The 69018-nt window shown below is 33.7% G+C and overlaps 3 protein-coding genes and 1 long non-coding RNA gene across 6 annotated transcripts; 2 read left to right on the top strand and 2 right to left on the bottom strand.

Annotated features, from left to right (window-relative positions):
* The first annotated feature begins 14514 nt into the window (after nt 1–14514).
* Nucleotides 14515–15307, top strand: LOC117922842. Its single transcript, XR_004652562.1, has 2 exons — nt 14515–14616; nt 15104–15307. It is a non-coding gene; the product is annotated as an uncharacterized LOC117922842 (long non-coding RNA).
* Nucleotides 15308–19896: 4589 nt separating this feature from the next.
* LOC117923066 (SKP1-like protein 11) lies at nt 19897–20385 on the bottom strand. Its single transcript, XM_034841316.1, has one exon. It carries the CDS (start codon nt 20383–20385, stop codon nt 19897–19899), a length of 489 nt encoding a protein of 162 aa, XP_034697207.1.
* A 3403-nt stretch (nt 20386–23788) lies between these two features.
* Nucleotides 23789–25600, top strand: LOC117923065 (brassinosteroid LRR receptor kinase; the record flags this gene model as incomplete). The annotated part of the gene is made up of 2 exons (XM_034841315.1): nt 23789–24971; nt 25063–25600. Coding segments are annotated over 2 exons (1542 nt in total), but the record flags the coding sequence as incomplete, so codon positions are not given.
* Nucleotides 25601–25874: 274 nt separating this feature from the next.
* LOC117923962 (alpha N-terminal protein methyltransferase 1) lies at nt 25875–61120 on the bottom strand. 3 transcript variants are annotated; one of them, XM_034842481.1, is made up of 8 exons: nt 60929–61120; nt 60673–60817; nt 50813–50871; nt 41565–41684; nt 33714–33815; nt 30988–31042; nt 28557–28675; nt 25875–26284 (listed from the first exon to the last, which is right to left on the bottom strand). In XM_034842481.1, exons 1-8 carry the CDS (start codon nt 61061–61063, stop codon nt 26159–26161), a joined length of 861 nt encoding a protein of 286 aa, XP_034698372.1. In that variant the 5' UTR covers nt 61064–61120; the 3' UTR covers nt 25875–26158. The 3 variants fall into 3 exon arrangements, with proteins under 3 accessions (XP_034698372.1, XP_034698373.1, XP_034698374.1); XM_034842482.1 differs by having other exon boundaries at nt 28557–28654; nt 60929–61119; XM_034842483.1 differs by lacking the exon at nt 28557–28675 and having other exon boundaries at nt 60929–61119.
* Between the last annotated feature and the right edge of the window lie 7898 nt (nt 61121–69018).

The following is a 69018-nucleotide window of genomic DNA, read 5'->3' as shown; positions in this document are numbered from 1 at the left end:
AAAGTAGTTGGAATATTTTCTTAACAAATAATTTTGTTCTTTGTTTAAGGTCACTTCCCTGTGTTGGATGTACTCTAGTTTTGTCAACTTTAACTTATTTGATTCCTAATTTTCAAAATCCAAAAAACATTGCTAATAAGAAACAACAATGTCTATTCTCCAAAATTGAATTGCATTTTGTCAAAAGTACTAAAATCATATTCTCCTAATTTCCTACTTTTAGCCATATAGAAATGCTTTAATACAAAAACCTAAAATTTAGACTCAATTTAGGTGTCGCCTCAACCTCAACCTCAACCTGCTCTTTGGCCTTTTATCCAGCCTACAAGGTAAAAACCTCTGCAGCACTGGATGTAACAGTCTCTAGTTGCCTCTACCTCTGCCTCTTCGTTAGCTCATCTTCTTTCCCAGCCTGCAACGATGGTATCCTTTGCAGTATCAATAACACCCTTTATAGTAGCGATAGTAGCCTTTGTAGCGGCAGCAGCCTCTGTTTGCATGTGCCTCCTCATCATCTCTTTCATTAAATGTTTAAGGAACACCCTCCTTTAGGCTATTGCTTCTTCAGCAACAGCCTATAACTCCTCGACCATAGTCCTCTCAACCTAGCGTGCTTCTCCTTGGGCATTCCATTTTTGGGTTGGGTTTTTTTTTTAATTTTTTTTTTCTCTTTAATGAAGAATCTCATAAAATAACAATGTTAACTAAAAACCCATAGTTTTAAATATAGGATATTTTTTTTTTTTTTTAGAACTAGATCAAAGTCAAAAGTCTTCTTACATGATTTCTTGATCACTAAGACCAAGTTAACAAAGGTTTTTACATCTCTATAATTCTCTAAAAATCCCTACATAAATGCTATATACATGCTATGTACAAGAGTTCTCATGAACTTTATAGAACATTCCACAACACTCCACTTTCTCCCATCCATGTATGAAGATGGTGCGAATGTCTCCAAGCTTCTCTAGAATTCTCCACACTTTTCCACTAGTAGAGAAGTATGGGTGACTCCAAGTGGTTTTAAAAGCTTCTTGTTTCTTATAAAACCTTTAAGTGAGAGATCATTTGAGTAGGTTGTAACACTCTCCCCCACCAATTTAATAGACATCTTCATCTCTCCTTTTGCACAAAAATCTAAACGTTCCTAAACCACTCAATCAAAATTGTGTAAATGCATACCCTTTTCGACTCTACTCATTCCATTGCACGTCTTAACCATGAGAAGGAAACCTAAATTAAAAGATTATTCAAAATGGTAAATACTTATTATTTAAAATAATAGGAAATTTAGGCTCACAAAAAATAGGTTGAAAATGCTCCACAATGATGCTACACCTATCTTAGGAAAAAAAAAGTTCAATAGACATCAAAATACATATTGGGACAACTACATAAAACAAATTTGAATTTTGATTATCAATTAAGTCTAAGTAAATCAATAAAATAGAGAACTACTAACCCATATTTAAAAAATTCCATGGTCAATCAGTTGCTAAGTAAAGGTCCAAAGTGAAATTGAGATAAACATTAAATACAAGAATATTCCAATACTAAAAAAAAAAAAAAAAAAATCATATCAGAATAATGTAGTTCATATGTATTTGTAAAAAAAATAATAATCTACAAAATTTGTTAAACCTAAAATCGTAATGAAAATGGGAAGGATAATGCAATTCAAATGGGCTTCTATGAAAATTAATCAAACTTGAATAGTAATAACTAATGAAAATGAGAAGGATAATGAAGTGTCACAAACTTAGTGATTTTCCTAAGCTTACATGCAACACTTAAACAACCCATGTCTTTTGAAGTTGCTAAGTCAGGCTTACCCCAATCTTAACTCACAATGCTAAGCAAAACTACTTGACTCAAAATACAAGATGCACAAATGAAGAAACAGTTGAAGAATGAAAGCTTGTATTGTATTAATACACTTGAAAGCTCTCAAGTGCTTAGTGCCTTGGTCAAATGAGGCCACCACCTATTTATAAGCACCAAGAAAACTCTCTAAAACCTTCAAAGGTTTTTACATCTCTAGAATTCTCTAAAAATCCCTACACAAATGCTATATACATGCTATGTACAAGAGTTCTCATGAACTCTATAGAACATTCCACAACACTCCACTTTCTCCCATCTGTGTATGGAGATGGTGTGAATGTCTCCAAGCTTCTCTAGAATTCTCCACACTTTTCCACTAGTAAAGAAGTATGAGTGACTCCAAGTGGTTTTAAAAGCTTCTTGTTTCTTATAAAACCTTAAATGAGGATCATTTGAGTAGGTTGTAAAACCCTCCCCCACCAATGTTATAGACATCCTCATCTCTCCTTTTGCACAAAAATCGAAATGTTCCTAAATTAATTCCTATCAATGAAGAGTTGTTATAATGCTTGTCGATGAAAAGTTGCTAAAAGTGCAATAAATATCTCACAAACCCAACAATCTTCCACCTAAAAACATTTTTGGATCCTAACACAGAGGGGTGGGAGCCTCTAAAAGGGTTGGTGACTAGGGACCCCTAAGGCGTATTTATGGGCTTTTTGTGGGCTTAAGCGACTTGAACTCATCTTGGGCTTAGGTTAATTGAACTAGCCAACTTGGGTCTTAATTAATTAATTAATTAATTAACTCAATTGGGCTCCAATTAATCAATTAGTTTGGTTTAAAGAGACCATTCACAAGCTTCTACGCAACCTTGCATATTTAGCAAAACACCTTTATGCACTCATGTGAATAAAAACTCAACTAATCATCATAAACTGGGTTACCATGGAAACTAGGCTCGAGTGGAGACCACTAAGACCCATAGAGAACTCAAGTAACCCTCATAAACTTTTAATTCTATCATGCCACCATGCATTGTATGTACGTTATTCATCTTTTGATCTATCATTTCTTATTTTTCTTTTAACCAAAGAAGGTCTTCTTATAGTCAAAACTAGGTCTTTGATTATAAACCTTCGCTACAAGTCTAGCCTTATAAGTTTCAACCTTTCTGTCTATCCATTTTTTCCTCTTGTAGACTCATATGTCCCCTATAGGTTTTATCCCTTCAAGTGGTTCTTCAAGATCCCAGATTCTAACTCTACCTCCATAGTTCTTTGTCATAGAAAAATATCATTATTGCTCAATAATTCTTGGGATTAGTCTCATGTCCCTCTAGAATAGCCTTAAAAGACTCTTTCAAATACATGAACCTATCCAGTTGTATAACAACCCTCCCACTACAATAAGACTCTCATATACTAGAATTACTAAGAATCGTGGGTGTAGAAACCTTTAGATTCATAGTCATTTCTGCTAACGCGGAAGTGTCTTCAAGTGCTCTCCAATCTATATTATGTTTTTCTTATTACTTATCATATGGTATTCTTCCGGAAATCTGACATTTGTATTAACAAATATCTTTTGAGCGACTTGACTATAAAAGTAACCCCCTATTATTCTTTTTAGATAGTTTACAAAATCACACACCTCAGACCTTGCTTTCAACTTGTTTATCATTGACTATAAAAGTAGCACCCTATTATTCTTTTTAGATAGTCTACAAAATCACACACCTCAGACCTTGCTTCCAACTTGTTTATCTTTGGCTTCAACACATGCGATAGACACGAGAATTTTTAAAACCCAATACACCCCCCCCCCCTCCCCCTCCTTCCCTCTTAGATGTTTTCCTTATTAAGATTAGTCTTTATTTTCTCACTCCTAAATGTGAATGTGTCACAAACTAGGTTAACGACCTATCCTCATCTTTGTGAGAGTAAAAAATACTAACTTGGAAGGCATTAGATTAAGTAGGTAAGTTGTAGTCTCCAAGGCATATCCATAAAAGGATATAGGAAGTGATGAAAACTCATCATAGATCTTACTATGTTTATTATTATTTGATTTCTTTTTTCTGCTACTCCATTTTATTATAGAGTTACTCAACTAGGATATAATCTCATGCTTCTTAAGGAGAAAATCAAATTGGGTGGATATATACTTACCACCTCGATCATACTAAAGTACCTTGATATGTTTACCTAATTGGTTTTCTAATTTTACCTTAAATTCAATGAATTTATCCAAGGCATCGGATTTCCTATGCATCAAGTAAATATATCTAAACCTATCAAGTTATCATCTATAAAGGTGATGAAGTACTCATACCCTTCTCATGGGCTTTAAAAGGACTATACACATTAGTATCAACTAACTCCAAACACTCGTCGACTCTATATTCTTTAGCAATAAAAGGCTTCTTGGTCATTTTACCTTCTATGCAGGATTTGTAGAATGGATGATCCTTTAAAATCATAGACTACAATATTCTACACTTACAAAGTCTTTGGATCCTATTTAGATTAATACGACTTAGACACACACTACAAAAAAATAGGTTTTTAATGACGAACTTTTAGTCACGGCCACAAATATCGTGACCAAAGGTATTATTTTGTCACAGCCGCGGTAAAATTGTGACTATATGTGTTAATAAATCTAAGGTGGGAAAAAAACATATTTAGTCACGGTGATTTTACCAACCATCACCAAAAGCATTGATGAAAGGGTATTTTAGTGACGGATTTATTTGAAACCGTGACTATTTGTAAATTTAGGGAGGGAAATTTTGGCGCCAATAATTTTAGTCACGGTAATTTTATAATTCGTGACAAAAAGTGTAACAAATGATGTTTTAGTCACGGTTTTTTGTGAAACCGTCACTATATATATATATATATATATATATATATTGTGACTTTTAGTCACGCCATTGATTAACTGTGACCAAATGCATAAAGGTTTATTTTAAATATTTTGAACCTATGGTCACGGGATTGACACAATCGTGACCAAAGTCTATTATTTATTTTAAACCTTTTTGGGTTACTGTGGACCCCGCATTTCGGCTCATGCGTTTCCCACTCGATGACGAGCTCGACTTTAATTTGAAAAATGATTTTTATTGATTAAGAAAATGACTTGGAGTCGCCACTTATTTTTGTTTTATTTTTAAAAGGGTAAACAAAATAAAAAAGAAAACCCTAAGTGCGACTCCTTATTTTGGAAAAGGTGATATACGAAAAACTGGATCGGACTCGGGGGTCAGGTTATTTATCGGGAAAGTACGGTAAAAGACCATAGCACCCCCTCTAAGTCCTTAAAGTCGGGTCTCTACTAATAAAATGAAGTTGACGTGGCAATTGACGAGTAAATCAATGAATATCCGGAATGGTCATGCACACATAAGAGTCGAGACATGCATAGACAACGATTAGAGGAAAAATGGATACATACCTAGGCAACGAGCCGCCATGTGCTATCAATAGAGGGGGTTAATTCACAATTTAGGAATAATCGCATGTATGTCAAAGAGTATGGTAAATCAATCATGTATGATAATCAAAGCAAGCGATCAATCAATCAATCATAAAGTCACCCATGTTGGGCCCCCGCCAAAGCCCGTTTATTTAGCATGACTTAATGTCACAAATTCCATTATTTTGGAATTATGAAAAATTCGTACATGCTTACTAAAACCAAGAGGAACAGAAGATCGTTTGAAAGCCAGAGCGGAATTAAAACTATTTGGGAGAAAATTAGATTTTTGAATTTTAATTGAAAAATTGGAATCTCGAGGATCACTGGAAAATTGGAGTTTTAGAGTTTATTTAGAGATCAGACTTTTAGAGATTGAATGTGAGAATGAGAATTTTTAGAAATTGAATTTGAAAGAGGTTGGAATTTTGAAAATGATTTGAGGGTTCGGGATCTTAAAGAAGGATTAAGTTGCGAAAATTGAAACTTTGGGAGTTAAATTTTGAAAGAAATCAGAATCGTAAGTTGTTTGAGAAGTAGAAATTATGAAAGTTGATTTATGAAAATTGGAAATCTCGAAAATCATTTGAAGGCGGACCTTTTAGAAATAAACAGATAAAATGGTAATAAAAATAATTATGATAACAAATGAGTAACTGGGTAAATACAATAATCGGAATATTAGGAACTGAAAATTAAGTACGGAGATAGGACACTTGGAATTTTAGATAGCTAAATTTAGAAATCGGAAATTTGAAAAATTAGACTTTAATGATTGAGATTTTTAAGAGAAATAAATAGGTAAATATGGAATAATGTTATTAATTAATCAAAACGATATTTGGACGGATGAAAAGTGAATAGTGAGATTTGTGGGATTGAAAATTAAATTGGAAAATCGGATTTTGACAAAAGTGATATTTGAACGGATGAAAGTGAACGGTGGGATTTTGAAAATTAAGTTTAAAAGTCGGATATTTGAATAATTGAACTCTAATTATTGGAATTTTTAGAATGAAGAAATAAGTAAACGTGGAATTTATAATAATGATAACAAATGTGATATTTAAATGAATAAAAGTGAATGGTGGAATTTCTGAGTCTAAAGGTTAAATTTGGAAATCCGGTTTAGAAGAGTTGAATTCTAATGATTAAAATAAATAAATAAATAAATATGGAATGACGATACTAATTAACAAAAATGATGTTTAAACGAATAAATAAATAAAAAAATAGTGGAATTTTTCTAATTGAAAATTTGAATTAGGGCGTTGGATTTTTGAAGGATTAGACTTTGAATAAATAGGTAGATATGGGATTATAATACTAATTAACGAGAATAATATTTAGGCTAATAAAGATGAATAGTAGAATTTTTGGGATTGAAATTTTAATTAAGACATGGGGTTTTTGAAAGATTGGACTTTGAATAGATATGGAATAATGATTCTAATTGATGAAAATAAGATTTAAACGAATATTTGAATAATTAAATTAAGACAGGGGATTATTTGAAGGATTAGACTTTAAATAACTAGATAACTATGGGATAATAATTCTAATCAATGAAAATAAGATTTAGTGGAATTGTAGAGTTTTTAGGATTTGAAATATTAAATTAAAACATGGAATTTTTGAAGGATTAAACTTTAAATAACTAGATAAATACGGGATCATAATTCTAATTGACGAAAATAAGATTTAAACAAATTAGTGAGAGATTAAATGAAGATAGGGGATTTTTGAAGGATTAGACTAGATAAATATATGATGATAACTCTATTTGATGAAAATAAGATTTAAACGAATATTTGAATGATTAAATTAAGACAGGGGATTTTTGAAGGATTAGACTAGATAAATATGGAATATTGATTTTATTTGACGGAAATGAGATTTAGACGAATATTCGAAGAATTAAATTAAAGCATGGGATTTTTGAAAGGTTAGACCTTAAATAACTAGGCAAGTATGGGATTATAATTCTATTTTGATGAAAATAAGATTTAAACGAATTATTGAAAAATTATATTAGGATATGGGATTTTCGAAGGATTAGAATTTTAACTTTAATAAATGAGATTTTTAAAAGATGATGAATAGATACATGCGAAATAATGATAATACTCATCGACAAACACGGTATTTAAATGAACGAAATTGAATAGTGTAAATTCCGAGATTGAAAATTAAATTTGGGATGTTGAATTTTTGAAGAATTAGAATTAGGTTTTAACGAATGAGATTTTGAAAAGGTGATAAATAGATTCATACGAAATAATAATAATAATTAATAATCATAATGTTTAAGCTAGTGAAATTGAATAGTATAAATTTCGAAGTAAAAACATAATTAATATTTTGTCTTTAAGTTTGAGCTAACTAAATTGGTGAAGATAAAATAAATAAATAAATAAAAAAGAAAAAAAAGAAATGAAAATGCATGGATAAGTTAATATCTTACTAAAATTAAAGATTTAAAACTTGTTAGGACATGAGGTAGCTACATGGGCTCACTTATCATGGACTTGGGTTGGGCTCTAAAACAAGCCCATATCTGATACTATGGGCAAGCCCAATAGGCTAATTGGATCCCAAACTTGGGCTTGGTGCTCCAACCCAAGCCCAAGGCACCCACCTTTTCAACACAGCCCATTCATTTAAGAGAATATTGTCTTCCATCAACAATGCTAGGGTTGGGCTTCTTCTCAAGCCCAAGGTCCATCATGGGCAAGCCCAAGCCCGTCACCAACACAAACTCCATCACAGCCCAAGGCATCCTTCTCCATCTGGGCAGCTCCTTCAGGCGAGGCCTCCACCAGCAGTGACATAGAGGAGACGAGAAGGGATGGCGGCTTCAAGGGCGGCGCCGAGACGGTGGAGGTATATGGCTCTCGAAGCCACGACACCAGCAGGTGGATGACGGGTTTGATGGATTCTCGGGAAGGATACGGGATGTCGTTGATGAATCAAACGATGAGAGGTGATGGAAGAAATGGCATGTGGAGGGGCGTGATGGCAGCCAGGGGTGCATGATCCTCGCATGCATGGAGAGTGATGATGAAAGGTGCATAGCGTTGAGCATGTTGGGATGGTAACTGTGGGTATTATTGATAGAAGATAGGTCTGATATTAGCATGAAGATGATGGTCAGTGGGTATGAAAAACGAGGAAGAGAGGGGATCAGTTTGAGCAAGATAAGGGGTTAATGAGCATAGAAAGATAGCCACGGGTATGGGTTTGGTGTGCATGATGATTGATGGATGGGTATGGAGGTTGGAATGGATGTGGCTAACAGATTCGGTTGGGTATGAGGCATGAGAAAATGGACGTGATGATAGAAATGAGGAGACTTGCAACATGGAGAAATGAGAAAGGTAGGTTATGGAAATGGAGATTCAAAGGTATCACTCAAACACACAAAGGAGAGCAAAAGAAGAATTAGTTCATTCTATATCCAATTTCATATGAAGAACAAGCAGCGGATATATTATAGCATAATAACCTCAACCCAAAAGATTTCAATGGCAATAAAAAAAAAAACAAGCAGCGGATATATTATAGCATAATAACCTCAACCCAAAATATTTCAATGGCAATAAAAAAAATGTGGCTTAGCAGACGTACCTTAGAACGCTCCCCTTCCTTTTCTGTTTTTCCTTTTTGCTTTCACCTGGCCTTTCCTCTCAAACCAACTTCCATCCCCCCCCCCCTCGTCTGTTCATGCATTAGCAAGTATGGTGCCTTCAACCACCAGCATGGTTGGCCATCTCCCTGCCATGTCCATCAGCTGGTCCCATGTGTAGGGAAAAGGGGGGCCCCACTTATCTCAGGTGCTGCCCAGCTCCTCCAAAAAAAATGCAATGAAAAAAATGAAGAGAAAACCCCCCCTCAATTCTCCCCCCAAGCCCTCATCTTAACAGGGGTCTACAGTTACCTATTATAATTTTTTAGAAAATATTATATATCATAGAAATTATCATTAATAGTAATATTAATAGTTCTTATTAATTATAATAAGTTTAAAGTTATATTATTATTATTATTATTATTATTATTATTATTTTAAGTTAAGAAAGAAATTAGTGTGTTACCATAAAATGTATTTTTAAAATTTATAATATAAATTTATAAATACATTTAATATAACAAATTATTTTATATATTTTAAAACTTATTTTATTTATTTTTCTTTGAATAAATAATAAATTTTGTGGTTATATATCATGGAAAACTTGAAAAGGGGAAAGGAAAAATATAATAAAGCAATAAAAAAAAATTAAAGTAATAAACTTTTACCATAAAATTTATTTTTAAAAATTTTAAAGATATAAAGATTTTTTTTATATATGAATTTATAAATTTGATTTATAATAGATATATATATATATATTTTACCTATGCAAGTTAAATTCTTACATTTTTTTTATTTTTTGAATTTTTCATGTAATATATGTATACTTTGTATGCTATTACTATTACACAAATTTTATAATAATTAATTAATTAAATTCAACTTGAATTGAACTTAACAATCAAGATAAGTAAAGAGAAAGAATTTTTATTTTTTTATAAAATATTTTTTAGATATTCAAAAATACTTTTAAACTTCCTATAATTACTCCTAAAGATGACTCTTTATGGTAATGTTTTAATTTTAAAATAAATATTGTAAAAAACAATCTTGTTCTATTAATAATAATAATAATAATAATAATAATAATAATAATATTGATTTTATAGAATAAGATTAATGAGATAAATTATGATACATTTAATATTAAAACTATAATTTATTTAATTCAAATACATTTAATAGTGTGAAATAAATGATGATATATATATATATATATATGATTGTTTTAATATTTACATTTTTTATATTTAATTATCATATAACTAATATAAAAAAATACTTATTAAAAAAATTATAATATTAATTTTTATATTTTTATTAATCAATTAAATATAATTTAAAATAAAATAATTAGAATTATTCTTTTTTTAATGATGAACCTTAACAAATTTAAATTAAACATACATTATCAAAGAAATTTATTGAAGTTTATTAGAATTCTACTTTGGTATCTATATGAGGTGTCTTATAGAAGGAAAATAAGAAAGGAATAAGAAGAAAAATAAGGAAGGAATAAGAAAAAGTTGATATACAAGTGACAAAACAGGAAGGAAATGCAAAGGAAATATAAAAAGATAAAAAGATTGAAAAAAATATGGTAGGTAATTAAAATAGCATATTCATGGAAAATAAAATCAAGTTGAACAATTTTTATTTTTATTTTTATTTTAATTCTTTAATGGTTTGTTTGAAAACCATTTTTATTTATTTTATCTCAATTAAATAACACTAATAAACGTATTTTTTTATAGTAATTTTAAGAAATGTTTTATAATTTTTATAATATTTTAATTATAAAAATTTATAAGTATTATAAAAATTTAAAATATTTTCTAAAATAATTGTCAAACAAACTTTTAGTATTTGATAAAATTTTAAAAATATTTTTTAAAGTTTAAAAAATCACTTTGTAATATTTAAAAAATCACCTACAACTACTTCTCTAAAAAACACTTCAATTATTTTTTAAAATTTTCTAAATTATTTTTTAAAATATTATCAAACACATATTTTTAGAGTTATAAACACTTTTTAAAAACACCGGAAAATGAATCTCCTTAAACAATTTCAAGGAAAACCACTTAAAACACTTGGAATATAAATATTTTTTTAATGGGTATAGACTATAGTTTATTGATCAAATCTTATAATTTAGCAATTTAATGAAATTAGATTATAATAATGATGATAGCATATTATATAATTGACAAACATAAGCGTATTTTAAAAAATTATAAAATATTTTGATCTTATTTTCCAATTTTTGTTAAATTATTTTTATTTATTACTTAAAATTATTTTTTATTTTAAATTATACTATTAAATCATTTTACCAAACATATTTAATTTACTTGATAATTTAAATTAAATTATTAAATTATTAAATTACTTTAAATTATTAAATACTACTTTACCAGTGAAATTGTACCATAAGCGTCGTTTTGATAGTGAAGAGAAAGAGCAACAAACCGACGTCGTTTAAATGCACACACAGTCTCTTTCTCCATCTCTCTCTATGGTTTCGTAGATGTAGAGCTACGTTCTCTCATGGTGGTGTTGATCGGAGGAGCCTAATTGAAAACCCAGATTCGTCTGAAAAACCAGAGAAAAAGAGGCCTCATTTGAACATTGTGTCATCCCCCATGGCCCGAAACCCCAGTGTTTCTCCCCATAATCGAAGCGTAAGCCTCCTCTTCCTCCTCCTCCTCTCTCTCTCTCTATCTTTTTCTTTTCCCGCTCTTTGCTTTCTTAGGAAACTATGGACAAGAGAATAGTGGAAAATTCTTATTCTCATATTAATTAAAAAAAAAATCGGAGAGCTTGTGGATGAAACCAAATGGTTTTATTAGGTTTCTATTTGGTTGGCAACGAAGATGAGACTTAAATGGAAGTTCAATTTCAATATCTCAAAACCCCCCGACTATAAAAATTACCGAAATTTCTGTCGACCGATAAATATCGCCGAAATTTTTCGACATTTCAATCCTTGCATAAGACTACCCAACCAGGTCTGGAATGATGATAATGGTATATAATTTTTGAAGGATCCAAAACTGGAGTGAAGCGTAGAGAAACGGAACCCTCGATTAAGATCTATCTTCGCCCTCTAAAATTTCTACTCGATCTTCTCAAAGTCGGATCTCCACAATTCTCTCTAGCGAGGTAGGGTTCGATTCTCATCTCAATCTCCGTTCACCGTCTTGTTTTCATTCCATTTGTCTGGTTTTGTGTGAATTGTTTCTAAATCTATGACTTTTTTCTGTAAGGTTTGAATATTTTCCTCGATTGTTATGAGCTGCAATTGTGATGAAAATGGTTTTAAATGCTTAAGCACTAATGAATTTGGGAATTTCCTTCATAATTGCCATATTGGAAAACCCTCATTTTGCATCACAATTTAGATGTAATGCATGTTGAAAAGAATATATGTGATAGTATAGTTGGCACCTTGTTGAGTATCGATGATAAATCGAAGGATAACTTCAATAGTCGTCTTGACTTGCAAGCTATGGGTATCAAAGATCAACTTCACCCCATACAAAGAGGGAATAGGGTTATATTGCCTGCTGCATGCTATTCACTAACTTCAAATGAAAAAAAGGAATTCTGTAAATTTTTGAAAGAAGTAAAGGTTCCAGATGGTTATGCTTCTAACATCTCTCGCTGTGTACAAGTGAATGAAAGAAAGATATTTGGGTTGAAGTCTCATGATTGTCATGTTCTCATGTAACAACTCCTTCCACTTGCAATTCGAGGAGTTCTACATAAAAATGTTTGTGTTGTTATAGTTAAACTATGTAGTTTCTTCAAATAGTTGTGTTCTAAAGTGTTAAAGACTTATCAATTAGAACACCTTGAGAATGACATAATAGTCACACTTTGCAAATTAGAATGAATATTCCTTCCATTATTCTTTGATGTTATGGTGCATTTACCTATTCATCTTGTAAGTGAGGCAAAGGTTGCTGGACCAGTGCAATATCGATGGATGTATCCTATCGAGCAATATGTTCTCATTCAATTAATCTTATGGATATTAGGTTTCGTATAGTTCATGAAACAAATCTATCATGTTGTGGAATGACAGGTATTTACGTACATTAAAGTCTTATGTCCGTAATAAGAGTCGTCCAGAAGGTTCTATTGCAGAGGGGTACATAGCAGAAGAATGTGCAACCTTTTGTTCAAGATATTTTCATGATGTTGAAACGAAGCATGACCGTGAAGAAAGAAATTATGTCATTGAAAATAACATAACAAATGGTGGAGGGTTAACCATTTTCAAATGCATGGGACGTACAATAGGAAAGTCAACATCTCGTGTTCTTAGCACAGAAGAATGGTCCCAAGCACATTTATATGTGTTGACTAATTGTGAGGAAGTGACATCATTTATTGAATAAGACACTTATTTGAATAAAACTTTACATTAATTCTCATACAAAAATTTAATTTTGGTCTTTGTGAGCATTATAATTAATTTTTTTTCTTTTTTATCAGAGAGCATAAGCAATCTATAAGGATTAAGCCTCGTATTCATGCACGAGATGTAGATTTGATTCACACAAGAGAATTCATTATTTGGTTTGAAGAATGTGTAAGTTCATTCACTACATAAATTGTCTATTAGCTAATACACATGTATGTATTAACATCTTATATTTGAATCTATAGATTATACAAATGCGACATGAAGGTCCAATTTCTGAACACATACTATCATTGTCTCGTGGACCAAGTACATCAATTACATGTTATAGAGGATACATCATTAATGGGTTCAGATTTCACACAAGAGAACAAGAAAAGGGAAAAAAAAAAACTCAAAATAGTGGAGTTGTTGTGACTGCAGAGGTATCAAGCTTTACAAGTGCAAGAGATAAGAACCCAATTCTTGGTCATGTTTCTTACTATGGTGTGCTAACTGATGTAATTAAGTTACATTACCTTGGTGGAAATAGAGTTATTTTATTCAAGTGTGACTGGTGGGATGTAATCAATAGTGGAAGGGGAATAAAGAATGATGAATATGGGTTCACGTGTTTGAATTTTGAACGTACCATATGCACAGATGAACCATTTGTGCTTGCATCTCAAGCAAAACAAGTCTTCTATGTTCAAAATTCAAATGAGGAAAATTGGCACACCGTTGTAGAGATACAAACTCGAGGGGTTTATGATATGAATAAAAAAGTATATACTAATGATCCAGAGCCATATCAACAGCTTATAACACTTCATAGTCAACGTGATGTGCATGAGTTGGTCGAGAATGATTTAATCAATTGGGATAGAAATGATATTGCAGGAGAAACTATCCAAACGGATGTTCTACTATCACGACAAGAAAACATTGTTGAAAGAGATAATGAATTCATTCATGATGATGATATAGATGATGTGTAGCTAATAATATTGGTAAGTACATACATATATACTTACCAGATATACAAATTGTAATTTATTTCATATTATTTATGTAACTTATTTTGTATTACTTTTTCTAATTTACTTTATTATGTAGAAAATGTCACATCGAAGAGGAAGAGTACAAATAGTGTCTCCAGAAGATGAGTTGGACAATCTACAACAACTCTTAGACATAGAACCTGCTGCAACTACTACTCCTAGTAGTTCTGATCCTTCTGATTCTTCAGATCCTTCTGTTGTTGGTATGATTAAGAAGATTATGTTTAAATTTGCATATGATAAATGTGTTTACATATGTTTAATTTCTTGAATAATAGGTTTTTAATGTTTAAATTTATGTAAGATAAGTAAATTATGTTTCTTTTAATTTCATTATTACTCTTAATAGGTTCATCTTCTAGCAAAAAGAGGACACGTGGCCAAACACCTAACTTAGATTTACTTAGTATGGAACCCGGGGAAAAAAAAAAACTACACGATTCAATACCAGAGGGCAAGTTGTTTATGATGGAAAAGAGGAAAGATTATCAAGCTATATGGGAACATTGGTGCGATCTCAACACAATGTACCCATCCAAGTTCAAGATTGGAATCATGTTAGTGAAAATGTGAAAGAAAAGATTTGGGCCTTAGTATTGGTATATGCTAGTTACTATTCAATCTAAATTGTAATGTTATTGTTTAAAAATGATACCTCTTATTTATACATGACATTTTAATGCAATACAGGAAAAATATGAACTAGAAGAAACATGTAAGAGCTACATTCTTCAATGTTGTGGAAATTTGTTTAGAAGCTATAGAAATAAAATGAAGGCCAAGTATTATAACCCTTATAATACAGATGAGGAGAGATTGTGCCATCGACCTCCACACTTATCGGATGATGATTGGAGGTGGCTCATCCACTTTTGGGGTACACCTGAGGCCAAGGTAAAGATAATTATCTTTTCTTGATAATGTATCTTATGATACTCATATTCACATAAAATGATATTTATTAGTTATATCTAACCTAATACTTCATGTATATAACTTTTATTATGTTTCTATTACCTATATAGGTGACTTGCTATTTTTTTAATTGATGTAGGATATCTCAAAAAAAAAAAAAAAAAAAAAAAACAAGGCAAATAAGGCAAAGCAAGTAATAAAGCATACATTGAGATCAAAAAGTTATGCTCAAATTCGATATGAATAAGTTGGAAATTTATTATTAATATGATTTTTTTGTACATAAATAACTCAATTGTTTTACTTGTAAGAATAGGCACAAAAGAATGCGGATCGAAGTGAGCCCAATAGAATTGAGATGTTTGCCCTGACACACACAAGAAAAGATGGGACGCCTGTTGATGATCATTCTAAGGAGATTATGGTAATGAAGTAAATAAATTTTATATACTTGTATTTCAATCATAGCCTCATACTAAATTATTTTAAAAGTCTAACAATTTTTTTTTTTTTTTTTATAATTCCAGGATCAATTTCAGCAATTACTATCCCAACCTAAGAGGACATCTTCTTCTACTTCTGCATCATCTGGAGCATCTACATTTGTATCATCTACATCTGTAGCATCTACATATGTAGATGAGATATATACTTAAGTCATGGGTCTAGAGAAGCATGGTCGTGTTCAAGGGTATGGATTTGGTCCTATTCCTACCTTAGTCTTTGGTTCTATTAGTAGAAGGCGATCAGGAGCTATTCTTTCAACACAACTTGAAAACGCCCAAGAGATGCTAATAGCTGTAGAACAAAAGTTTACAACTGCAACTGAAGAACTCTCAAATGTGAAAGATGAACTCTCACATGTGAAAGAAACATTTGAAGAGAGGTTGATAGAAGTTCAAAGGAAGACACGAGAAGAAGTGAAATAAGAGTTTGAAGAAAAAATGATGGAAATGCAAAGAAAAATGCAAGCACAAATTCAAGAACAAGTGATGCAAATGATGCAACAATTTCAGCAAAAGCAATAGAAATTTGAAGACTTTGCTACATCTTTATAAGATAGAGTCTCTTAACTTTTTTGAAGATTATGCTACTTATTTATATGATAGATTCTCCTAACTTTTTTTTTGCTTTCTATGACTATTATGTGATGTTTGGTTGGTTGATTTGTTATATTATGTTAGAATGTGAAAATAAATTTGAATCTCTTTGTTTTTTGTTTGTTTGGTTTTTTTATTTAATGACTTATATTGATATATAAGTTTTTAACTAGTTTGGAATAATTGATTGTAATATATTAAAAAAAATTAATTGCTTAATTGCATATATAGGTCTAAAATGGATTTGTTTGGGTTTATAACAGGTTTGGGAAATTTGAATTTATAAAAAACTAATGTCCAAAATATAACAACTTTTAGTCACGACCACTAAAAAATTGTGACCATAAGTGTACTTTTAGTCACGATCAATAATGAACCGTCACCAAAATTTGGGGATAGGGCGGCCATCACATGATTAATTTCAGTAGTCGTAACCATAAGTGGGCATTTTGTCATAATAGACCTAATTATTAGTCACGGTCACTTAATTACCATGACCATATACCTATATTTAGTCACAATTAATGAATTGACCGGGACCATAAGATTACATTTAGTCACAGTCATTTTATTAACCGTGACTATAGATATACATTTAGTCACGGTTAGGGCATTGACCGTGACCATAAGGTTACATTTAGTCACAGTCATTTTATTAACCGTGACTATAGACACACATTTAGTCATGGTTAGGGCATTGACCATGACCATAAGATTACATTAATCCATTAAGTTTACATTTAGTCACGGTAACTTACTTGACCATGATCATAAGCTTACATATAGTCATGGTTGATAACTTTACACGTGACTATAAGTGTACATTTAATCACGTTCATTATTTGACCATGACTATAGGTTAAACATATAGTCACGATTTATTACCTGACCGTGACTAAATCAACTTAATAAATAGCAAAGTATTCTTAACTTTTTTGTCACAGCTTTTGTATGGCCGTCACAAAAAAGGATTCATATGGTCACGATCACTTAGGAAACCGTGACCAATACCTTTAGCTACGCCTCATACTATGACGCTCAGTCACGGTTTCATAAAACCGCAACAATAGGTTTTGGTCACAGATATATAAGATTTGGTGACAGTCCCCGACCATCACCAAAAATCCTATTTCTTGTAGTGATAAGTGTCAAAGTTATATTTGATTGGTTCTAGGCTCCTTTCTTTTAAGTAAGATATGATAATTCTCATTATTTGGCAAAACAGATAATGGAGATTCACGATAAAGATTATCAACCAGTGATCTTGAGGATATAAATGAGTTATTCATTTTAATAAAAACTTCTTTATTGTTAAAAAAAAACAATTGAATAATTCAATTTACATAAATTATAAGACAATTCTTTCTAAACTCAAGAAAATAAAGACAATCTTTAAGTCCTAGAAGACAATTATCATCTAAGGGTAACATCTCTCACTACTACATAACAATTCTTACTTCAAAAGCTAGAGCCAAGTACATCTCCCCATCATTCAAACTTCTCCTTAGTCGAAACCAATGTAAATAATTACAAATATGGTTAAGTGGCTTTATAATATATCAATCAAGAGTTGGTAGAATTTGCTACTAAACGTGATTAAACTAAAAGTGAATGTTGCATACCTTGTTTTTTCTTTAGGAATTTTGGCACTCCTTTTTCTAATGGCATTTTTTTTCACAAAGGAAACACTTGCCCTTCCCTTTACTCTTCTTATCTCTAGCCTTGAACTTTTCCTTCTATTTGGTGGTCTCAGTAACATTCTTCTTACTATATATAATTTTAAAGGATAAATATGTCAATTTCATGATTTAAAATAAATTATAAGTTAGTTTTATCAAATAACCTTAATACTTAAAGTAAGAATTAAATAATAAGTTTTAAATTAACAATTTAAGTATAATTTAACTTAAAGTTAACTTAAGTCATTAAATAATAAATATTAAGTTTTACCAAACACCTCTTAAAAGTCATTCTACTTCTTTTTGGTAATTTATAGTTAATATATATATACTTATATGGTGTTAAAGTTTCCTTGTTGAAGTAGTTTGAATTAGAAAGTTAGAAATTTAATTTTAGTTATAATCGGTCTTATACTTCATTTCTATTTCTTTTAAAACTTCTAGTTTCCTTTTTTAGCTTTAATTATTTTCAAATGTTTAAAAAACAATTATGATTATAATTTCAATTCTAGTTTCTAATAAGACATTGATTTATACATTTAAAAAGAAAATATGCTTTTTTTAAATAATATATCTATTTTAAATTTTAAAATAAAATTATAAAACTAAGATTTAAAGAGGTTAGAATTTTTTTTTAACCATTTTAAATTATTTAAAAACAATTTTAAAACCATTTCAAATTTCCTTTACTTCCAATTTGAATTCTTTCTATTCTTGTTAAATTAAAATATTGTTTTCAATCACATTTTTTTCTTTATTCAATTTGATTGTGAAGAAAACCATGGTTTCAACAAAGATGTTTGGCGTCAAACACCAGTAACAGACTCCAGGCCAAACAACCAACGTGGGTTGTTAAGTTTCCTTCTTGGAGAAGGAATTGATTTAAGAAATCTAGAAATATAACTTTAGTTAGAATTTGTATTAGATTTCTTTTCAAAATTTTAAATTTCATTCCTAGTCGTAATTATTTTTTAATATTTTAATAATTACTAGGATGATAAACGTATACCAATTTTTTGTAATAATATAACTATTTTATATTTAAAATAAATTTATAAAACTAAAAAATTTAGTAATGTTAGAAAAAAAAATATATAGAGGGGATAAAATTATAATCAATTTTAAAACTAAATTATATAAAAAAAATTGAGTGATAAAAGAAAAATAGAAAATTTAATAGTAATGTGTATCATATAGGAATGATAATGGGACAGATTTGGGATGAGGGCAAGATTTGGCACGGGTTGCCCTCATCCTAATCCTGTTCCATTTATTCAAAATAATTATCATATTCATCCTACAGAGTGGGTGATTCTCATACTCACACCCATTTGATTAACTTTATTATGAAAAACTTTAAATTTTATTTTATTTTAAATAATTACATTAAAATAAATATATTTTATAAAAATAATATTATTTTTATAGCTTATTTTATTGAAAATATTTATTATTATTATTATTATATATTAAAAATAGGAAAATAAAAATTAAATTAAATTAATTTAAATCAATTTTATATATGATTGGGCACGACGGGATAACTTAAATTTCAAATTTGTCTCATTATTACCTCAAAAAACTCAATCTATTGTCATCCCAATACTTTACTTCATTTTAGTAATTTATAAAAGAAAACAAGTTAAATCTAACAAGATTATAAAGATGTCATGGTCTTAAAAAGAAACAATAACATTAACAGAAAGATATTTATTCAAATTTTATAAACTCATCATCTACAAAAGTTAACATCACTACTAAAAACCATAAATAATTCTAAAGAATAAAATTACTCAAATGCCCATGCATATTGCTTATAGATTTTCGCCTCCTCCTCAGGGCTAAGATCATTCTTGATGTTAAAAGTTTGACGAATCTCCTCTGGTTTCCTTCCTTTTATCATTTCTGCAACTCTCCAACACAGAAGCTCTATCAAACCTGGTGTGTCAAGATAGTTTGCTGCCATGATGAGATGGTAGAGAAGTGATTGGTCTTTATTCACAAACTCAACATCCCATCTCTTAATTTCATCCTCGCTAGCTTTTCCAGATAAATGCTTGTTCCAGTACTCTATCACCATCGCCAAGAATCGGCCATCCACTTCTAGTATCGGAATCACATCACGCTTCTCCACTTCTACTATATGAATCGCATCATCTGCACAATCGTCTTTCAACATATTCTTTATCATCCCAGACTGAAACGCGGCTGCCTCACTAACTTCGAATATCACATCATCTCTACTCTTCAACTTCAAAATCTTTTGTGAAGTAGACATGATAGTTGATCTGAAAAAACACCAAAACACCAACCTTAATGTTTGCTACAATACTTTGATGTGTTGAAAGGGTTAATACTATGTATACTTATATGGTATTAAGTTTCCTTGTTGGAGAAGGAGTTGAATAAGAAATTTAGAAACTTAAATTGAATTAGAATTGTTCTTTTACTTGATTTCTATTTCTTTTAAAACTCTTAGTTTCCCTTTTTAGTTTTAATTATTTTTAAATATTTAAAAAATAATTATGACCGTCGTATTTTAAAATTTGAGATAGTAAAAATAGTTTAATACATCAATTTTTATAGTTTTTTAAAATCATTAAATATTTTTAATGTTTTATAAAGAAGGTATTATTATTTTATTTTTTTCAAAAAAAGTATATGAAAAAAATTTATGTGTATAGTTGGAAGTATGTAAAAGGTGGCTGAATAGGTTGTCTTCAAATTAAAGACTAAATTAATATTTTATTACCTATTTTAGACTTTTCCCTTTATATTAATTTTTTAAAGACAACAAAAATCTTATGCAAATATAAATATAATAAATCACACAAATAAAAACAAGATATAACATGGAAAGACCATATAAAAACCTATTACGTATAAGAAAATATGAGAAAATGGTACACAATTTTACCTGATGGGATATACTACTCTGCCTAAGATCTTATACCATGAATATCAAATCCTTCGAAGTCCTTATAAAAGTAATCCACCTTTATTGTATCTAAAAGTTACTCTCAAAAAAAAAATTTGAAAATTTGAAAGTTGGAAGATCAAAAGCTTTTAAATAAAATATTTGTATTTATATTTACAAAACTGTTTTTAGAATTATGGAGAGTTTCGTAATTCTAAAATATTCCAAAAAAATATTTTTAAAATCATATTCCAATTAAGTGATGATCACAATTTTTAAAACTTGCTAAAAAAATTACAAAAATCCTTTTCAAAATCAAACATAATTTTAAAACTTATCAGAAATTATTTTTGGAATTAAAAATGCAGTAGAAACTAAATTAGAAAATAGAAAGTATTTTATTCCTAATTTTTTGTGTAGTCATTCCAAATGCTTTACCAACTATAAATACATACTTATCTTAAATTTTACAACTCCACCAAAGTAAATTATCTAATTGGTAAGAAAGGAACAAAATTGTTAGTTAAATAAAATTATAAGTATATTCAAACCAACACATAATTAGTAATATTTGTTGAAATAGCTTTTAAAAATTTGAGTGTTCAATTTCTGTGTGCTCGATTTTTGTAATAATATAACTATTTTATATTTAAAATAAAATTGTAAAACTAAAAAAATTTAGTAATGTTAGAAAAAAAATTGGGTATTCACTTAATCTGGTTAGGTAGAGGTGTTTTTCTTTTAATATTCAAGGTTTTGTATTTTGGTGGCTATGTGATACCCGGGGGTCTCCTATGGGGCGAGCATGGAAGAAGAAAATATCGCGATATGAGCGATATTTCGGAATAAATCGTGAAAAATCTCCGATTTCTCGCGATATATCGGCGATTTTGGCGATAAATCGGAGATTTTCCTCGATATATCGCCTAGTCAACGCGGGTCAAACGAAGTCAAACCCGTGCAGTCAACGCGCTACAGTGGCTTCCCATTTGCTGCCAAGGGGATTTGAACCCCAAACCAAAAGGTTAGAGGTTCAACCACTTACCATTTGGGCTACCTGACCCTTTGATATATAATGTGCAAAACATATATATATACTTAAACTCAGTATGAAAATATTAAAAGAATATTTTAAAATGCAAATTAATTATAATTAAATGCAAGATCTTTTAATTAATTACCAAAAATATAAAAATTATATAATTTTCTTCATAATATTTTTAATATCATTAATAATTAATTAAATATTAAAAAAATTATATATATATCATAATTTATTTTATATTGTTTAATACAATTGAATTAAATGGATCATATTTTAATATTAATATATATTTTAAAATTAGACATATTATAATCAAATATTATAATATTAGGTGTAATTTAATAATAAATATACACTTATAAAATTCATATTTTTATCGATACATACGATATTATTATCAAATATAATAAATCATGATATACATATATCAAAATTTTCAATAAAATAACTTTAGAATGTCTATTATACTTCTAATTATATTATTATGAGGTTTTCCTTACATTTTTATGAGTTTTTAACAATTTTAAGCTTATCAATATTTTTTTCCAAAATATCCGCCGATATATCTCCGATATATCCGTAAAATCGAAGTACCGATATATCCGTAATTACCGATATTTTTATCCTTGGGGGCAAGATGTAAGAAAAATTACCAACTTGACCCTTAACCCAACTGTTGTATTTGATTATTTACTAAAATTGCCCTTTGGAGGAGAAGGATGGATTGTTATTATGGGCGATTTTTTGGAAAATAGAATTGGAGGACATGCATGGTTAGGTCCATAGCTCTAAGACCGTTTGCTGTTTGGGAAAAAGAAGACGACATGCCTCAAGCAATAACCTATTCTCTAGATCTCATGACCAAAATTGCTATTTTTTTTTTTTTATATCATTGGATTAATCATAGAAACAAAATATGAACATATATTTTTTAATAATAAAAAATATAATTTTTTTCATGTTAGAATGCTATAATAAAAAGATATTATGTTGAAAAAATATTAAACATCATGGAAAGACTGTCAAGAAAATTATAAAAGAATTTATTTTTAATTCCTTTTATATAATTATTAACTATGTATTTAAAAACAAAAAATAGAATTAAACTATCAAATAGGTTTATTATTCATAAAAATTTTAAAAATAATTTGAAAAAATATTTATATATATGCTCGTATAAAATTTGAGTTTTCAAAGATAAATCCCAAAATGTTTGGGGATATTTTGATAAATGAATCAAAATCAAGCATTAGGTGGCATGTTCTTTTCCATTAACCGCCAATTAAGAGGCCCAAACTCAATTAAAATAGGCTTAAAAAAAATATAAATATCAATTTATTGTCAAATTTCTCTTACTTTCAATTTGAATTCTTTCTATTCTTATTAAAGTTGAAATATTGCTTTCAATCACATTTGTTTTTTCTTTATTTATGATGGAGAAAATCATGGTTTCAAGCCTGAAATAATATTTGTTGGTTGAATTTTGATGTCAGGGCTCAACTACCAGGAACAAACTGGAGGCTTAACCGCCAACTTGGGTTACAACGTGTAAACGTGGGTTATGAGACCACCCACTACCCTACTATCAGCATGCCTTTTCATCAACCTCACTTCCTCCATGCACACGTTTCTCAAATGCCTTCTTCCATTTCCATTTCTTCAACCTTCGTTCTCCTCTTCTTCTCCTTCTTCTCCCTGGTTTCAATCTCACCTCCCCTAATCCTCTCTGCTTCTGTTGTTGAAGATCTCAATAACTTACACCCACCTTCAGACTTCAACTCAACCATTAACAACAACTGTCTCAACAACCCTTCTCTCAGGTACTGCAATTCTTCCTCTCCTTTGGACCTCATTGAGATCTTCAAGTTCACCATTGTTGCCAGCCACCTCTGCAACGAGTCCAGGAATCCCAACTGCGTAGAAACCTTCCCTAAAATAGACCTTCACAGCCGTCCAAAGATCGCTCCGCTTTACTTATCCTTCACCTTCTTCTGGAAGTACTGTCCTTTAACCATTCTGTCCATCAATCTCTCCAACAATTCCATCAAGGGTGGTTTCCCATCTGATGTTCTCCAGTGTTCCCAAATCCAAGCTCTTGATTTGAGCCACAATGCCCTCTCCGGGGATGTCCCCATACAAGGCTTCTCTCCCCTTACCAACCTCACTCTTCTTAATTTATCATACAATCACTTTTCAGAGAGTAGGATCTCTGATTCCCAGTTCTTCAAACGTTTTAATTCTTCGAGTTTTCTTCATTCGGGCCTCGTCCCGGATCACCAGGGATTCACGATCAAGGTGGTGGTGTTCTTGTTTGGTTTTCCTATGTTTGTGATTCTGATGGTGGGCTGCTTGGGGTGGATGTGCATCCGGCGTCCAGATTTTCTACCAGCAGTTCTCCGAGGAGGAAAACACAAGTTCACACCAGCAATGCTGAAGGCAGCAACGAGCGGTTTCTCGAGAAACAATTTGGTGGGGAAGAGCGAGGGGGTTGACATTTATAGAGGAAGTGTGAGAGACAGCAGTCAAGTGAGGATTGAGATATACAGGGACGAGATCTCAGGTGAAGGCCGCAGGAGGTTTGCAGAAGAGTGTAAGGTTCTGGTTCAGTTATGCCACAAGAACATAGTTCAAGTAGTGGGGTGGTGTGACAACAGGAGATTAAGGGCCATTGTCACTGAATGGACCGAGGGAGAGAATGTTGAAATATGGGTAGCAAGGTCAGGCCCACCATGGAAGCAGAGGCTGAAGATTTTGATGGGGGTTTTGGAAGCTATGCGTTATCTGCAGGAACAATGGCCTCAAGTTGGGTATGATCTCAGGACATCTAGCATATTGCTGTCGAAGAATCGACAGCCATTGATTTCAAGGTTTAGGATTGGAGATCAAATCAGCAACACAAGAAGTAATAATTCCTACTCTTTTTCCATCTCTAGTTTTCACTCTAAGCACTGCCGAATCACTAGTGTCTCCTCTCTAATTTTTTGGTATTTCAGAGATTTACAAGTTTGGGACGTTGGTGTTGGAGATGGTAACAAACAAGAGGCCGCGAGAAGAGTTTGAGCGGGGTGAAGCGGAATTTATAGAATGGATTAGAATGCATCATCCTGGAAAGGTGCACAAGGTGATAGATGAAAGAATGAAAAAGATAGGCAATACAGTTGATCAGGCTACTCAGGGAATAGGCATAGGATTAATGTGCGCAGACCTCTCAAGGGGATGGCACCCAAGCTTCGATCTGATCTACAGAATGATGAGTAAACTCTCTGATTCATATCAAGTTCCAGCATCTCCTGACCATAAGAGATCTCATGGAGGCAGAGGTGAAGGACATAGGCGCAATCAATCAAGATGAACCTGCCAAACAAGCGTTACCCGCATGAACTTGAGTACATTTAAAGATGAGAACAATTGAGAAAAGCAGTCATCCTAACGAAGAGAGTGGTATTCTAGTCCCACACGTTTTATCATCCCTGTTTGTGTAGCTGTTTCAGAGCAAACATTAGAATTGCCTTTATCAGACTAATATTGAGTGAAAAATATTGCCTTATCCTATTTGTTTGTTAATTTCCCCTAAAGGGAGAGATGGGAGGAAACCGAGGAAGAGTTGGTTGTTGGCCTCCTAACTAGACAAAAGCTTCAGCAACATCAACTAATAGGTAGTGTTTTTGCGCTGGTGAAAGCTGAAATCTAGCTCACTCAGGATCTACAAAAGCATTCAACTTCTAAATATGCTAAAATTCATCAACATTTTTCTGTTACTTGATGCCATCAACATATCACTGAAACCATTCCCAAGAGCAGAATGTGTAGACATAAAATGCATAGTGGCCATATTTATAAGATGAACAAATTTATGATTCAGAGAACATAAAGAAACAGTCATGGAATGGACAAACTACAAAAAAACTTGCAGCCTTCCAGCTGGTTAATGCACAAAATTGAGTGAAGAAGAAAACGAAAGAGGGGACACTAAGAATACTTTAGCTTATGAGCAACTGACCTTATCTGGTCATAATATTTGTTAAATTACATAAATATCCAGCCTTTTTGTATGGTGCAGTCACAGCGTAAACTCCTTTTATTGATTCTTTATTTGATGACTGCAGGTCTGTTAGCTTGCATTTTTGATCTGGCCCCAAGAATTCTCTTCGGCATATCAGTTGTTAAAGCATACATCTTCACAGGAAATAATTCCCCAGGAAATCCCTTCTGATCCTGATATAAAACAAGGTTACTATTAGAAATATTGAGAATTTATGATAATGTAAAGGCCATGGAACACATTCAAACCCTTGATCAACTGACAAGATTACCATCTTATAGATGAGGACAATTTTAAAAACAACATTGGTAGCATTTAAAAGCAATTTCAAAGATAAGTATGCCCCTAACTGAACTTCTAAAGTTGACTTTCGTATTCATCCTTCTTTAGATCCTATTCTAGTTTGATAACTGATTCAAATTTCACTTCCAAAAGAAAGCCACCACTAGACCAAATATCTCTTCAAGTAATAGGGTCCCCATGATTTCAAAAATGTATTTGCCAAAATATGAATTCTTCCACACTTCTACTTGGAATAGAAAATGATAATAGTTGGACTAAAAAATTAATAATAGTTTGGGGCATAGCTTGTTTAGAAGGGGTAAAGGTATCAATTTGTTGATAGAGTTCAGTAGCCACCTAAAAAAATTTGTCCTTCTGTGGCAATCTCAGAGACTACAAGTAAATACTCTCTACCAGGTAAATATTTGTGGACTTGATGGTCAGTCCAAAGGTTGTAAGGGAAATATTTCCTACAAAGACGTGAAACAAATACAATTCCAACTATAGGATTCTTTACATTCCCATCCCAGACAAGCATGAGGAAATCTAGAGTTACCAGCTGATGGATTTTATTTAATATATCAAGTCTCAACAAAAACTAGTCAATAAGGGAGTCAGACAGCCTGAAATTTTTATGGGGATTTTAGACTCCTTTGACCTAGGGGATTGGTACTTTGTGCTTTCTTTGGTTTAGTTTTTCTTTCCCTTTTGTTCCCTGTCGTTCAGCTGCCAGCACATTTTTTTGATAGGCAAACAAAATATATCAAGATTAAGAAGCAGCTAAAAGAAATGGAATGCTCCAAGTATAGACAATGACAAAAGGCGAAATCCAAGAACAAGATTAATAAAGGAAAGAACAGAGGCCTATATCCTCATAAGCCCTTTCAAGTTCATCAGTACAATCTCATTAATAAAATAAATGAAAAAAAAAAAATTCAATGTCCCTGGAGGAATTCTAGACCAACTGGGAAGAGTGTTTTGAGAAATGCCTCTTTTAACTGATAGTGCACTCTAGAAATGTACCAAAACAAACACGGGCTATTCTATGTGCCTTCCTATGTCACATATCCACACTTCCATCATAAGAACTGCAGGAACGTTCATTGAACACTCATCATTTGCAATCTTAAGAGGAATTCCTCAATTCTTTTGAGCTCCCAATCATGTAACTGTCAAACAAAACAAGGGCTCCAACATCCCCTTTCCCCTAGCTGCTCTCACACAACCACTACATAAGAATCCTTTGCATTGGCAATACCTAAAAGGGATGGAAAGGAATCGCTCAACAATTACTCACCACACCACCTATCCTACCAGAATTTTACCTCCTTCTCTTCCCCACTATGAAACAAGATACGCTTTTAACAACATCCCATCCTTTTATAATTGCCTCCCAGAGGCCTACTCCATGCCTATCCCTTCCCTCACATGAACTCCATCCCCTGCTTCATCCTTCTTCATACTTACTTCCTCTTTATCGATATTTTTTTTTCATTTATTATTAAAAGAAATCAACATGCCTCAACAAGAATTTAAACTATTGAATTTGAAGATCTTCTCAGAGCATTTTCAAGGGTTCTACATTGCCCATAAAATTTAAGGTTGAAGTTTAGTGCTAAAATATTGAAATAAAGTTGGCATTTTGGTAAATTGGTCAAGCATATGGGATTCAAGAAAAGGTGGGCTCTTATCTTTTTCTTAATGCTGATGCAAAATTATATAATAAGGAACCCAGCAACCTGTAGAGACAATTTAAGCCATCTCCTTTCTAGAAATTATATTCCAAGCACTTTATTTACTTTTTTTTCCTTATTAAGGAGATCCCCAGATGAGTTCCTTTTTCACTTATGTCTTTGTTTATTTTGATTTTCTCTTCTTTCAATTAAAGAGACTCCAAGCACTCTAATTTGGACAATTTTACACAAGAATTTTTTTGGAAGAATTAGCAAGGTCTAGAAGTGATGCTATATAATTTCTTCTAGAGACATAATTCTTTCTGCTGAAGTTGAGCCCAAAGACGATAAAAATCCTTATATATTTCTCCACCTTTATCCTAAGTAATGCTTGTGAATGGATTTAGAACACAAAGTATATAGAAAATCCACTTATCAAACCAAGTTTGATGGCTTATTTTGGGTTTGCAAGTGTGACAGTGGGACAAACCTTCGATTTGTAGAGGTGCAGTCCACACTGACCAAAGAGCTCCTTGAAGTACAAATCTGACCGGGTAATGCTTCTATCTTCTTTGTCCAACACAAATCCTGCTTTCAATTCAAAAATTACTTCCAGAAGAGGGCATGTCTCTAGTTAGTATGTGGTTACTTCGCAAATATATGAGACAAAGTTTGTCTAGTTAGCTGGTGAAAGCACTGTGAAACAAATATTACAAACAATGCCTCTATGGCCTTATCCTATTAAATAGTATAGCAATTAACCAATGATGATGCATGCGGCCTGCATACAGTGGCTTGTTCATGACCTATTTAAGGTTCACTAAAAATAAATCACTGGTGGAACTAATCCACTTTTAGGCTGAACTTCCTAGCATACCTGTTTCATTTAAAGTTTTTATCTCTTAAGCTATCTACTTCTGCAGCTTCATTATTAGGGAGTTCAATCCTCATTTCACCATATATACTTCAAAAAATAAATAAATAAATAAATAAAAATATCCAACATTATAAAGAGACACATACAACGACTATTTACTTATTTTAATTATTGTTATCACGATATAATAGGCAACCTAGTCCTAGTACATCACCCAGGGTATTAGATTGTGTTACATTTTCCACAAAGAACCAATGTGTTCAAACCTGAGCCTTTCAGCAGACCCATAGTGACAGTTTCACTGTCCAGGGGTCCAACTAGCTCAGTCAGCAGGTTGAACAATGACATCAGAATGAGGTAACAAATATAAAATATAAAATATAAAAAAATACTGATAAGATGATTTTTCATTTAGTTGAATATATATTGCCAGAAAAGGCATCTACATATGTATGCATGTATGTAAATATTTTTCAGGAAATCATGAGCAGCAGAGATAGTACAAAAGATTTGACAAAAGATACAAATGCAACAAATGCACAAATAGCATTAAGCAGAAGTCACCGCAGAAAATTTGAATATATTATTCCAAAAACTCAAAAATAATATAAATATCACAGAAAATTTCAATAATAAGAAGATGGTGAAACCCTAACTGACTGAGGATGAAAAGAAACTCATATTAAATAAACTCCAGTCCATCTCCCCCACCCCAAAAGAAAAAATAATAATAAATAAATAAATAATCAATTAATTAAATTATTTATATCCAACTTGAAAAGGCATCTTCATCTTGGAGGATGGTTTTCATCTTCTCAACAGTACAGATAAAGTCTGGCACAAAAACTGAATTCATCATTGGACAGCAGAAGAAATGGAGAATTATGTATTGGGTGTGGAAAGGGGTGTAATTGGTATAAAGGCTACAAAACTGTGTAAATTGGTAGAAAGCCCATAATGAGTAAAAAGACAAAAATGTCATTCTTTTGTCTTTTTCTTTATTTTGTCCTTTTCTAGTTTTTTATTATTAATTATTTTTTCTTCTTTACTTTTTCTGGTTTTTTATTATTATCTTTTCATCTTACTTTCTACATTTATTATTATCATTATTATTATTTAATATTAATATTATAATTTGATGTATTATAACATATAATTACTTATTATTAAAAACATATGAATAATATTGATATTATTATGTACTGCATATAATGTAGCTACAATATACATTTAGTGTAGGTATTGTGTACATATACATATACATACACACACACACACACATATATACAAACATATATATACACACACACTTACAAGGAAATAAAAGGTTGAGCTCCCCAAGGCAACTCTTATCACCATCCAAGGACCTGCCCTTAAATTAACTGCATAACCCACTTCTCAGTAAATATATCTCACATCTAGCACTCACATTTTAAGCTCCCATTTTACCATTCAGCTTTTTTATTAGCACATTTACTCAAATTAGGATCAGGCCCATTTAACTTCTTGTGAAATACATCTAAAGCCTAGTGCAATATTATTGGTTTGCCAGCAGATATTCTGTTCATTAGCTAGGTATAAACCCTTTTCCTCTTTGGACTTTGTGCAGCCTGACTTTATCAAAACATGATCTCTTCTCAATAACCATAGAAAATGATTGGATAAAAAGAACATGACTTCTTTATCCAAGCTTCATGGGCACATTTCTATACTGTGGAAAAATGAAACTGAGACTTATTTCTTGGGATAATAAACCCATAGAACAGTGTTTTGATCATGAGCAGAATTGTATAGTAGGGAACAATGACACAGACTTATTTCTTGGGATAATAAACTCATAGTTCAGTGTTTTGATCAATAAGACCACATGAATTGAGTCACTCATAACTAAATTGCAAAAATAGAAAATAGAAAAAATTGAATAGTACAACCTATCTTTATGTCAATTATTTGTCAAAGTCCCATCACAAAGAAGAGAAGCAGGTGGAAATGCATGAAATGAAGCCAGGCACCATGAAACAAGGAAGAGACAGAAAAATAGTACCAGATCTTGCAATGTTCTCCTTCAGGACAAAAAATCCCCCAGGTTTCAGTCCAGCCTGAAAGTGGAATATTTGTTAGCACAAAACACAAATTTAGATATTAACTAGCATTTAGAAACTAGAATATTATCTAATGGTGAAAAATATATCTCTTGGTTTCCAAGAAGCATAGAATGTTTCTTACACACACAATTCTAAAACCCTGAAATGTGATAGCTATAGAAGTAGAGGCAGACAATGAGTATGGCTATCTGGCATCACAACAGCAGCCTAGTAGGAATGAACACTTAGGTAGGTACAATATTTTCCTTAGGAATGCCGGCTACCAATAAAAACAAGAAACTTAGAGCAGATTGAGGGGAAATGCAACTAAATGAACCTACAAGCTCCAAATGCAAAAGAGAAAGAAAACTGGGAGGAGAGAGTGGCATTTTAGATCAACTTCTTAATATCATTTTCTCAAACATCCTAAGAAAGAAGAAAGCTACATTTCTCAATGAATGATTTAAATACTTGCAAGCAGCAATCATAGCTTAGATTCAAAATAGGGTGGCCTACTGCTAGTCAAAATATGTGAAATATTCATAGTTGTTAAATTGTAAATCGCAGAGTCTGTCATTTTTCTAGTTTATCATATCGCGTATTATAAAGTTTTTTTTTTTTTTCATAAGTAAAATATGCATATACATATATGAAATGCATATATATATATTGGAAGTATCAATTATCGGAGGAATAACACCATATCATATAGACTTGAGCGCATTGGCTAATCTACTCACAGTAGTAAAATTAATTTCATTAAAAGATAAAAGGATATAAAAAGTTAAATTGGACCATGTCAAATAAAAACATTAAAGAATAGATTTTGAAAAGTTTAATTTTACAAAATATGGGCTTAATGCATAGGCGCATCACAAAATTTACAAAAACAAACTTTCTGAATTTTTTAGCTATGATTTTTCCCCCAAATTCTAATTACACATAAATTACTATGCTTTGTTGATACCTATGTCTTGATGAGCCATCTCCAAATTTCTAGCTTTCCATGTTTGTTATAGACACACAAACCTTTTTCTATTTTACTTAAAATAGGATAAAATTCTTTCTTATCCTACTCGTAAGTGATATGATAAAATAAGATTAAGGAAATACAAATAAATAATAAAGGAAACAAACATCTAAGAGAGAGAGCGAGTGTTCAGACACAATATGCTCCAAACTCTCAAAGGAGTTCTTTCAACATTTTATTCTTGATTACCCATAAAAATAGGCACAATTATGTTAAAGGGGTAACTGAATCTAATACTGGCCCTAAAGACCATATATTTTGCATAATTGGGCTAAAAGAGTAGAGCAAGTTTTTAAATTGCCTTGTATTCTCCGTGTATACTATCAGGTGTACTTCAGGCTTTCTAATACAATTGCTTTTACTTATCAAAAAAAATATTAAGATTTCAAGAAAAGTTTTAAATAATAAATAAAATCTTTCTCAAAATCTATTTAGTATTCATATAGTTTTTTTTTTTTTTTCAAGTTGCAACTATTATATTAATTCATTTTTCATTAATTTAATGTTAGATTATTATTATTTTTTATTTTTGAAATTTAATTAAATAACAATTGTATAAGGCATGTCCAACATGTATATCATCGATTTATGTACATGTTTTTCTTCATTTTCTTTGTTTAGTTTCCATACCAAATTACTAGAAATTTTTTTTTTTACATATGTACAAATGTCAAATATAATTTTTTTTCACATTTTTATACATATACAAGCCAATTATACTAAATGTACAAGACATTTTCATATTTTTACTAACATCCATAAAAACATGCAAATATATTCACAATGAGCAAATGTGTACAAGTTTTGCACAACTAGTACAAATACCTTATACATTTTAGTACAAATTACCTTGTAAACGAGTGAAAATATAAAAAATTGTATTTGACATTGATACATGCATGTAATCAATGTTTCTGATGCTATTAAAACAAATAAAGAAAATGAAGAAAAACACTATATTCATAATAGGCAACTTTTACATGTCTTGTATACCTAGTGCAAATGCCTTGTACATTTAGTAAAAGTACTTTGTATATATGAAAATGTAAAATATATATATATTGGAAATTTATGCATGTATAGACAATATTTCCAATGATTTGATATAAAAAACAAACCATGAGAATAAAAAATAAAATAAAAACATGCAAATAGATAAGTGTAAATGGTAAAGGGTATTTTTGTCCATAAATTTTCATGGCCTTAGCAGCAATTATGCAAAATATGTGGCCTTTAAGGCCATTATCAAATTCATCTACCCCTTTAACATAATTGTCCATTAAAAATGTCTCCCCCCTAACATTGAAGGCAAACTTCAAAAGTCACAAGCGCCGAAAAGAATTTGAACTTTTAGTTTATTCAAGTCCAAAATGGAAATTCTTCAAGAGATCAAAGTTTGTACACAAAATTTTCAAGTTCAAATCCAAGTCAAAGGCTTTTGAATCTGAGATCAAGCATTCAAGCATTTGAGTTAGTGTTTTTTAGAGTAATGAAGAACCAGAAGGCAATTTAAGGATTGCATTTCTTTTAATTCCTTCCCATGGATCGCAACACAACTGACTTCAAAAGTTTAGGCTTCTTTTTTATGAGGTAGTCCCAATAAATATCTAGCAGTATCTTTCATAATTAGATTGGATTTAGGAAGATTTAGTTTACCTTTGCTCTCTTAAAGAATGAAATGAAATCGTCATCTGCAAGCTGCCCAATACACCACTGAATCCATATAACATCATATCTCCCTGTTTCTGGAGTGAAGTCCTAAAACAAATGCAAGAAATTTATCATGGGGCTGAAAAATCACCTACAGCACAAGACAAATATACAAGAATTAACAGAAGTCATATTATTTTCCCAGCCTGTAGGATTTATTTCACTAATGTGCATGGGCATAGAGAGTACCATCATCACTTGAAATATTTCTCCATCAAGGATCAAATCAATTAGCTCATCATAGTTATCATCGTATATCATACTCATCAATGTAATAAAATAGCTGTGTGATACATTTTTGGAACATTTTTGTAGTAAGTTTTTACAATGTTTTTTCCTTTTAATGATCTCTAATAGGAGTTGATGCTTGTAGCATTTGCAAACACCCTTTTAAAGTTCAAAAACAAAAAAAAAATGTCACTTCTTGGGTGATATGAAAGCAGAGTTCAAAACCCTTCTTATTAGCATTTTTTTTTTTTTTTTTTGTTCAGTAAAAAGAAGCAACTTATAAAAGAGAAACACCAAAAGAAGTGTTCCAAAGTACAGAAAGTATACAAAGGAATTCCTAGAGGCGACACAAAAAACAAAGGGGGACACCAAAAAACAACCCCCCTTAACCCAAACCCAACCAATCCACAAAGTCAACAGTGGAAAGAGGACTAGGAACCATATACAATTTGCACCACACCCAAAGATTACAAAAGAAAGAGAATTTGAGCCCTTGAATCAACCGCCCCTCATTTTCAAACACCCTACTGTTTCTTTCCTTCCAAACAGTCCAGAAAAGGCATAAGGAGCAGCCCGCCACACCTTTTTCCTTTTTTTGCCCACAAAGAAACCTTTTTTTATAGGAAAATAAGATTTGTATTAAAAGAAAGAAAGTATACATGTTGTATACAAAGAAAACCAAAGACAAAAAAAGGTGCAAAAACACAAAACCCGCTACCACGCCCTAATGAGAGCCTACCCAATTCACAAAATCTAACAACGATAATGAACCATCCTCAATATACAACCGAGCCCAATCCCAAAATAGATACAAGAAAGAATTTTTAATAACTTGGTCCATGCTTTCATAGTTATCAAAAGCTCTCCTATTCCTCTCCCACCAAAAAGTCCAAAAAGGACACAACGGAGCAACCTTCCAAGCTTTCTTCCTCTTTTTACCAACAAAAGTCCCATGTCAACTCAGAAGAACCTCTCTAACTGAAGAATGCATCACCCATTGGATACCAAAAAGCACAAATACCAACTACAACAAAATACAAGCTTTCGAACAATGGATGAGGATATGGTCACTTGTTTCTTCTTCTTCCTTACACAAGTAGCATCTATTAGAAATCCTCCAACCCCTCCTTTTGAGCTGATCAAGAGTCAAGATCCTGGCCCAAGTTGCTTCGCAAGCAAAAATTGTAGGCACCCAACAATTCCACAAAATGCCATAGGGGAATGACTCTAGTCTCCTATTTGCCAAAGAGGAGTAAAAGGACTTAACAGAAAAAGCATCATCCTTTGTAGGCAACCAAACCATAACATCATTAGTCTCCAAAGATAAGTGGTGAGTGGACAATCTCCCAAAGAAGGCTTGCACCTCCTCAAGTTCCCAATCATGAAACCGCCTACTAAACCTAGGACTCCAGAAGCGCCTCTCTAACAAAAGCCTTGCCATCCTAGAAGCGCCTCTTTAACCAAAGCCTTTCCTAGACTCCATCCAACTTCAAAAAACCTAAATCTGAAGCAATTTTCCATCAAACAATTTCCATACTGTTTCATTTGTATAGCACTTTAACAGCAAGGTCCAGGTGGCACCTTTCAACTGATATTCAGTATTCTGGTCTTCTGTATGGAAGGAATGTGGTATTCTGGTTTTGAAGTTTATATAACTTGTTTGCTACAAGATGTTTCACAGAACTTTTTTTTTTTTTTATCAGTAAGAAAAAATGTGTATTGCAAAAGAGGCACTAAAGAAGCGACTCAAATAGATACAGAGAAGAACAACTCACCCCCTTACAAAAGAACCCAAACCACTAGGAAAGCACAAAAAAAACCCCTCCCTTATCGAATACACACCCATTCAATAAAATCTATTAAGGTCGAAAGCCCATCTTTTATCCACAATTTGGTTTCCAACCAAAGTAAATACAAAAAAGAAATTTTCAGCTTTTGGATGGACAGCGCACCGTCCTCAAAAGCCATTGAATTCCTAGTCTTCCAGATAACCCAAAACAAGCATAACGGCCCCAAAAGCCACGCCACCTTCCTCTTCTTGCCCACAAAAGAGCCTCTCCAACCTATAAGAGTTTCCTTCACCGAATGTGGAAAAACCCAAGAAACTCCAAAGAAAGAGAGGAGCAAAGTCCACACCTCCCTTGTTCTTTCACAATGTAGGAGAAGGTGGTCAATCGACTCCCCACACTTTAAAAAACTAAAGTTTGTACTGAGACAAACCTTAACATTTTTCTTTTGGTAGGCAAGACCAACCTTAGCATCATCGTCCTGATATAAATTTGCCTTTCTATCTTCCCATTTAAATCTTCATCAAAAAGATACTTAAATGATGTAAAAATTGTAAAAACTATGTAAAGATTTAGCAACTAACAATTAACCACAACTAAATTTTTGGATGGAGGACTCCTTTAAGTCTTACACATTCGAGGATTCTTAGGCAACAACAGAGCCTCTACATTGGAAAGCCTTGCAGGTGATGAGTGACCTATGGCTTGCAATCATATTTTTAGTGAAGGCTCTTCTAGGATACTCTATCAAGCTCCCAGCTATCTTTGCTATCATCGCCATTTTTTATCTTGTTTCTCTTTTAATTTGGTATGAAAGAGTTTATCCTTCATTTTATCATATCACTTCTTACAAAGTGTTTATGTCATGACAATTCACACAAAAACACACATACTAAAGTCTAAAGATCAATTTTTTTGGACTGGTCATAGAATGATTTTTCTGGTTAGGTTTCTTTAGCTTCATTAGAAATAATTTTAAGGCTAATCAAATATCAAGCCAAAAGTACTTTGTTGTTAAAGACCCAGAGGCACTTTAATTTCTGTCTGTTGTTTCCAGAAACAAGTTTTTAAAATTTGTTCAAGAAACATATTTCGTTGTTTTGTCACTGTAAGTTTTCAGTTTTTTGTTTTTAGGTAACAATAACTTGTGAATAAGAGGGAACACAGATTTTCTGTTTGATCATATTCCAGAAATAGCTTTAAGAATGAAAGCCACAGAACTTAATGAAAAAAAAATGGGGATTGACCATGTCTATAACACAAAAAAAGGAGGGGAAAAAAGGGAAAATAAAGAAGTGCATGGAGAGCTAGTCTTGAAGAAATCGTCTGAATCAATTCAGAGATGGGATATATTTTGGCTTCCAACAAAGTAGAATAACTTCCAATGACTTTTGTTTATTTGATTAGCTGCAAAGGGGTAAAAGACAGGGAAAGGCAAGGGGAAGAGTGTTGCTGATGAACTGAAATAGGTTTGTGCTGCTGTAGAGTTTAACGGTTTCCTACAGCTGAAGACCTAAGAAAGATGAGTTTAGTAAAGACATACCAAATTGAACCAACTGACGCTTTGTCAATTTAGACATATCACATGGTCGGCATGTACATGTCTTGACATACACACATCACTAAGATTTACATGAAATGTCTAGACAAATTTATCAATCCTTTAAATGATCCATATTTTGCATTCCATCTGAAGCGAAGATGATACTAATTGAATCCCATGATAAAGCTATTAACCTGAAAAAAAAGATGCTCCTTGTATAGAGAAAAAAAAAATGAAAAAAAAAAAGAGAGAAAATAATGAGTGTATATGAATTTATTGCAATGGATATTCAAATTTCCCTCTAACTGCCTTAAAGCTCTTTCCCAAGAGCTGAACCTCCAAAGACTGGTAACGAAAGAACAAGCTCCAAGAGATTTTGAAACCTTTCCTGGAAGTGAAAATTATACATTGGGAAGTCAAAGAAAAGAAGCAGAGAGAACTTGAAAGGTTTAAATTGATGGCACTCAAATGATAACAGGTTATTTTGAAAAGGAAACAGGTAATTTCTTTAAACATTTTGACATTTTAGGCAACATTTAAGCTCGATTGGGAAGGGGAAAAAACAGAAGGATAAAAAGGTCAGCATGGTGAGTAACAGGCAATTGACCCTTCAAATATTTAACTTAGGACCCATTTTCTGCTGCTTCCTGGCAGTCCCAAAATATGTTTTGGCTCGTCACAAATGCCTTAGAGAGTTTTAAACTACACATTAAATCATTTTAATCCAGAAGAGAATTGGGATTCAGAAGTCCTTCTTAGCAAAGCTAGGATTACTGTGCTTTCCAACAAAGATACATGAAGAGGTTTTTGGACTTCTATTTTTGTTTTTTTTTCCCCTAATAATTTTGGAAATCCACCTCTTCTCTAAATAGGTCCTCTTGAAGAACTTTACTGGAAACAGCAGCTGTGACAGACAGCCCATTTGTGGTTTGAATGGGCAACTTTATAAGTTAGCTCTTCAAATGGCAAACTCATAAGAACATTGAACAGAAAAGGGAGCATGGAAGGGACATGAGAGCATGGGAATGGAGTGGATGATTGCATATTATAAGGAGTTCATACATTTGGGACCTGTAGAGAACTACATATGAAATCAACATTGTTAGTGGGGAATAGTGTGTAGCACACTGATGATATTAGTAAAAAATATCTCAAAGAGAAGTGTCCATATTCATATAGATAATTAAAAAGACAGCTAATCTGGTACAGTAAATGATTAAATAATAGTCTTTACTGTAAACTGAAAACTTCAACAAGAAATAATTGGACAAGCATTTCCCTAAGTCTTTTGTATGCAAAATTCTTTAATAAGAATGCATAGATTTCTCTTCTGGGCATCATGCACCCGTCAATAAAAAATGAAAAAAAACCTATAAAAAAAAATTAAAAAATAGATTTCTCTTCTTATAAATTGTTTCATACATTGAAATCATTTGAATCTCTTAGTAAATCAATTTGTTTCAAGTTAGTTTCAAGTATTGTCCTTATAGTTGCAGATCTATTATGAGAGAATTTCGAGGAGGCTAGATGGTTGGAAAAAGGCCTTTTTGTCTTTGGGAGGGAGGATTACTCTAATTCAGTCTTGTCTATCTCACATCCCTAGCTACTTCCTCTCCCTCTTTAAAATCCCAGCATCAATAGCTTCAAAGATTGAGAAGATGCAAAGGGATTTTCTTTGGTCTGGGGCGGGGGAAGGGAAGAAAGATCATCTTATCAGATGGGAGGTTGTTAGTAGACCAAAGGAGTTGGGAGGTTTGGGTTTTGGGAAGACTTCTATGAGAAATATTGCTCTCTTAGGGAAATGGCTTTGGAGGTTCCCTAGAGAAAGGAGTGGTCTTTGGCATAAGGTTATTGCGAGTATAATATGGGACACATCCTAATGGATGGGGCGCCAACATGGTGGTTAGATGGTCACACAAATGTCCATGGAAGGCTATTGCTCAAGTTTTCCATGTTTTTTCCCCTTTTGTCCGCCTAGTGGTGGGCAATGGGGAGAGAATTCGTTTTTGGGAAGATCTTTGGTGGGGTAACCAAACTTTGTGTTCTCAATTTGCTGATCTTTACAGAGTTATTTTTGTGAAAAACCTCACTGTCTCAAATGTCCTTGGCAATTCCTTTCCACTGTCTTAAAATTTTAACTTTCGCTGCAATCTTACGGATTCGGAAATTGATCTCCTTCAAAGATTAATGTCCTCCCTTAGTTCTATGCTTTTCTATCCTTCTTTGGCAGATTCAAGAGCGTGGTCTTTGTCTTCGTCAGGATTGTTTTCAATGAAATCTTTTTTCTTGGCCTTGTCAAAAGTCTCAAATCCTATCTTATTCCTTCCGGCCAAGTTCTTGTGGAGTTCAAAAGCCCCTTCAAAGGTTAAGGCCCTCGCTTAGTTAGTAGCATATGGGAAGGTAAACACCAATGATAAATTGCAATTGAGAAGATCCTACAAATCCCTCTGTCCTCAATGGTGCATTCTTTGCAAAGGAAGTGGAGAGTTGATTGACCACTTTTTTCTTCATTGTCCTGTTACCATTGGACTCTGGCACAAGTTGTTCAATCTAGCAGGGTTGGTTTGGGTCCCTCCAAGGGATTTTGAGGACATGTTGGTTATTACTTTTAAAGGCTTGGGAAACTCATTAAGAGGCAAGACACTTTGGCAAATCGCTTGCCTTACCTTGATTTGGTTGGTGTGGCAAGAGAGAAATAATAGGATCTTTGAGGATAAAGGGAGAACGGAAGAGATGTTATGGGATTTGATTCGGTTCTATTCTTCTCTAAGGGCTTCTTGTACTGAAGCTTTTAGAGGAGTTCCTCTAAGTGTTTTACAACTCAACTGGATTGCGATTTGCGCTTCAAAAGTTTGAAGTTTGTTGGGGTTTCTCTTTGTTTTTAGAGTTCTATTGTTGGGAGTTTTCTCCTTTGTTCAGTTTGTGTAGGAAGGACCTCTCATCCTTCCCTTGCTTTCTTCTCTTTCTTTTGTAACTTTTCTTTCTCCTGTATCTTTTCTTCTATTAATATATTCTTCTTCGTTTCTGATCAAAAAAAAAAAAAAAGAAATGTAAATCTTACAAGAATCCAAGTGAAAAAACAAAAGATTGCAGTATCTAATTGGGCCACAAAGCAGAGGAGCTGTAACTAAAAGCCAAATTCCCAAAATGTCACCAAGTTCTAAGCATTGAATGGTTTGGATAGCTAACAGCCCTATTAGTTAATCGGATCATTACTTAAACCTGATCTGTTTAATCAGAATTTAGTAAAGAATTTCCACATGGTAGTCTGTTAAATGCATCCAGAGAGAAACCTTGTCATCGCATTCCCCCCTGAGCCAAAGCAAGGTGCATCATGCATGCCTCACTGACCCTGTATGGCTTTTTCGCACCTAGGGAAAATTTTAATAACACTAAGCAAATGCAACCGAAATGGTCCAGAACAGACAAGAATGATCCAAAATGGATAAAAGCTGGACAATTTTAAGAAATTGGAACATAGGTGCTTTCACCTAGAATTCCCATCTAAAACAGAATGTTTCAGCTCATTTTGACAAAATGAAGCAAATTTCATAACACTCGTGAAATCAGATGAAACTTGAAAAAATATTCTATTTTCTGATGAGCGCGGTTAAATGAATCATCTGCCTATCCATTAAACATGAATGAATTCATTCTAAGAGTTTAATAAATGATCTACCTTTCCTTTTTCTTTTCTTTTTTTCTTTTTCCTATTTTTTTTTTTTTCTTTCTTTTTCTTTTAATGGTTATTATTACATTATTTTTGGTGAAAACAACCTTCTACTTGACCAAATCGTTTATTCAAAAGCTATCAAAATCAAAGATGATAAATTTTGCAGCTACCACGAAAAGGCACTAGTAACACATTTTTATAAGAAACATAGACAAGTCAAGGCTCTAAACAGTTACCCTAAGACAATAAAATGCAATCACTTCCTTTTTTGGGGGGCAAACCAAGCGGTTCTTGGCATGCATATATGTTAGTGTCACTAAAGATTTATCAGATATGAGTACATTATCAATTGATTATTCTTTCTCCTCTTCTTTTCACCTCTTGGTTAAGCAACCTTCTTCAATTATCAAGGAGTTGGTTTATTCAAATCTAGATTTCACATATCAAACTTCAAATCTGTAGATTTATGGACACGGTGATCTATAGCAATTATTCACTTTGAAACTGTACATGTGTATAGCAGAGTTTTTATTATGTGCATGTGAGTAATATCCAACTAGATTTACCTGAAGTGGAACACAATAAAAGTTGGCTGCCTTGTGCATATCCGAAAACATAAGCTTTCCAGAAGCCAAAGTTTCACGGGCAGCCTCCAAGAAATGCGATGCTGGCTCGACAAGATCAACCTATATCCAAACAAATTACATTAACCATTGAAAAACCTAACACAATCGGTTGAATCATGAAATTCAAACTGTCAGCAGGTTTACAACAGGAACCAGTTTAGAAAACCCAAGATTTATTGCAGGCTGATGGAACAATCTAATTCATGATAAGGGCAATTTGACATGGACTAGTTTGAGCATGTAAACAGTTGATCTAAAGTTGGATTAAATAGTGAGTTTTTCATACAAATGATGTTTTGTGAAGGCTATCTTATGTATATTAGCAGTATCTGCATTTTTTAAATGCATGATAATACTCATTCTTATCTGCTCATCAAAAGAAAGAACAAGAGAACAAAGAAGGATTAGATATCTGTAAAGAAATAAAAACAAGTACCCACCCCTAAACACACCATGGACAAAGCCCTAATTAAAACAATACACTACTTACCAGAAATAACCCTACTCCTTGAGAAAGGAGCCCCACAACCCAAAAGGATCATGATAATAAGAATGCCTGCAAACTCCTTGGTAAATGATACCAAAGAGAAGTCAAGAATTCTGTCCCACAATCCACCACATCTCTGCCTGTATTAAAGAAATTTTGGGGTTCTTCTTACCCCAGACCCTGTATAGTGTGGCTAGTAACACAGCAATGCTATAAAAGACTGCTCCTAGCATTCATGCTGGAGTCTTGAAAAGAAATAACCAACATGTCCAAGATCACATCAGGACCACAGATTGGACCCCTAGCAAAAGAAGATGAAAGATACTGCAAGAAGACAAGCCTTAAAAGAAATGCAGAAGTCAGCTTGCTTCTTGCTCCACCCACAAAAAGTGGCATTTGTGAAGGTCATAAGTTTTGTAGGGTCCCCTGAACTAAAGCAAGTTGTCAGCAAGTGAGCCACTAAATAAGCAAGGGTTTTGACTTTCATGGGAGCTTTAACTCCTAATGAACTTGATGGGAGAAACCATATAAAATTTGCTACTTAGAAAGGATAAGCAAGAAGGATTTCATAGAAAATAAACCTGATATAAAAAACAAGAAGAGACTCTTCATAAAAGGTAGAAAAAAAATGAAAAGAGAAATTCTAGAGACTAACCCATCAAAAGCCAATCCTAACAAACTCAAAAAACCAACCCCCCAAACCCCTATCCTCAACCCCCAAACAGATTTATAGGAATATCAATGAACTCTTCAATTGGTAAGACCTAAAAAGAAGCCAAGGAACTAACTTATGTTCAGTAAGTTCAATCTCTGATAGACCTCAATGTGTCCTAAACATAAATCACCACTTCCAACCATCTTTATCCAACTAATAAATGACCACTAGTCACCATGATATTGCTAAGATCATCATCACCTTCCGTTGATTGCTATAAAAAATTACCATTATCAGCATTCTTAACACGCAATTGTTGCTAGAATCACCGTAATGACCTACTCTCAATCGTATGGATATTGTCCACTCTAAACCTAAGAGGGCCTTCACGGTTTTAAAATGTGTCTACATGATTAAGAGAAACTCATACTTATATAGTGTCAAGACCTTTCTCATCTACCCGATGTGGATATCACAATCGCCTCCCTATGCAAACACAACGTCCTTGTTGTGTCCCACAAGATTGCGAGGCTAAACAAATAGCACCCCTCATAGGACCAAACAAATCCCCACACCAAAGTCAAGGATTGGCTCTAATACCATTTGTAATGATCCACTCCCATCCGTATAGATATTGTCCACTCCGAGCCCAAGAAGGTCTTCACGACTTTAAAACACATCTACATGGTAAAAAGAGTTCATACTTATATAACGTCATGAACTTTCTCTCTTATCTAATGTGGGATATCACAATCACCATCCTCATGGTCATTAGCACTACATCCATCACCTTTAATTCTTTATTACCACCACCATTATCGGCATTCTTAACACTCAATTGTTGCTAGAATCACCATCCTAATGGTCATCGGCACTAAATCCACCACCTTTAATGCTTTATTATTACCACCACATTTCTCAAAATAGCAACAATTAGTATATCACCCTTAACCACCTCCCATCGAGGTCACCAATACTTTTGTCATCTTCCTGATGTGTGAACATCTAGCTGCAAATTCCTACCTAGCTTTTTTTTTTTCTTCCCTTTTTTAATAGGCAAAAGAATTTTATTGAAAATGCCAAATAAAAAGGGACGCTCCCCAACTACATAGGTTGTATACTAAGGGCACTAAGCAACAAAAAGAGAAAGTAGAAACACAACAAAGCCAACACCTCCCTATGCTGAACAAAATCCAATTTGTTGCCTTTGTTTAGGTTTTGGGGAATGGAGAGGAAGCCATTGTAAATTAGAATTAGGCTTGCAAACTGAAGCACACAGGAGATTTGGGGATTAGGAGGATTAGGAATGGAGCACTCTTGGGCAAGTGGATTTGGAATTTTCCTAGGAGGATTGATTCGTTGTGGCTTAATGCTATTAGAAGTATCTATGAATTACATTAAAATCAATGGTTACTGTTGAAATTTGGCATTCAAAGTTAGGGTTTTTAATTTAGGAAAGTATTTTAGGAATAAAAAAGGAGAGATCATTTAGGATGATTCAGTTTCCTAATTTTAGGAGAGAATCAAGCTAGATTGATTTTTTCTTATTCAGTCATTTATGTATATATATGTGTATGGTGTGTACCTAAAGAATCAATAAAGAAATTCAGAAATTCTTCATGGTATCAGAGCCAGTTTTCTGAAACCCTAATCCCTTCTGGCCACCTCTTATTCAGGCCATCATTCATTCCGGCCAAATCTCTCTGGCCATCTCTCAATCCGACCATCTCTCATTCCGGTCATCAGTCCTTGTTCTCAGAGCCAAGGGCGAAAACGCTTTCCGGTCGGTCGAATCGTCGTCAGAAAAACATTCACCGCCGGCGACTTTTCCGGCGAACTTTTCCGGCGAACTTTTCCGGCGACGGTTTTTTTCACACCGCAAGGAGCATCTGGAGGAGATCTACAACTTTTCCCAAAACACCGAAGCCAGAAAACCATCCACGCGCCGCCCACGCGCGTTTTTCCGGCCGGCGACTGCATCTCACGCGCCGGCGCGTGAGGGCGCTTGAGCCACTTTCCGGCGACGCGCTTCCTACTCCAAGCTCGCCTGACGCCGACCAGCCACCCTACGTACCTGTTTCTGCCATCCAAGCCCTGCACGTGCCTCTTTTGGGGTCTTTTTGCCTCCGCGAGCCCTCCGATCAGCTTTTCCAAAGTCCTCCGGCTATTTTTCCTCAACTCCAATCCCTGCACGTGCCTTGGGAAGTGTTCTTCTACCTTTCCAGTCCATGACGAAATACGGAATGGCATCATCACAAGTATCCAGCGTCACGTCACCAGAATTAGGAGGCAGATCTGAAATTCCAAACCTTGGTGGCAGTGATTCCTCTCCTATTCTCATCACAGGACACAAATTAAATGGCCATAACTACTTACAGTGGTCACAATCTGTGTTGTTGTTCATTTGCGGTAAAGGAAAGGATGAGTACCTCACTGGAGAAGTAGTCATGCCAGAAACTACAGAACCGGGTTTCAGGAAGTGGAAGATTGAAAACAGCATGATCATGTCATGGCTTATCAATTCCATGAACAATGACATAGGTGAAAATTTCTTGCTGTTTAGGACTGCAAAGGACATATGGGATGCAGCCAAAGAAACTTACTCAAGTTCTGAAAATATTTCAGAACTTTTTTAGGTTGAATCAGCCCTACATGACTTCCGCTAAGGAGAGCAGACAGTTACTCAGTATTACAACACACTCACAAGGTATTGGCAGCACCTTGACTTATTCGAGACTCACTCATGGAAATGTCCTGATGATGCAGCAACATACAGGAAAATTGTGGAACAAAAGAGACTGTTCAAGTTTTTCCTAGGACTAAACAGGGAATTGGATGATGTTAGAGGCCGAATCATGGGCATTAAACCCCTGCCAAGTCTCAGGGAGGCTTTTTCAGAGGTTAGGCGTGAAGAAAGTAGAAAGAAAGTGATGATGGGATCCAAAGAGCAACCTGCCCCAACATTGGATGCCTCTGCCCTTGCGGCTCGGTCATTTAATAGTAGTGGTGGAGATCGTCAGAAACGGGATAGGCCTTGGTGTGATTATTGTAAGAAACCAGGCCATTATAAGGAGACTTGCTGGAAGCTTCATGGCAAACCGGCTGATTGGAAACCAAAGCCACGGTCTGACAGAGATGGCAGAGCACACGTGGCTGCCAACTCTGAGAGCACATCTGTTCCCGAGCCGAGTCCATTCAACAAAGAGCAGATGGAGATGCTACAGAAACTATTAAGCCAAGTTGGCAGTGGCAGTACTACCGGTGTAGCCTTCACTGCTAATCGAGGAGGAATGAAGTCGTGGATAGTGGACACAGGTGCTTCTGATCACATGACAGGAGATGCTACCATTCTTCAAAATTACAAGCCAAGTAATGGTCATTCATCCGTCCATATTGCTGATGGTTCAAAGTCAAAAATTGCCGGGACAGGTTCTATAAAACTTACTAAAGACTTATATCTTGACTCTGTTCTCCATGTTCCAAACTTGGATTGTAATCTTTTGTCCATTAGCAAATTGGCCCGTGATCTCCAATGTGTTACTAAATTTTATCCAAACTTGTGTGTTTTTCAGGACTTGAAATCGGGGAAGATGATTGGCAGTGCTGAACTGTGTTCCGGGCTCTACCTCCTCTCATGTGGCCAATTCTCAAACCAAGTCTCTCAAGCAAGTTGCGTACAGTCTCAGAGTATGTTAGAGTCTTTCAATTCTGTGTCAAATTCTAAGGTCAATAAAGATAGTGAGATTATAATGTTACACTATCGCCTTGGTCATCCTAGCTTTGTTTACCTTGCAAAATTGTTTCCCAAATTATTTATCAATAAAAATCCAGCATCTTATCACTGTGAAATTTGTCAGTTTGCAAAGCATACTCGAACAGTCTATCCTCAAATCTCATACAAACCTTCGACTGTTTTCTCTCTAGTACATAGTGATGTGTGGGGTCCCTCCCGGATAAAAAATATTTCTGGCACTCGATGGTTTGTGACATTTGTTGATGATCATACACACGTAACATGGGTTTTCCTTATGAAAGAAAAGTCAGAGGTCGGGCACATTTTTCAAACCTTCCATCTTATGGTTCAAAATCAATTCAATTCCAAAATTCAAGTCCTCAAGTCAGATAATGCAAAGGAATACTTTACTAGTAGTCTCAGTACTTATCTTCAAAATCACGGCATTATCCACATAAGTTCTTGCGTTGACACCCCACAACAAAATGGGGTGGCTGAACGCAAGAATAGACATCTCTTGGAGGTTGCCCGGTGCCTTATGTTTTCCTCTAATGTTCCAAACTATTTCTGGGGGGAAGCTATTCTCACAGCTACTTATTTGATTAACCGTATGCCATCCAGAGTGCTTACCTTTCAATCCCCACGTCATCTTTTCTTAAAACAATTTCCTCACACCCGTGCAGCCTCTTCTGATTTACCACTCAAAGTATTTGGTTGCACGGCATTCGTTCATGTGTATCCTCAAAATCGTAGCAAATTTGCTCCTCGAGCGAATAAGTGCATTTTCCTAGGGTATTCTCCAACCCAAAAAGGGTACAAATGCTATTCTCCAACCAACAAAAGATTTTACACCACCATGGATGTCTCTTTCTTTGAACATGTCTTCTTCTATCCCAAATCTCATGTTCAGGGGGAGAGCATGAATGAACATCAAATTTGGGAGTCTCTTCTTGAGGGTGTACCTTCTTTTCACTCAGAGTCACCAAATCCTTTCCAATTCGCGCCCACTGAGTTGTCCACACCCATACCGTCATCAGTCCAGCCATCTCCTGTGACCATCCAGTCTCCCATGCCTATTCAACCTATAGCCCCACAACTTGCTAATGAGAACTTACAAGTTTACATCAGGAGGAGGAAAAGACAGGAATTAGAGCACGGATCACAGTCAACATGTGGCCAATATATTGACTCCAATTCAAGTCTTCCTGAAGAGAACATAGGTGAGGATAGGGTTGGAGAGGTGTTAATTCCCAGCATTGATGATTCTACTCTGCCGATTGCATTGAGGAAGGGTGTTAGGAGATGTACAGATCATCCAATTGGGAATTATGTTACATATGAAGGGCTATCACCATCTTACAGAGCATTTGCTACTTCTCTTGATGATACTCAGGTTCCCAACACAATACAAGAGGCATTAAAAATTTCAGAATGGAAGAAGGCAGTACAAGATGAGATTGATGCACTTGAGAAGAATGGGACGTGGACTATCACAGATTTGCCAGTTGGGAAGAGGCCCGTGGGGTGCAAGTGGATTTTCACCATAAAATACAAAGCAGATGGATCAGTCGAGAGATTCAAGGCTCGTTTGGTAGCTAGAGGGTTTACACAATCCTATGGGATAGACTATCAGGAGACTTTTGCTCCTGTTGCAAAACTGAACACTATCAGGATTCTTCTCTCATTGGCTGTCAATCAAGATTGGTGCTTGCAACAACTGGACATAAAAAATGCGTTTCTAAATGGTGACCTAGAAGAGGAAGTCTACATGGAAATACCACCTGGTTTCGAAGGAAGTATGGCAAAGAATCAGGTTTGCAAACTCCAAAAATCCTTGTACGGCCTTAAACAATCTCCCCGAGCTTGGTTTGATAGATTCACAAAAGCAGTCCTGAAGCTGGGCTACAAACAAGGTCAGGCTGATCATACTCTATTTGTCAAGAAGTCTCATGCCGGGAAAATGGCCATATTGATAGTCTATGTTGATGATATTATTCTATCTGGGAATGATATGGAGGAATTACAGAATTTGAAGAAGTATTTGTCAGATGAGTTTGAAGTTAAAGACCTTGGAAATTTGAAATATTTCCTTGGTATGGAAGTGGCTAGATCAAGGAAGGGAATTGTAGTCTCTCAAAGAAAATACATACTCGATCTTCTTAAGGAGACCGGTATGCTTGGATGCAAACCAATTGATACTCCTATGGATAGTCAGAAGAAACTTGGTATCGAGAAAGAAAGTACACCGGTAGATAGGGGGAGATATCAGCGGCTCGTCGGGCGCTTGATTTATCTCTCACACACTCGGCCAGATATTGGCTTTGCAGTGAGTGCTGTAAGTCAATTCATGCACAGCCCCACTGAGGAACACATGGACGTAGTCTACAGGATTCTTAGATATTTAAAAATGACACCAGGGAAAGGTCTATTCTTCAGAAAGACAGAGAACCGTGACACTGAAGTATACTCAGATGCGGATTGGGCAGGAAACATCATTGACAGGCGGTCCACTTCTGGATATTGTACTTTTGTCTGGGGAAATCTTGTTACCTGGAGGAGTAAGAAGCAATCAGTTGTAGCCAGAAGTAGTGCAGAAGCTGAGTACAGAGCTCTTGCACAGGGAATCTGTGAAGGGATTTGGATAAAAAGGGTTCTTAGTGAACTGGGGCAAACGAGTTCATCTCCAATTCTGATGATGTGTGATAATCAGGCAGCTATAAGCATAGCAAAGAACCCCGTGCATCATGACAGGACCAAGCACGTTGAGATTGACAGACACTTCATCACAGAGAAGGTGACTAGTGAGACGGTTAGATTGAACTATGTTCCTACCAAGCACCAAACCGCAGACATCCTCACCAAAGCTTTACCTAGGCCTAACTTTGAAGACTTAACTTGCAAGCTGGGATTATATGATATATATTCTCCAGCTTGAAGGGGAGTGTTGAAATTTGGCATTCAAAGTTAGGGTTTTTAATTTAGGAAAGTATTTTAGGAATAAAAAAGGAGAGATCATTTAGGATGATTCAGTTTCCTAATTTTAGGAGAGAATCAAGCTAGATTGATTTTTTCTTATTCAGTCATTTGTGTATATATATGTGTATGGTGTGTACCTAAAGAATCAATAAAGAAATTCAGAAATTCTTCAGTTACTAAATCCGATTTCCCCTTTTAAAACTTTGATTTTTGAGTAGCTAGTCAAATTAGGAAGTTGAGAGATCCTTCCTACACTGTATAGATTGTTTACCCCTCTCTTGTCACTCATGGACTTTGGTTTCTCCATATCAATTTTATCTATCTTTTTTCATGCTTTTCTGAGACCAATTCTTCAATTGTCTTTCCATAGCATAATTTCATTTGAAAGTTATTCTGACTGAAGTCAAAGTCTTTGCATGGTTAGCAATCAGTACAACGGTAAATACCAATTACAAGAGTAGCAAGAATGGTAAAAAGGGTACATCATATGCAAGGAAGAAAGAATTAATCAAAAGATGTTTTAAAAGGCTTGCTGGAATTGGATTGGTCCACTCTAGTATTGCTTCCATAGAAATGGAGCATTGTCATTCTCAGTATATACACAAATACCAAGACAAAGTGATCCTCTAATAAAAGTGGGGTGCATACAAGAATTCCCCAATGAACTAAAATCGAGATTTGAGAAATGCAGGGTTTTCCAAGAAGAAACAAATGGAGAACTTTTTCTTTTCTTTTTCTTTTGTTAGCTTGTGATATCTACATATAATGAGAATAAGAACATGTTTTAACAGCCAAAATATTGACTTCCGTGTAGGTCAGCAAAAATCAAAGGTAAAAGACCAAATAAGAAAATTGAAGCAAATTTGATGCCACATATCCATTGCCATTTTCTGCTAAAGTTTGTTTTTATCTACTGCAACAAATTAAGGATTTTCTGCTCCTTCTTATGACAGGTTTTGGGACCTAATGCATCAATGGAGATTGACCACTTGGAAGAAGAGCAAGCTCGTGCTGAAGTCTTTTCCAGTTCTCCTTTTGCAGTTAAGCAGTGCTCGTGACTGGGGGATGGATAAGAGGCATGTATATGGAAATCAATCTTCTGAAACATGAGTGAAGACACAATTCAATCCTTATATTAAGCAACACAATAGAAAAGATGCACTAAAAGCCAACAAGATTTATCAATTCCAGAATGTTTGCTTGTTTTGTAACTGATACGGGTGCGCAAAGGACTCTCATTACCAGAAAAGAGAAGGCTAATCTATGTTTGCTTGTTTTGTAACTTCTATGGGTGTATAAAGGACTCTCATTACAAGAAAAAAGAAAGCTTGTCTTACCTCATTAAAATACCTTATAAGAAGATTCTTAGTCACTCTCCCGATGCCAGAACCACAATCTGCAGTAGATTTGAGTATAAAAATATCATAATGTCATCCATCAATCAAGTAGTTATTTTCACAGCAATCGAACACATCACTGATGCTGAATTTAAAAATTAAAAATGCCACAACAAAAGCAGAAACCATAACTATAACTCGCACAGGGGAATTTTTTTCCTTAATCAGATTCTAAAAGTTCACACAAGGATTTGAAAATTTTGCATTCCCTCTGAAACTTGTTTATAAGCTATTAAATTTTTAGATGTTTTATGGTATCAAAATTGCCCTTATGGATAGGATTGAACTATGTAAATAACAAATAAATTTTTTGGTGATTCAGCTAAACTAAACATTATTGTTGTCAAGGAACCAATTTATCCTAATACTCTCTCAATCAATACATTTTTTTCCTTCAGAATAAAGCATTGTTTCTGTATTCACAACTCTAGAACCATTATCTGTAATGAGCTTCATGAAAGTTTAGCATTCATTCAATGTCATGGTCACATTTTTCTTCCAAATTATTCAAGTTTCATCCAGATTTTCTAATCTAAAGAATAATTCATTCCTGAATATATAATATTAAAAGCATTAATTTTAGAAGCCAAACTTGGTCTCTAGACACCAGATACTATTAAAAACTTTCAGGTGAAACTATTATTAGTGAAACCGACCACATCAAGGAAGCATACCAAAAAATCAGCTTCATGGAGCAGACCAATTCTGTATTGCCCTTCTCTATATTAAAGAACTTTTGAATTAGTAACTGTTTAATCATATCAAGTTCAGAAGAAAGTCAATTGATGAGGACTTTTCTTTTTTCTGTTTTTAATAGAATGTAACTTTTCATCTTTTCAACTAACCTCAGCTTCTGATCTGAATGATCTCAAATTCTGACATATTAGCGCCGACTCATGAAACTTCTATCATATTAAAAACAACACGTACATGTTGTGCGCACAATTAACTTTATTTTTAATACAAAATTATCAGAATTAACATATAATAATAATAAATAATTATGCAACAGTTGAAACCTTTATTTACATGGTAACTAAATAAAGAAGATGTGACTTAAAATAATGTGGAAATAAAAAAATCATGTTAGTAATTTTTTTTAAATATCTTTTTTTTTTCCGTGGTGGTGCCCACAAAGTAAATTACAATTTTATTCTTGTCATCAAATTAATGATCTAGCTAAAAGCAAGGTTAGATAAATTAATTAATAGTATAATGACCATAGAGAGCCTCTCCATCTGCATTCCTAACAACATAGATTTAGGCAAGCAAAAAGGAAAAGAGAAAACAAAAAACCACCTCTCTCTTCTTGGTTCGAACTCAACTAATCAATAAAGCCTATGATTGACGTAAAAATAAGTCCAAGAAAAAAAAGGACACACATAAAGGAAGATTTGATTACTTGACCCGACTGTTCTACACCTTCAAAAGACTTTCTATTTCTTTCCTTCGGTAACATCCAAAACAGGCACAAAGGAACAATCCTCCAAGCCTTCTTCCTTTTCCTCCCACAATAGAACCATACCAACTCAAAAGATTGCCTCTAATAGAGATTTTTTTTTTTTTTTGATAGATAAAGAAACAAATTGAATTAAAAAGAGCCACCAAAATAGCAACCCAAGGTATACAAGAGACAAAGCTCCCTCCACTACCAAGGCTTAAACAAGAGAAAAAACCAAAAAAAATTAGAGCCTCAACAAGTGCCCAACTAATCAAAGAACCTCAGTAAAGTCAAAGGACAATCATCTGTAAGCAACTTAGATTTTGATAAAAGAAAGCAAACAAAATCACTTTTCAGCCTTTGGAAATAAAACACCTCATCATCGAATGCAATTTTCTTCCTTTGTCTTCCAAACCCATCCAAAACAAACATAGAAGGCTTACACTTCAAACCTTCTTGCGTTTTTTTTACCTACAAAAGAACCATGTCATCCCAACAGAGTCTCTTTAACCAACAAGGGAAGCACCCAAGATACCCCCAAAAAGCACAAAAAGCAACTCCCATAAAACCCAAGTCTTTTCCCCATGCTCATCTCCAAACAAATGGCAAAAATAACACCTATTTGCTAAAGACCATCCTCATCTCTAAACTTGATCTAAGGTTAGAACTTTACCCCATGCTACCTCCACGCAAAAAAAAAAAAAAAACCTATGCTACACCCAATTCCTCTCATTGGATAAAACTTGAAGTTGTTTGGTTCTAAAGCATTGTAAAGGGAATTAACTGTAAACTTGTCACTCTTTGTCGTTGTCCAAAGCATTGTATCTTCTGCATCCCTACACACTCTCTTCCCATGCAAACATGATAGAAATCTCTCCATGCAATCCACCTTTCAATCATTAAAAGGACTAGAAAAACAAGGATTCCACCCCCTCTCCTCCTCCCTTCAACATAATTCCAAACATCCTCCACCCAAATATCCTTGGAATTGACTAAAGCAAATAAAGAAGGGAAAGACACGCTTAACATATTGTCCCCACACCACTTATCCTTCCAAAATATCACTCATCGCTTGTTACCCATCAAGAAGGAACACCTAGTTCTCACAAGATCCCAATCCTTCCATATCACTTTCCGCAACCCAACCCATACCCCTCTCTCACCTCTTGAGAAGACCACCCCCTTCTTTCTTCTTCATACTTCCCACGGATAACCTAATTCCAAAAGGCCCATCTCTCCTTCGTAAAACGTCAACTCCACTTGCAAAGGAGAGCCTCTTAAGAATTGAGAGACTCTTAACACTCAAACACCTTTCCTTTTGTCTAAGCAAACAATTCCTCATTTAACAAGATGTGGCTTACGCTCTAACACCCCACCTCCCCAAAAAATGCCCCTCTAAATATGTTCTAACCTCATTCTAACAACCTTAGGAATACAAAACAAAGACATAAAATAAATGGGCAAGCTAAATAAAGTACTCCAAGTTAAAGTAAGTCGCCATCCTTTGGAAATGTATTATCTTTGCCACATGGACAACCTTTTACGAAATCTCTCTTCTACTCCATCCTAAGTTGTCATAGACTTAAGTGAAGCACCTAAAGGGAGACCTAAATAAGTGGATGGAAGACAGCCCACCTTGCACCCAAACTCAGTAGTTAGGTCATCCATATTATCCACCTTTCCCACAAGAATTAACTCATTTTTCTCTAGATTAATTCTCAACCCTAGAATCGCCTCAAACCACATAAGCAGTCAACATAAATAAGTGATCTGATCTTGAGAGGCCTGACAGAAAATAAGAGTGTCATTTGCAAACAATAAATAAGAAATCTAAACACTTTGCCAAAACCTACCTTGCACTTGACAACTAGATAAGAAACCTCCAGCCACGGCCCTCTTTAAAAGGAAACTAAGCACCTCCATTGCAATCACAAATAAATAAGACGAAAGTGGATTTCCCTGTCACAATCCCCTAGAGCTGTGAAAAAAGCTTGTGGGAGTGCCATTCACCAAAATAGAAAACCTTACTGTGGAGATGCACCCTTGATCCACCCAATCCACTTCACACCAAAACCCATTCTATGCAAAACCAAAAGCAAAAAATACCAGTCCACATGATCATAAGCCTTCTTGATCATAAACCTCTAATAAAGGAATACATCACCCACGCAACTCCAAGCAGAGAAAAAACCAACTACCATAGCCTCACCATTCCTTACCACCCTTGGGCACCATCCCCCTTCTTTTGTCCCATACCTCCCTATTATGGCTTGTTTCCAAAGGATCATTGGATTCTGACAAGTCTTTTTTCCTTCTTACCATCCATTCATTTTAACTCACCTCAAGATTTCAAGTAAAGTTTGGAAGAGCCTCCATTGAAGGAAAACAAATAGTGCTTTGAGAGTTGAAATATCTTGTTCTTCAATTAACTCCAGCAAAACTAATGGGAAAAAAAAAAGTGTGTGTGTGTGTGTGTGCATGTGTGTTTCTTTTTTGATAGGCAAATGAGAAAAACGAATAATAAACCTAGCAGCGTACTAGTCTTCCTATTTATGTATTTAAAAGGAATGGATCCTAAGTGCCACAAATGCATATTCAATAATTCAAGCTTTAACAATATAGCCTACATCAAAAGCTTTGCCTTAGGGAATGTGCAACCCTTCCAAAACTCATTTAGGACCAGTGAAAATAGGTTGTCCTACCTATTAGACTCACAAACCCAAAGTATCATCATTGGCAATCATCTGATAGTTGCACCTAAAATTCTTAATGCATAATGTTCTCTTTTATAAGAAATAGAAAATTTTTTAACAAATAAAATGAAACCAAATAGAGCACCACAAGGATAAAAAAAATTCATCAGTATATAGCTAACCAAAACTAAACTAAAACAAAGCCAAATTACACACCTAATGAAAATCAAATTAAAATATCAATATTATGTTAATCATCATTCACAACAATATCTTCTTCAATCTCATTAGTGCAGAAGCTCATACACTTTTCCACATTTAAGCCACCCTATAGTCATTATTTTCATGAAAGACTCAATCTACACGGCCTTCAGCCTTTAAAGAAACACCATAAGCAAGGGGTTCCAAGTTCTATCCCATGCACCAAAAAGGAGAAAAAAATTGCCAAATGTTTGACAATGTACTAATTTCAGTAAATAAACATATAGTTTAAAACTACGATAGCTAATGCAAAAGAGTGATGTTACAACTTCGCAAAATGCTTCTCTAAAGTTAAACTACCAATTAACTCAAAATTTCAAGTTTTTTAAGTAATAGTCTAACCATGCATATTCAACAACTCTTGTGCAGTCTCCTCTGCCGCAGAAGTTTAAATGAGGGAGGAATTAAGAGATGTTGAAGCTCAAGAAATTCCAAAAGGAAAATTAAATTCTCACCCATCTTTCATGTTTCCTTACCCACCGCAGAAGTTTAAATGAATGGAGGAACAAAGAGAGGTTCAAGCCCAAGAAATTCCAAAAGGAAAATTAAATTCACACCCACCTTTCATGTTTCCTTACCCACCTTAATGAATTTTTTTAATATGAAGATGTCCCTAAATAAAAGAAAAAAAATCCCTTTAAATGGATTCCCTAACCCACCTTCATTCAATCCCCTCTCAAATCCTTATAATGATAATAATAATAATAATAATAATAATAATAATAAAATAACAATAATAATAATAATAATAATAATAATAATAATAAATAATAATAATAATAATAATAATAATAATAATAAATAACAATAATAATAATAATAATAACAATAATAATAATAATAATAATAAATAACAATAACAATAATAATAATGATATATAATGAAGAGAGGAATGAAGTGATACGTTTTTTACCAGTACTTTTTATTTTTTATTTCCTTTTTGCATTTATTGAGGATCAAAAAAAGAATCTGTACAAAGGTTTGTCCATCCAATTAAGCCTTGACACTCTTCGTAGCATCCAACATACTATGTCCAAATATCCTTCACAACGTAGATATGTTCAATCCTTGTCTTCCAAATACCATGAAGGATGTCTGGACTTTCAAGGTAAGCCACCAACATTTTTTCTTTCTTTTTTTTATTTTTCTTTGGAAGGGTGTTTACAAGTTTTCAAGGACTAGAATTAGAAGACATACATGTCTCCTGGTGTCCTCAAAATGCAAAATATTCTTTTAGGTTTAAAATGAGAGAAACAAGATGAGTGTGCATACACAAATTTCTTATCTTGTAAAATCAAATAGATAAGAAAAAAAGCAAACAAAATTGCAATTTCTCATCCTTCCTTTGTACCTTTTAATCCTTAATTAATATATACTTTGTTGTTTCTTATCAAAAAAAGAAAAATTGCAAACAAAATTTGATATGGTAATTTTTTTATAGGCTTTTTTCAATTAATATCATGTGGACCAATAGTAGTTTATAAAAAAACATGGATGCAATCCTCTGTGGTTATTCTTTCACAAAAGAATATCTCCTAAGATTTTGCCTTCATCTTGATCCAAATGCGAGCAAACAAGTGCTTTGAAATGATGGTGTAATTGAGGGTGTAAGATGACTTGTTCTCAAACAACCTTGTTGAAAGTGAGAGAATGAGCTATCTATTGTGCTTGCTATCCTTCCACGAACTTGTTGAATAGTCTAAAGTTTTTTGGAACTTGATTTGACACTTGGGGCTTCCTTTGGTCGCTTTAGAAGGATTCCCATGAGTTGAATAGAGCTCTTACTTTGCTTGCTTTGGAAGAATCCTTATAGAAGAATGCACCTTTATTTATAAGTGAAGCCAAGGATTCAATTTGGTATTCAGAAATAGTTTATTATTTTTATTCAAACAATTTGATTCCTTAATTTGGTAATTTGTCTCATGTATTAATGAAACTTACCAATAAGAGAATATATATATATTTGATAGGAAACAATAGTATAATATATTGATGCAAGTAAAAATAAGTACAAGGAAGGATGAGAGATCCTCCAAAAAGTACACAAAAAGAAAGCAAAAAACTTCACAATTCAAGAATCTATACAACTATGAGGTTCTACAAACTATGTCCTATGCGAGAATATACAAAAAATAATCTATCATTGCTAATCCACACCCTTGGAACTACACACCAACATCTAATCAAGTTGGATCAAATTAAGGGGCACACCCTTAAAAGTTGTGATGCAAGATGCCCAAAAGGAGGCTAAGAAATGAATTAAGTCCCAAAGACCCTTTGAAGTCCTCTAAAATCCTGTCAATTCTCTTTTTCCACACAACCTATATCAGAGCAAGACAAGCAAACTGCCATAAGACCTTGCCTCTACTGGTATTTCCTAATCCTCGATATGAAATAATCATTATATCACATATACTCATAAGAGGAACCCAATCCATATGAACCAAGCCAAATAGTCCATGCCAAAGCCCCAAACTCAATGGGCTATATAAGAAGATATGATCTACCATTTCACCACTCTCCATATACAACAAACAAACATCAGGACTGATGGCTTTGTAGGATCTTCTCAGTTATAGCATGTCATTGGTGTTTACCTTCTTAAGTACCACTAACCAAGCAAAGGATTTGACCTTAAATGGGACTTGCAATTTTCAAACAAAATCAATAGGGAATGATGGGGTTTGATCACTCTGGTTGGATAGGACTAAAAAGAATGAATTTATTGTGAATAAACTTGAAGAGGATAGAGACCAAGCTCTTGAGTCATGACCAAATGAAGATAAGTGCAAGTGTGAAAAAGAGGACATAAGTCTTCCAAGATCTTCTATTTCAAGATCCGAAAGATTGTGACAGAGGTTTGGATTCCAAGAGAAAGGATTAGTGGACCCAAGAACTAATGAGATAGTGAGATTTTTAATTGTGACAATTTTGAATAGACCTATGAATTGAGCACACAAAGGTTGATCCCCCCACCACAAGTCTTCCCAAAGCTAAATTCTTGTCCCATCTCCCACCACCAGCCAAGTGTCTCTAGAAAAATCTGGAAAGACCTATGCAATGGCCTTCCAAAGACAATGATGCGACCACCTAACTATGGTGTCGGCATGCCACCCATTAGTATGTGTCTCATAAATGCTTAGTATAACCTGATGCAAAAAAGTGAACTTTCCTCAGGAAACCTCCAAAGTCATTTCCCTAATAAAGTGGATTCCTTATAGAAATCTTCCCAAGCCCTAATCTCCCTTCCCCTTAGCCTTACACACTAAGTTCCAACTAACGAGATGGTCTCTCTTATGCTCCCCCAAACCCTAACCATAGAAAATCTCTTTGCAATTTCTCAATTTTCAGTGCCACTAAAGAAGGAATCTTGAACATGGAAAGAAAGTAGAAAGGAATATGAGATAAGCACAAATGGATAAGAGTTATCCTCCCACCTAAAGACAAATAGGCCTTTCTCCACCCATCCAATCTTCTCAAAACTCTCTCAATCACCGAATCCCAGAATACACCTGCCTTTGGATTCCCCCCTCCCCCCAATGGAAGTCCCAAATATGGAATAGGCCAATCCGACACCTTGCAATCAAGGACCAATGCCATCCTACCGAGTCAATCTAGATCAACGTTGATGCCAAAGAGGTTACTATTCTCTAGATTGACTTTAAGTCCAGAAATATGCCTAAACACTACCAAAAATATGTCCAAAAATATTATTATTATAATTAATTATTCTCTATAGACTTTAATTTGATTTGATTTGAATTTCATTTATTTAGTTATTTTATAAAACTTTAACAAAATATCACCATGTGTTATTGGGATGACTTAGGAGACTTAATGATTTGGATACCACATGTACAATGTTAGACTCCACCATTTGTCAAATTCTAATTTGTTGAGTTAAAAAGTCAAAATGATAAATTGTCAAATCCAAAGATCAATTGAATAGTGACTTGGGCCCATCAAAGTTTTGGTGTCTAGAGAATGAACAAGGGGAGATGGCAAAGAATATGGAGGAGGAGGAAGAAGAGGATATGTCACTAGGTGTAAGGGTTTTTTCCCTTTTTTTCTCTTTTGGGAAAGAGTGGGAAAAGGGAATATTGGGTCTGGATAGGTGGTGTATTGATAAAATATAAGGGCTAAGATGAGTGAAGAAATAGGTGGATGAGGAAATTGAAAAGGTGGTTGGGAAATTTTCCTTGAGAAATTTTAAATACACCCATCTCATTTTTATATTTTTCTGAGGACAAATATGCCCTTCTCCTGTTCATTCACACGCACTTAACTTAATTCTTCTTCTAGGCTCATCTCATGCAATTTTCCCATAACCATAAAAAAATTAGGAGACTAGTGCTGTTTTGAAGACATGAACAAACAAATCATTGTCTATAATGATGATAAAAGTGAAAAGATGAGTTCTTTTTCAATTTTCTTTTGCATTCTGTTGCATTTTCAGAGCTAGCAGAGAAGGAAGTTCATCAAAGGGTGTCCGGGTCTCCAGGTTCGGATGCCTTTCATAGTGTTCAGACATGGAAATCTGGACACCATGAAAGGTATCTAACATTGCTCTATTTTGCATAGCCCATCTAGAACTAGACACCCACACACCATCCTTCTTGTTTCTTCAACCTGTTTCATTTCCATTTTCACTTTGTTTCTTCACCATTTTCATCCTAATGCAATTTAATCATACTTTGAACAATAAATTCTATACAATTTATGGAAATGGTAGGAGAGATAATCCCTTAGGGGTATTCTAATGCTCTCAAAACAGGGCCGTGGACTCAACAAAAAGGGAGATACAAATGAGGAAAATAGAGATAAGTTTTAAATTTGAAGTGTGGAAGACGAACTAAAGAAAATGGTGGAAGATGAGGTTGAAGTACAAGGGTGCTTTTGTAATAGAAAGTGAGTATATTAATAAATTATGCAGATTTAAGAGGATGGGACAAAAATAGCAGGTGAAAAGAGAATTGAAGCTGAGCAAATCCTGCTTCCAAAAACCAAAGTGGAATGATAATGCTTAGATACCCTTAATTTCATAAATTATTAAGGATATGCTACTGAATCGAGAGGCAATTTGGAGAATAAATAATAAAATAAATCATTTTCCCGTCTAAAAAATTACTTTGAAAGAATCTATTCTGGCATAAGTTACCCTAATTTTGTAAACACTACCAGGCAATGACACAGTATGGAGAACAGGTAATTTGGAGAGTAATTTGAAACGAATAATTTTTTTTTTTTTTTTTGATTGGAATAATTTGAAACGAATAATGGACTTTCACCTATAGATGTCACTAAGTGTTTCACTACAATATTACAAAGCACATGCATAAAGTTCTTCAATTCTACAAATATTTCCCAATGTGAAAAACTATTGCAAAGAATCGAGAGAGGGTACCTAGGGCAACAAGATGCTGAATTCTTCCAGCATCAACGAACCGCTCAGAGAAGAGTGTTTTAAGGAAAGCTTCACTGCCCTTAACATCCACATCATTCACATGGCCGTATCCACCCAACACACCATCCACCGATGCCTCCACACCCTTTCTTCCACAATAACACGAAAAAAAAGAAAAGAAAAGAAAAGAAAAGTTTTAGATTGTGTTTGGTTGGCGAGGAAATTGAGGAAAAAGTTAATGTATGAAAGCGCTCACTTCCCAGTAGCCGACGCCTTTACGGTACCAGTCGGTCTTCTTGTGAGGATCTGCTCCATCTCCGATTTCAGCTCTCCACATCTCCTCCGCGTTCTTGAATTCCCGGCCCTCAGAATCTAACCCACTGGCCTCCATCTTTGCTCTCCCTTACTCGCGACTGGACCCGCCAAGTGAGTGGCGGCACTCTTCAACGTTTTGCTTTGTTATTAGAAACGGAGTAGGGATCGGTAAAAATCAGTCGGGTCGGGTTTCATGTTGAGTTACAAAACCGTTAGGGTGAGTTCAATACTGACCCGCCAATGAAAATTGTGGTATTTTTTTTTTTTTTTTTTTTCACGAAATGTGAACAGTTCAATAATCACCTTATGAACGTTGTCACAAATAAAATTTTATTAAGAGTTATTGGGTTATTGATTTATATGTCCTAAAATTTATGTATTTTCCATTTAAGGAGAAAAATTTTAAGAGAGAACATACTATTTATGATTCAAACCCAATCCGATTATCAGAATCCATTAGAATCAAGAAACCCAAAGAGTTTCTGTTAGAACTAGTTATATAAAAGAGTTTTGTAAATTGATTATTTAGAGAGGGCATGGCAAAGTCATAGCTTTTCTAGGGAGAGGTGCAATGCAAGAAGCCTTTAAGCTTCTCAATCATTTGTTGTATGGAGGATGCCCTCTAGATGTCATTACTTACTTATAATGGACTAATAAAGGCACTTTGCAAGATTAGAATATTGAAAAATGACCGATGTTGTTTGAAGAAATATTGATGAGCAAGGGACTTAATCCCAATAATATTTCATACAATTTGATTAATTGACACTGCAAAAGGGTATGTTTGATGATTTGCTTACAAGCAAAGGTGTGCACAATGGGTCCATACCAAATCATATGACATATGGTTCATATTATTACTCAGCAACTCCACTCAACAGGTTGGCCAAGTGTTCTAGACCTCATATGAAACTATGGTTTAATCATTGCAATTGTTTATGTTGTCTAATTCACAAAAATGTCAACTTTATGAGTTTCAATTTTCATGCCGTTGTGCACTTGTGTTGTTCTATAGAATAAACTTCAAACAATATTCTTTTCACAAGAGACGAAGAGGGTTGGGCAATGGTAAGTCACGAATACAAGCTTAGGGAGTCAGGGTGAATTTCATTAAAGGGGAAACCTTCTCAATTCCATATATCTATCTATCTATCTATCTATCTATATATATAATACTATTGTAATCAGTAAAATTTGTTCTTAAAATTAGGAAAACAACAATGATTATCTCAATTGACAATAACAAAGAAAAGAACATAGGCCCCTACAATCCTAAAAACTGTTTACCAAACAATATACAAGTGAACAGAGAGTCTGGACTTCTTGTATTTATAAAAAAAAAAAATTACTACAACAAACTCATTCACTAAATGGCTACCAACATAAGGACAAGGTTCATTAACATTAAACTAACAAAAAAAATGTAGTACAAATAAGGAAAGACCACAGGTTTGAGGAACAAGTAGAGATTTCTATATAGGAACTCCCTTGTTGATCAAACTACATTACTGCCATATGAATGGGATGGAGACTTGACAAATATGGTTTGTGCTAGGAATTCTGGATTACTTCGTTCCCAACCTTGGATATCATAGGATGCATGCATTTTTCCTGAGGGATCTCTAAATTTATTGTAGCATAATAAAATGACAATAAAAACCATTATTAACTATAGATTTAGAGATATAGTACTCATACCTAGATATGGATGTTCCCAAATCAAAATCCATCCGATGAAAATGAAGTCTACAGTCTACAAAGGTCTCATACACCCAAAGCCTTTCACTCAATGACTCTAACCACGACCTTGGCATTCTAAAAGGCTTTGGAAGGGAGAAAGCTTTGGTTCTCTTTCTTTGGGAGGGGAAAATTCTAACTAAAGCTATGGAAACCTTAACCCAAACCCCTAAGAGGATATTTATAGGGTTCCCTTACTAGGTTAAGTGACTTAAGCCCACTAAGGCTTGGTCATTTAATATAGCCTAAAACAGGTTCTAATGGATTAATTAATCAAATAGGTTTGTCTAATTAATCAATTATTATTAAGCTAGAGCCCTTAAAAGCATGACATGATGTAATAAACTCTTAGATTTTATTATTTATTTAATAAAATTCCAGTGCACTTTTATCTAACCTTTTTTCATGCATTATATCTTATAAGCACTCTAACTTGCATATTTTGTATTGTATGTAACTTAGGTGCATTAAGAGTTGCATGAAAAATCAAGTCATGGGTTCCTTACAAATAAATGACTTATTCACAATTGGTTCATGAGTTTAGGCAACCCATTAGAGGTTGTAGTGCATCACCTCCTAAATGGAAGAATGATTGGTCTTGACTATTAAGATGGTTTCTTATGGTGAGTACATTATTGTGTATGGTTATACATTAGACAAAACCTATGGTGAGTCATGACTTAAGGCTATCAAATAATCATGACCTCACCAAGCTGCTTCATTATGTTATCTATTAACTTTGAGAGAATATTAAGCTTGTGTTGAAGTTAGTAATGACTTTGACCTATGAGTGAGATTATAAGCTAATCATATATTCCATATGGATTGAATCATTGTTAATGGAAGTCGGTAGCAATGAGTATTCTCAATAGAGGCACCATGATATTTCATGGGATTGAGACAATGTGTCCCATTAGGTGATCCTAAGGATATGTGTTCATGAAAATTATGACCATAGTAGTTCCTTAAGTGGAACTTGACATATGCTCTTGGAAAGCTAAAACATGTAAGTTGAACACACAATAAGAGGATATGTAACTTAAGGATAGTAGAGATAGTCTTGAAAGTGATAGTTTTCACCTTGTTAGACTATAGACATTAGTTCATGAAGAGATTGAACGCAATGGATGGTAGGTCACGGACCCAAGCACATGGCGTTTCGTTGTTACTTACATAAGATATTGTAGTTTAGTTGATTCTTTATAGTGGGATGTTTAATCAACTTCAAAATTGGATTCTAAGGGAGCCAATATTCCTATGGGTCCCAATGGTTCCCACTTTGAGTTCATATATCTTGTTGGCATGGGTTATGAAGGTCGGATTGACTCTAGATTCACTTTTGTGCATATGGGTATTTTGTTAATTACACAAGATTGCATAGGGGTAAGTGAACAAAGTCTCTGGATTGACTAATTGATTAATTAATAAGCCTTGTTTGGTTAATTAATCAATCATGACCTATTTTAGTCTAAATTAAGTGACCCAAGTGCTTAGTGGGCTCAAGTCGCTTAAGCCCAATAGGGAACCATATAAATGTCTCCTTAAGGGTTAAGGTTTCCATAGTTTTTCTATAGAGCTTTCTTCCACCTCCAGAGAAAAAGAGTCATAACCTCCACCACCTCTTTCATCTCCACCAGAAGTGTGTTAAGATCAAGGTTCGAGTCATCGAGCGAAAAACTCCAGGTTTACAAGACTTTTGCAATTTCATTCTTAATCTTCATTATGTGATATTTTGGCTAAGTATCATTATTAATTATTTTTATATATTATTAAGCTCAAAAATGAAACTTTAGAGTCTAATTTCATGCAATTCTGAATTCGTTTTCATAGGAAAATAATTAAGTAAATGTTTATATATTTTTAGCAAGGTATAGTGAGACAATTTTTAGTTTTGAGAGTTTTATTATTCTCAGAACTTGTTTTAGGTATATAAATTATTTTTAAAATTTTATAAACTCATCACATATTAGATTTAGAGAGTTTCATAATTTTTGAAACTTATTTGGATGGTAAGAAAAATCAAGAAAATGAGTAGCAAATTTGGAGCCATCGAATTGTGAGTTCTATTGTAGTTTTAATTGCGATAATTTTTTTTAAATAGTTATGACATCTATGATTTTACTAATATTTTACGACATACATATATATATATATATATAATTTTAAGTTGATAAATCATGTTTTTGTATTGAATTTGAGGAAAATAGAATATTTAATTTTTCATTTGGTTATCAAAAAGAATAAGATGAAGAATGTTTAATTATTTTTTACTTTTTTATAATAAAATAATTTTAAAAATGATATAGTTTATATATATATATATATATATATATATATATATATATATATATATTATTTTTTCCAATGCATCGAGTGGACCATGTTAATATGTATGATATGTTGAATGTCAATAAGGTAAAAAAAAAAAAAAAAATCTCTAATACAATAACTTTTACTATAAAATAGATGTATAAAAAAATATATTATAATTACAATATAAATATACTTATATTATAATACATTATAATAAAACCTAATTGAGAAAATTTTGAACTTTTTTTTATAAAATTAATATTTTTTTATGATCATACTATACTCCATAACATACTTATATTAAAAATTATTTTTTAAACCAAATGAAATACTAATTTGAATTTATGAGACTTGTAGTTTTTTTTATATATAGAAATGATTAAACAATTTCAATGCATTAAAGTGAATGATATTAATATACCGATATGATATGTTAATACCAATGCCAATAGGGTATAAACAAGTATTTCTAAAATTACTAATTTTTTTCATAAAATATAGGTACAACATAAATTCATTATTCTTATAATCCAAATATGTTAATGTTACAATACATTAACAACATAATTTTATTTTTAAAATTTTCACGTCCTGTATTATCAAACTAATAATTGTTCATTATTCAATTGAATAGTTGTGTGTTATTCAATTGAGTATTTATATGTTATTCAAATGATGAGTGCTTATAAAAAATAATTGTTCATTTTATTAGGGTAACAAAATTTTTAATTGTATTTTACATGTATAAAACAACATAACAACTTTAGAATGTGACTTTTACTTAAGAGAGATTGAAAATTATTATTATTTTTGTGATTGGTCCTCTAAAAAGTCTCAAAATTTTGAAAAAAAAAAGAGTATATTTTAAATAATTTAATTTCTTATAATAAAATAAGAGAAAATTATATAATTTTTCATTATTTTTCCTTTGACCTATACATTTTCCATTTTTTTTTTTACTTTTCCAAACTTTTCAACCCCACATAAGCAAAGGAGTATCCAAAAAATGACAAATTTACTAAATATACTTTATTGATGTAATAATATAAAATAATTTATGATGTTAATACAAAATAATAAACTAAATTAATAATACACAATTTATTAAATTATTTTCATGACAATTCTAACATTAAATTGGACTTACCATTTTGTAGACCCCCTTTGGGTGGTAAGGGCCCAGGGAGGTGATTTTTCAAGACTTCTCAATATATTTTAGAAGGGATAGGGGACCCCAGCTGCTGACTTATGGATCCCTTCTCTAGGCATGGACGTGCAGCTGCAGGGGGGTGGTTGGGGAAGCCATGCCTGCTAACTGGTGAATAGGAGGGCAGAAGAGTGGCTTGCGGAGAAAGACACCAAGAGAGGAATAGAAGGAACGACTGGATAGGAGAAAGGGAAGGGGGGAAAAAAAGAAAAAGGAAAAAAAAAAAGCCAGAGGGAGGAAGAGGTTGCAGAGGGACGACTAGTAACAGAAGAAAGGGGGGCGGATGGATTTTTATGGAGAAAACTTAGAGTCTTGTGGGCTTTTGCTGGAGAGATACTTCCACAAGTATGAATATTATAGGCTGGTTGATTGATTTTGGCTGCTTATTATTCCTTCATATATCTTGCCAATGTATGCATGTTGTTTGGTTTGCATGAGTTTCTCGATTGTCATGGCCATCTTTGCTCTTGGATCCCATTAGTTGTATGAGCCCCTTTCTGCTAGCACCTCGAGTTCATCCACCCTTGTGCATGGGAGTCATGCAAGTATGACTACCTTTTCCATACCCATTTCCTATTAAACCATACAGCTTAATATCCTTGATCCTATGCCCTTTATCTACTTCCCATTCTCCATGAACTTGGATCACCATCCCAATACCTTGCCACTCGTCTCACCCATCTTCCCCATCACCTTTTCTCCCTCTAACCGCCATACCCATCTCCACAAGAACTCCCAAAGCCACCCTTCTACACGCATGGGGTCCAAACATGCAAGCTGCCTCCACCATCTTCCTCCTCATATCCGTCATCGCTCCCCCCGTCTTCATCAGAGGCGTGTTTGTCATAGGCCTGGAGAGCTTCACGACCTTCCATACACGCATGGCGTCGTCATTCTTCACTCTCCCCGAACCGGCAGCACCTCTTGGACGTCGCCAGACCGCCACCACCCTCTCCGGCTACGCGCGCGTTTGCACTAGCCACCATGGCGACAGCACCTCCTGAACGTCGCCAGACCGCCACCACCAGCTCCGGCTACGCGCGCACCTGCACCAGCCACCATGGCGGCAGCACCTTCTGGACGTCGCCAGACCGCCACCACAGCTCCCCTCTTCATCGCGCCACCGCAGCTCCCCTCTTCATCGCGCCACCGCAGCTCCCCTCTTCACCGTGCTGCCGGTGGTGGAAGGCTCCCTTTGATGTTGACGTGCGGGTGGAGAGGCAAACGGTTGAAGACGGCTGTTTGAGCTTTGCCCATGATGGCTTTGGGCTTGGGTTTCAATTTGGAACCCAAGCCCAAGCCTTTGGTGAAGATGGGTGTTTGAGGTTAGCCCATGATGAGGCTTGGGTTTGAATTTGGAGCCCAGGCCCAAGCCTATGTTGAAGAAGGGTTGTTTGAGCTTTGCCCATGATGGCTTTGGGCTTAGGTTTGAGTTTGGAGCCTAGCCCATTTGCATTGATGGATAGCCCCATAGCTCCCCATGCCTGCCACCCTCATTAAGGTGGCCCAGGTCCATGTCAAGTCAGCCCATTAGGCTGCCCCAAACTTTAAGTAATTTTCTAAAAACCTTTGATATCCATGATGAATTAGTTTATTCATCCCCTTTCATTTGTTATCTAAGTTTATGTCTACCAATTTAGTTAGCACAACTTGAAGACAATTAAAGGACAAATTATTAAGGTTGGATGTCCTTTCAAGACACAAGATAATTCATATTTCGCCTTCCAATTTTTAAATTATGTCTAAATCACCATATATGAAAAACTTTTGTATAAACTAATTTATATTGGACTCAAGGAACTTTCTATACTTCTAAACTTTAATTCTTATTTTCAAAACTTAGGTCTTTAAGTAATTTTTCAAAAGTCCCATGCCTTAATTTAATTCTTCAAATATTCCTTTAAGTCTCATTTTCATTAATTAGAATTATAATCCTACATTTATTTAGTTATTTAAAAGTATAATCCTTCAAACACCCCCATATTTTAATTTAATTTTTCAATCCTAAAAATTCTTCAAATACCCATTTAAATCTCATTTTCATCAACTAGAATTATTATCCTATATCCATTTATCTATCTAGTCTAATCCTTCCAAAATCCCCAATCTTAATTTAATCTCTCCCTAACTCGTTTAAATCTCATTTTCATTAATTAGAATCATAATCCCGTATTTATTTAGTTATTCAAAGTTTAATCCTTCAAAAATCCCATGTTTTAATTTAATCTTTCAAATCCTAAAAACTCTACAATTTCGACTAAATCTTATTTTCGTTAATTAGAATTATAATCCTATATTTATCTAGTTACTCAAAGTTTAATCCTTCAAAAATTCCACATTTTAATTTAATTTTTCAATCCCAAAAATTCTACAATGCAACTAAATCTCATTTTCATTAATTAGAATCATAATCCCGTATTTATTTAGTTATTCAAAGTTTAATCCTTCAAAAATCCCATGTTTTAATTTAATCTTTCAAATCCTAAAAACTCTACAAGTCAACTAAATGTTATTTTCGTTAATTAGAATTATAATCCTATATTTATCTAGTTACTTAAAGTCTAATCCTTCAAACATTCCATATTTTAATTTAATTTTTCAATCCTAAAAATTCTATGATTCGCTTAAATCTTATTTTTGATCAATTAGAATTATTATCCCATAGTTATCTAGCTACTCAAAGTCCAATCCTTCAATAATCCCCTGTCTTAATTTAGTTATTCAAATATTCGTTTAAATCTTATGTTCATTAATTAGAATTATTATCCTTTATT

The sequence above is a fragment of the Vitis riparia genome, chromosome 10, assembly GCF_004353265.1.
Source record: "Vitis riparia cultivar Riparia Gloire de Montpellier isolate 1030 chromosome 10, EGFV_Vit.rip_1.0, whole genome shotgun sequence".
Lineage (NCBI taxonomy): Eukaryota > Viridiplantae > Streptophyta > Magnoliopsida > Vitales > Vitaceae > Vitis > Vitis riparia.
Note: the sequence above shows the minus strand (reverse complement) of the source record. Positions and strands in the feature narration are given on the sequence as shown.

Excerpts from the sequence above, each read along its gene's own strand:
- LOC117923066 (XM_034841316.1), bottom strand. The coding sequence starts at position 20,385 with ATGTCTACTTCACAAAAGATTTTGAAGTTGAAGAGTAGAGATGATGTG.
- LOC117923962 (XM_034842481.1), bottom strand. The coding sequence starts at position 61,063 with ATGGAGGCCAGTGGGTTAGATTCTGAGGGCCGGGAATTCAAGAACGCG. Across the intron at positions 60,818-60,928 it reads AAGGCGTCGGCTACTGGGAA|GGTGTGGAGGCATCGGTGGA; the intron begins GTGAGCGCTTTC and ends TGTGGAAGAAAG. Across the intron at positions 31,043-33,713 it reads CATTCTTTAAGAGAGCAAAG|GCTGGACTGAAACCTGGGGG; the intron begins GTAAACTAAATC and ends TTCCACTTTCAG.